This window comes from Amblyomma americanum, chromosome 2 (assembly GCF_052857255.1).
Source record: "Amblyomma americanum isolate KBUSLIRL-KWMA chromosome 2, ASM5285725v1, whole genome shotgun sequence".
In the NCBI taxonomy this organism is placed as follows: Eukaryota; Metazoa; Arthropoda; class Arachnida; order Ixodida; family Ixodidae; genus Amblyomma; species Amblyomma americanum.
This window is the reverse complement of record NC_135498.1, coordinates 149,570,920-149,630,601: the sequence shown is the minus strand read 5'-3', so window position 1 is coordinate 149,630,601 and position 59,682 is coordinate 149,570,920. Positions and strand designations below refer to the sequence as shown.

General features: G+C 48.1%; 1 protein-coding gene across 5 annotated transcripts; it reads left to right on the top strand.

The window, feature by feature from the left end:
• The first annotated feature begins 21,302 nt into the window (after positions 1 to 21,302).
• LOC144121897 (uncharacterized) lies at positions 21,303 to 36,888 on the top strand. Of its 5 annotated transcripts, none has more exons than XM_077655337.1 (9): positions 21,303 to 21,360; positions 21,438 to 21,523; positions 23,643 to 23,889; positions 25,483 to 25,569; positions 28,090 to 28,308; positions 28,477 to 28,538; positions 31,142 to 31,364; positions 34,108 to 34,214; positions 36,532 to 36,888. In XM_077655337.1, exons 1-9 carry the CDS (start codon positions 21,354 to 21,356, stop codon positions 36,613 to 36,615), a joined length of 1,122 nt encoding a protein of 373 aa, XP_077511463.1. In that variant the 5' UTR covers positions 21,303 to 21,353; the 3' UTR covers positions 36,616 to 36,888. The 5 variants fall into 5 exon arrangements, with proteins under 5 accessions (XP_077511463.1, XP_077511465.1, XP_077511464.1 ...); XM_077655339.1 differs by having other exon boundaries at positions 34,088 to 34,214; positions 36,532 to 36,627; XM_077655338.1 differs by lacking the exon at positions 34,108 to 34,214 and adding an exon at positions 32,084 to 32,200 and having other exon boundaries at positions 36,532 to 36,627.
• The last annotated feature ends 22,794 nt before the right edge of the window (positions 36,889 to 59,682 follow it).

The following is a 59,682-nucleotide window of genomic DNA, read 5'->3' as shown; positions in this document are numbered from 1 at the left end:
GTGTGCGCCTGCCATCGTTTTCCTGGAAAGGAATAGCGCCTAACCCGCGGTCGCTGGCATCACATTGTATGATAAAGGGTTTCGGGAAATCTGGCGCTGCCAGTATTGGACGCTCACTCAGAGCCGTTTTCAGACTCTGAAATGCCTTCTCTTTCTTTTGGTCCGAAGAAAGATGGGTAGGCTCACTTTCTCTCAGCGCGTCGGTCAGGGGGCTGGCTAAATCAGAGTAGTCCTTTACATAATGTTGATAATAGCCTGTTAGGCGAAGGAATGCCCTGAGTTTCGATTTTGTGGTTGGGCGACGGTACTTCACCACGGCAGCCACTTTAAGTTGTGCAGGTCTGCGTTGGCCTCGTCCAACCACGCGCCGAAGATAGTTCACTTCGGCGCACTCCAGGTGGCATTTTCCCCCACTTACCGTTAAACCAGTCTCAAGTAGTCGGCTCAACACAATACGCAGGTGCTCAATGTGCTCCTCACAGTTTTGTGAGAAAACGGCCACGTCGTCAAGGTAGGGGAGAGCGAAATCTGCAAGTCCCCGCTGCACTTGGTCCATTAACTTCGAAAAACAGTACGGGGCCTTTTTCAAGCCGAAGCTCGACATTATAGGGCGAAACGTGCTCGCGGGGGACACGAATGCTGCGTACCTGCTGGCGCGCTCAGTGAGTGGCACCTGCCAGTAACCACGAACTAAATCCAGTGTGGATATATATTCTGATTTAGCGACTGCTTCACCCCTCTCCTCGATGCTTGGAATAGGGTAGGTCTGGTCCAATGTGATTGAATTCGGTCTCCGGTAGTCCACGCAAGGTCGCGAATCCTTGCCTAGAACCTCTACAATAATGATTGGTGACGTATAGGCACTTTCGCAGGGCACTATGACGCCATGTTCGCGCATACGGCGGATCTCCGTCTCAATGATTTCCTTGTGTCTTGGAGAGACACGGCACGGTTTGTTTCTGATCGCCTGTTCGCTGGACAGCTGAATGTCGTGTTCGATAAGGGTTGTTTTTCCTGGCTTGTTTGAAAATGCCGCCTCAAAGTCGCGGACGACGTTTTCCATGTCTCCTCGTTGACTTTTCGTCAAACGTGGTTCTCTGTCGATTGTATTTAGCAGCTCATTCGCTGCTTGCTCGTCCTCATGAGGGAGATAATGTATGTCTGAGAGCTCTTCCTCTGGCATGTTCAGCGCCATGTTAACCATGGCCTGACGCTGTACATAAGGCTTCATCAAATTATTGTGGATTATCCGATTGAGTTTTTTCTGAACTTTTACCTCATAGTTGGTGTCCGAAAGCTTGGACCCCACCTTAGCTGGCCCTTCCCATTGCACCTCAAGCTTGTTCCTTCTTGAAGGACGCAGCAACATCACCTGGTCGCCAGATTGAAAGGTGCGCTTGCGTGCCAATTTGTCGTAGTACACTTTAGACAGTACAGTGACTGCGCTGCTCTGACATTTGCTTCCACGAGGTCTCTGGTTTTCGCAAGTCTTTCCAGTAGCTTCAGGATGTAGTCCACTACACAGGGATCCTCTCCGTAACCCTCCCATGACTCCCTCAGCATCCGCAACGGGGTCCTCAAGTCACTCCCGTAGACTAGTTCAGCGGGGCTAAATGCTGTGCTTTCGTGGGGGGCGGATCTCATTTCAAAGAGTGCTGCTGAAATGCAGCCTTCCCAATCTCCCTTATACTCAAAACACAGAGACCTAAGTATCCGCTTTAGCATTGAGTGCATGCGCTCGACTGGATTTGACTGAGGGTGGTGAATGGAACTGCGGATTATTTTAATCCCACACCGTTCAAAGAAAGTTGTTGTCAAGCTGCTTGTGAACACGCTCCCGTTATCACTTTGGATCTCTTCAGGGAACCCCATGCGAGAGAAAATTGACAAAAGAGCGTCTACAACACATGCGGAACTTAGCTCCCTTACCGGAATGGCCTCGGGAAATTTGGTTGCCCCGCACAGTGAGGTCAGAATGTAGCCACAACCAGAATTGGACGCTGGCAGCGGGCCGACAGTATCTAATACAAGACGCCGAGAGTGCTCTGTAATGATGGGAACTAGTGTCATGGGCGCTTTCCATTTATCCGTCGACTTGCCGACCCGCTGGCAGGTGTCGCAAGATCTAACAAGCTGTTCCGCATCTTTCCAGCAGCCAGGCCAGTAATATTCGTGGGCTAATCTAGCTTTTGTTTTCTTTATGCCCAGGCGGCCCGCCCATGCATTTCCGTGTGCGAGCTCTAGAAGCTGCCGCCGGTACTTCTCAGGCAGCAGGAGATGCTCATATGAGCGTCCCTTTGAGTCGCAGTATTTCCGGTACTTAAGGCCTGATTTTTCATAAAAGCTAATGTTCTTTCTGGCGACTCCCTCTCTCACATTAATGCTTAGAGCTCTTAACGATGGGTCCCTTTTCTTCTCTACAATGAGCCCTTTCCTATCAACCTTAGTCAATTCCTCCCAACAAGTCGAAGCAGGTGTTAATGTCGAATCCTTCGCGTTGATTCCTGTTGCCCCATTCCCTACGGAATCGACAGTTCCTTGGATTTCATGAGCTACCGCTGGTTCGGGAACACCTTCATGGTCATGCTCATGTGGTTTAGACGGATCAGTTTTCCTACAAGAATCCCCCGGCTGGTCGGAAGAATGGTTCGGTACCTGCTCATTCATCGGAGCGCAGTCGAGTTTCTTTGCGAGCTCTCGCGCTCGAGAACGTGTTAGCGTTATGCAAGCCAAGCCCAAGGTGAAAGAGAGACCTTTCTCTTTCAGCAGCTGCTCGGATTTGTTCGAAAACAGGTAGGGCAAGTGCGTCGGCAAGTTTGCGCTAACTGCCACTTCTGCGTCTAGCCTGCCAAAAGTCTCCTCTAGAGTCACCATCGCTTTAGGCAAGCATGCACTCTGTTATTCGGCGACCTGCTTAATCCAGACGTATTCGCCGGTGCAGTCCGTGGAGGAAACACGGACGGGTGAGCAACATCCATGGTAGCCGCTGAATCCCGCAGTGCTCTGAATTTCTTCCCATTTATCACCACGTCCCGCATGTATGGTTCCAGCAATTTAAGGTTTTCCTCCGACTCTCGCATGCACGCGAACGCCATCTTTTGCTGTTTGCAGTTCAATGAGATGTGACTGTTGTTGTTGCAATTATAGCAGACAATGGGCTTTTGCGCTTCAAACGCGCGAGCTCAAGATGCCTGCTTTTTCGGCGAATCGGCAGATTTGGGTGACTCAATCTTTATTTCGCTACCTCCTCCTTTTGATCCCGCATCCTCTGCTCGGTGATCCCGGCGTGCTGGTGGCACCCTTTGGTCGGGGATTCTCTTTAAATAGGTTTCTCCGTTTTCTAACCGGTTATCGTACCCTGCCTTGCTTTGGAGGTTTCGGCGAACGCAATACTCGTCTGCGAGCTGTGCCGTTTTGTCTAGGTCTATATCTGTTAGCCTATCTTGCAGCCATTATCTCAGATCTTCTGGAATCGCGCTATAGTACTTCTCTAGTGCGATGCACTCCAGTATCTTGTCATGACTTCCGTGCCCCTCAGCGGTCTTAAGCCAATCGTTTAAGTTGACTTTAAGCCGGTACAAGAAGGCAGTACGCTACTCTCCGCCTTTCTTTGCCTGCCTGAATCGCTGCCTAAAGGCTTCAGCAGAACGCCGGTACTTTCTAAGCAGTGCGCTCTTTACCTTCTTGTAGTCATCACACTCTTCCCGTGAGAGGAGAGCCACCACTTCGGCCGCCTCGCACGGAAGGAGAGGAAGTAACTTCACCGACGAAGCGCTCTTGTCGATGTGCACCTTCCCTCATGCGCGTTCGAAATTTACCAAAAAAGAGTGCAATATCGCCTACCACGCGGTATGGTGAGACGAGATCCTGCAATCTCTGCCTCCCTTGCTCCTCTACCGAAGCTACTGGGCTAAGACGCGCCATATTCCCTCCATTCGACGCGATTTCGAGCTCCTTCATTTTTCGAGCATGTTCTCTCGCTGTTTCCTCTGCCTCACGGACTTCCCGTCTCTCTTGAGCCAACCAAAGCTCTTCTTTTTCTTCCTGCTCGAACGACACCCTTCTTTCTTGAGCCAACTGAAGCTCTTCTTTTTCTTTCTGCTCGCACAACTCCTGTCTCTCTTGAGCCAACCGAAGCTCTTCTTTTTCTTTTTGCTCGCACAACTCCCGCCTTTCTTGAGCCAACCGAAGCTCTTCTTTTTCTTTCTGCTCGCACAACTCCCGTCTTCCTTGAGCCGACCGAAGCTCGTCTTTTTCTTTCTGCTCACACACTCCCGTCTCTCTTGAGCCAACCGAAGCTCTTCTTTTTCATTCTGCTCGCACAACTCCCGTCTTTTCTGCTCTTCTTTGCGTCCAACAATCGTTTCCCAAGCCTCGTCGACCTCCTTAGTAGTCACCTCCTCCTGCCACATAACCTCGACAATTTCTTTTCTGTTTTCGCAGAACGTCGTGAAATCCCGAGCTCCTGGCAAATTTTGAGCACCTGCACTTTTAACTTCTCCATCGTGAGTTCCACCATGCGTTAGCAAGCCCACGAAAAGAAAAGCCCTAGCTTGAAGTGGACAGAAAAGTTTCCCTAGATCAATTTCCCAGACAACAGGAATCCGCAAAAAGCATCTACCTGTGCTAGTACGGTCTGACGAAATGAACGGAAAACATCGGGTACTCACCCTGCCAAGGTATAGCTGACGCCCGTCAGTCCCGTAGCTGCCGAGGTCCGTTGGAGCCGGTAACTTCAAGCGGACATCCCACATCTGCCACCAATTGTTGGGATTCAGGTAGCGTGACTGGGCCGGAGAAGAGACGAGGACGATCGGAGAAAGAAAACTTGGAAAACTTTATACAAAGACTATTTACATGATGTACAAGTAAGGGCAACTGAGAGTGCTTCTCAGTTAAAAGAGCTTCTTAGCAGTCGGGAGTCTCTCCTAGCTAAGGGTATCTCTCAAGAGGAGGGCTCACCTCTGCTCCCAAACCAGCAGCTCGTTTAATACTCTTCGTATTCCGCAGATCCCTAGCTGGGGAATACAGTTCGAGGAATGATGTCCAATCACACGATCGTACTGACGGTACCACCCACGGCAGGGCGGTCCTGATGTTCTCTCGCAGTTCTGTCGAGGGAACAGGACCTGGTCACGTTGTCGTCCACGCGGCCTCTAGGTGGGCGCACACGTTGGTCCGGACTGCGCCCATGTGGAACCGGAAGGCGCCTGCGTGACACAGAAATGCGGGATGTCTCCCAGCAGGGGTTGAAAGATCTTGTGCTGATGGCCGGAACGCGGAACCTCTGTCTAAGGTGCAGCTCTCGGGCTCAACCCCAGAGTGACTGAAGAGGACAACACTGATCTTGTACTTCGTCGTCTGATGACCGGAGCGGGAAACCTCTGTCGAAGGCGATGCTCTCGGGCAGTTGTTCAACCCCAGCGTGACTGAAGAGGACAACACTGATCTTGTACTTCGTCGACCCGATGGCATGTTCGAACACGTGGGGACGCCATTATCGTCGCTGCATCCGACGTTCCTGCAGCCACGTTTGTTTAAGAGGGTTCATTCACCTTCGCGGTGGTTTTCAGGGAATCCTCCCCATGTCCAAATTCACCGAACTCCACAGCAGGAAGGGAGCGCGAGCACAACACCATCTAGCGATCTTTAACGTGCATTGACAACGCATCGAACCGCACACGGAAAATGAAAATGGATGTAGAGGAAAGGGATAAAAGAGGGAGTAAAGAAGTAAGGAAGAAAAATGTGCCGCATTGGAGGGCTCCGGGATGATTTCGACCACCTGGAGATCTTTAACGTGCACTGACATCGCACAGCACACGGGCGCCTTAGCGTTTTTATCCCTTCCCTTACGGCGCGGTTCAGGTGTCCAACGATATATGAGACAGATACTGCGCCATTTCCTTTCGCCAAAAACCAATTGTTATTATCCCTTTCCTTACGGCGCGGTTCAGGTGTCCAACGATATATGAGACAGATACTGCGCCATTTCCTTTCCCCAAAAACCAATTGTTATTATTATTATTAACCGCGGCGTTCAGGAAGGGATGAAGAGGGTGAAAGAAAAAACAGGGTACGAGGTGCCGCGGTGGATGCCTCCGGAAGGGCACAGCACTAATAGCTGGAAGAAATCACGCACATCAGATGGCCCGCGCGCTCTCGTCTTTCTCTGTGAAGTAAATACAGCATCACTCCCCCCCCCGCTGACAGACTGGCCTGATGGCTGCGTAGCGCTTCTTCTCTGTCATTCGGTGGGAAAACAGGCGATAAAAAACCCTGCTGCAGCACAAGCGCTGCACCCTGCTCGAGGCGGAAAAACAAAGCGATGCGTGTGCCTATAGAGATCCCGAACTTCGTGCAAAACAATGCGAGGCAGGTAGGCGTCGGCGTCGAGACGTCGCAATGGGTGCCTTAGAAGCCGCAGCGTACAAAGGGAATGCGACGTGAAGACGCTGCAGCACAAACTGCTAAAGTTGAGGCAAGGTTCCTTCAAAGTCAGGACCCCATAATGTTAGCCGCACAAGCCGACGCAATTAAGTGTTCGAAGCAAACTAAAACATTACTATCCACGAAGGCGTATCACAATGAATTCTGGTCAAGCGCATTGTTAAACACTTGTTCGCTTTTTGATCGTCCGTGGTAAGGCAGTGACCCCGTGGCATCAGCATCGTCTCGCCACTGTATTCTGCAAGAGTCGTTACCAACGGCAATAGCCCAATGGTCTAGGTCATCGGCTAACACAGCCTATACCTGTTAGGGGTGTTGCAAGTTCGAATCCCGCTCGGGACTGAAGGTTTTCTCCTCGGTGCCACTCGCACGCAAAATTTTGGATTGGAGCGTATTTGGCGCTGAAAATTGCTTCCCGTTCTTCCCCATGATGTTCTCCATATTTTGCTGTCACTCGTTACTATAAAATCGTTTCGTGCTTAATAAAAATGTTGCCACTGAAATCGAAATCACGTGTTTTGGTTCTTGTTATCAATAAGAGATCTTTTCGCACTTTAAAAAAACTAAGGAATAGCTGATACTAAATATAAAACTGATGCTAAACACATTTATTTATAAGTTTGTGAAAAGCAGTAACAAAGTAATTAATTTGCTGTAAAAATTCCTTTCTATCGACAAGAGTCTCTTCACTGGCCCTCCTCCTCCAAATAGGAGATCTCAGAAGCCCCGTTCAACGCCCAAAAGCAATATCTCATGAACAAACACTCAGGCCACTAACTTCTTGACATTCTAGGATATACATTGCAAGCATCGAAAGTAACTACGCGTAAAAATGACAGCCGAGTAGACCTCATGAGTAAAATAAAAGTGATAGCAATCCCACGCAACATGAACCCCGAACATGAACATGAGCAGGAAGAAGACAAGTGTCGCTGCTAAGGTGGTTACACATCGCTCCAGTGAAAAATCTCACCATCCGCGTAAATATGTTCCTTATATCAAGAGAACTGACATCGCACAATCTGAGGAAACTCCCGAGCACCATCGAGGAAGCTCTGACTGGGTGGCAGTAAGCAGATGTCCTTCAGCCATCCCGGCAGCTGGACTGGGCTCCGAGGCTAGGCCTAGAGCCACCGGTGACGCGCTGGCAGAGGTGGCTTCGCCGGCGTCGGTCCCTCTCCCGGTCCATCAGCGGCCGCGCACATCCCGTTTTCTCCAAATGCACCTCGCCCGTGAGCGATCTACCGTAGCCACCCAGCCTACACTTTTGGATGGGGCTTCAACTGTGCTGCGTGAGAAAGACAGCTCCCCAATGGACCTGTCTTCAGCACCGCCATCCATGCCATCGGCTTCCCTGCGTTCTCAAAAACGTCCATAAGGAGACGCTGCACGAAATTCGTCTTCGGCCAACAGCAGCTCACAAGGCAAGCGTTTCTGCCTAGCGAATGCCAAGCAGGTTATGTCGACACCGAGATCAGTATCGTATAAAGCGTCCATTAAAGCCCTGGCAACCAAAAGCCTCACCGACTTTCCGAGCAGGATTCTTCAGGAGAACCTGGACGCGTGTTTTGGGACGAAAGGTTTGCGTGGCTTCCCGGCTAGAGCGAAATTTTACACCGTCGCTGTGTGGTTCCCGGCTTTGGTTGCTGTCGAGCGTCTGCAAGCGCTCAAGTGCGTATCGATTACAAGCGAGATCTCGGTGCCGGTCCAGGCGTACCAAGTAGAAGTTTCGGACCTACAACGCTGTGTTGTTTACAACGTCGACGTTGCCGAAGACCAGACGACCCTCCAGCGTGAGCTGTACTGTCCAACCCACCGTGTCATCCAAGCGCGGTATATGGGAAAGGGGCGCTCGTGCATCGTCACACTACAGGGCCCACCAACTCTCCCAGAACGACTTTACTACTAAGGCTCTATTCTGAGGCCTCGCCCTTACAAACCGAGTGTGTATATTGCTACAGCTGCTTCAGACCTGGCCAGCCACATGCGCCGATCATGCCCGTTTGCAACACAAGATGAGGCTCGGCCACAAGGCACAACGTCTTACAGGTGGAGACTGCAATACTGACGACCACGAGATCACCTCTCCAACTTGCCCAACAAAACAGACAGCAACTGAGAAGGTTCAGCGTCGGATCCGTAAGTGCCTCCTAATGAAAATATAGCCCCGATACAGACATCCAACAGGTTTGCGGCTCTTCAGTGGGATGAAGATGACTGGCCGGAGCTTTCTGAGCACAATCCACCTGCAGCCCCTGCCCAAAAGTCGAACAGTGATAAAGTGCGCAAGGATCGCCGTCGCCATCAAGCTACGCAAAAGCACAACATACTGGAATCTCTGCGTGAGGACATGGCAGCAGTTGACGACCAAATTGCACGCCTTATAGCCGACGTCTTTAAGCTACGGCAACGCCGTGAACTGCTTGCTCGCCGTAGACAACCAGTGGAATCCCACTCCACGCCAATCAATGCTGCAGCGCCTTCGACTACGTCCAGTCCTCATGCGTTTTTCGCCGACTCTACCAGGTCTTTTGCATCACTGCAGGATAACTCAACAACATCCCTCCTCTGATTTATGGTAAACCAGTTATCTAACCTGACGTCAGTTCTATTACAACGCTTGGAAGCCTAATCGAGAATGGCGAGTACACGTAGTTCTGGTGTGCTCGAATGGAACTGCAGAGGCCTCTCCACAAAGCTGGGAGAGCTCAAATCTCGACTTCGCATGAACAAGCTCCAGGTGTGGGCCCTGCTACTGCAGGAGACCAATGCCTTGCCATCCATTCCGGGCTTTAATGGATACATGTCTCCTTCCATGAACGACCGTCGTGTGCACACGGCTGCCCCTCCGGGAAAGGCGGCGGTGCATGTTGATGCGCGTTTTCCTCAAGTTCGCCTCTCTCTAGAAAACTTGTGCATCTCATATCAAGAGGTAGTCGCCGTGGCTGTGAAGCTTCCCAAGGCAACTGTTGTGGTCGTGTCATACTATGTAATACCCGCCGGTGGAGCTCCCTCCCGCATTAATCTGGGGTGGTTATTAACTCTACGACGACAGCACCCAGGGTGGCCTGTTTTAGTCGGTGGTGACTTTAACGCCCCTCATCCGGACGGGGGGGGTAGCCCACTTTAAGCCCCCGTGGTAGGGGTGTGCGGGACGCATTCGCGGATTCGCTGTTTGTTTTACTCAACCATCCAGATTCAGCAACGCGGACTGTGCGCCATGCTCGCAGTCCAACATATGCTCCGGACCTTACGTGGTGGTCAGAACCCGGGACTCCATCATGACACCTGGAGCCAGACTGCTGGGGTAGTGACCACAATCATTTCATCGGTCTCCATCCATCAAGGGCCCGCCGATTACGCCGTAGATGTTCTGTGGTCAATTGGGACACGTTTCGCTCCACCGTCGAAGATCTATCCCTCTCTGCAATCATCTACACTACTTGCGGACTGCATAAAAACTGCGCAGAACAAGGCTACTGCTGTCACCTGGACGGACGTGAATCGCCCGGCGCCCGATGTGGGTCTGCTTAACATGTGGGCTGCTCACCTACAAGCGGAGATGGCAGCTTCCCGAGACCCGACTTCTGCGCAAGCACGCACAAGGCTGAATTACCTTACTACCAAGGCTCGCAGATATGAACGCGATCTCTCGCGACGGCAATGGCATACGTGGTGTGAGCAGTTCTCGACAAAGTCATCGAATGTTGCTCACTGGCGAAAATTTCGTGCAATGAAACATGGTTCCTGTTTTCCTGACGCAGCGGCCACAGCATGCTTCGCAGCTAACTTTGCTCCGGATGATTTCGCCAGAGAGGGACGTGGAAGTCTTTCCCCAAGCATGATGTGTTGCCTCCAAGGGTCATAGGAGTCCCCTTGGCTGCCATTCCAGCATCTGTCGATAAGCTCCCATCTACAGCCGATGCCGAGGGAATTGCAAGCCCATTTTCAATGCCCGAGTTGCTTGCAGCAATACCCGAGGCCCGTCGGAAGACTGCGCCCGGTCCGGACTTCATTCCGTACGAGGTTTACAAGAACTTAAGTTCCGCTCTAATGCCTCAACACCTCGCCACCATTAACAAGGTTTGGATAGAAGGCGTCGTACCAGAAACCTGCAAATCGGCTATTGTGATCCCCATACCAAAGCCGGGAAGCCGCCGACAGACCTCGCAAATTTCCGGCCTATATCGCTTACGCCAACATTATGCAAACTTACCGAAAAAATGCTTGCTACATGACTGTCGTGGTGGCTAGAGCACCATGGTTTCTACCATCTCGCCCAAATTGGCTTTCGTACGTCCATAGGTACAGAAGATGGACTGGCTGTCTTGGCGTCAGCAGTTCTGGCCTCAACTCGCAGCCACAATGTACGTACTGTACTGGCCATGGACGTTGATAAGGCGTACGTTAATATCAGTCATGCTGCCATCCTGGAATCGCTTGACATGCTGCATTTCCCTGTTAGAGTGCGCAATTTTGTTAAATCCTTCCTGGAAGGCCGACACTGCCATACGCCTCGGTGGTGAGGCCGTCAGTTCATTTGTGCCTCTTCGCGGCGTTCCGCAGGGATCGAAGTTATCGCCAACATTATTTACTATTGCTTTTATCCCCCTTGCTTGGCACTTACATGATGTCTCTGAGATTAAGTTCTTATTGCATGCTGATGATATAACGGTGTGAAGCACTCACAACGATCTGATGACTCAAGCGGCAGGCCTACAATCAGCCATAGATATTACGTCGACTTTTGCTTCTTCAATTGGTCTGCAGCTTTCAGTGAGCAAAACCAAGTTCGTGTCAGTCGCCAACCGCTTGGGGCGCCGTAAACTGGCTGCAACACCAATTCGTCTCCATCTATCCGGAGCTTCCATTCAAGAAAGTTCGACCATAAAAATCTTGGGCTTGACAATACACGAGTCAGTAACAGATACTGCTTGGCTTTCTCGGGCTAAAAAGCAAGCAATTCAGGCGTTGGGTCTGATTAAAAGCATTGCTCCTAAAACAGGCGGAGCCCGCTGTCATGTAGCATGACAGTTGGTGCACGCGGTTGTGCAACCGCGCCTCGTTTACCAAGCCCAATTCCAGCATTTGACGAGGGCTCAATGGGATCGTCTAGAAGCTGTTATACGAGAGGCAATGAGGGTCATCACATGCCTTCCCCGCATTACAGCGATCGTGGCGCTCCAAGAACATGCGCAGCTGAATACACTAGATGAGCTACTGCAGCAACGACGCGATGCTCGCCGCCTACAGTCAATCCTTACACACACAACGTGTGCACTCAGGGCATATGCATCTACCCGCGCGGCATCGTCGTTTCGCGACCGAATCCGCCTATTTCAAGACGCGACTGCGCATGCGCCCATCCCCTGGCGGCGGTGTCGCGAAACATATTGGAAGTGTCGCGCGCTCCACTCGCCACCGGCCGTGGAAGTATAAACAAATCGGCTTCCTACGCAATGTGCGTTGCTGCAGCCGTACGGCGTTCAGCGCGACGCATTTGGCTGCAATACGCACACGGCTGCAATGCCCAATATGTAAAGGGAAGCAAACTCGGACTTTTTCGCTTTCCGAACGCTTCCCGGGACCTCCTTCGACGCGAAGCGTGGACAGAAGCAGTTCGCCGGCTCGACGATCATGGCCGCCCTTGGGCACCTGCAAGCAGATCAATTAGACTGTGCGAGAATCACTTTGTGACAGGTACGGACGAGGTACTGTGGTTAAATTCGTGTGCAGTCTATCACGAAGTGTTTTGTTCATGGGCAGGAAGGCCTCGAATGTCACCGCGGCACCCAGACTTCGTTCCGACGCTTTTAGCTTTCTCAAGCAATAAGGCCGAATGGGCAAGTGCTGTGAGCCGCTTTCAACGCGCGATGGAGCGGACAACGAAAAAGAAGCTACGAGAGCATTCACGCATGCTGCTAAAATTTTGTTGTAATCTCCTATGGAAATTTCCTTGTTTATGGCACTACACCTTGGCCAATCCCCCATTGTGGGTATGTGCCATGTATTGAGAGGCAGAAGAAGAAGGTGCGTCATGCGTGTGTTGGCATCATATCCATGATGAAGAGCTCTGCGTGGTATCCCCGGAATGGATCAATGTGCGCCTTTCGCGCTCGTCTTTATGGACGCGCATGCTTCTTTAACCTATGCAGCGGTGTGTTGTGGGAAAATACAGTGCAATGCTAGCAGAGCTGCTTTGTTGCGAGTACGCTTGTGCTTTTATAGCTCGTGTAGCTATTCTGCAGCGCTTGAGCACAACGATTGCTTGTGAAAACTGTTGTCCCCAGTCGTTTTCTGTACTACGGCGTGCACGATGTAGTATTCACCTTTCATGAATGGCAGGCATGTACAGCGGAAAACGCCAACCTCACTGATCGGGGATATTTCATTGAACATTATATTCCGAATGTAGCCTTCATCTCTGAAGCGGCTGCCCTTGCTCAGCTGGTGTTCGCATCGCATGCCGGATGATCGGAGATACTGAAGAATTTGCTCTTCGGTGGGCACTGCAGCCTGCCTCGAACTTCGCACCCAGCCATCAGTCAATCCTAGAAGTCCTCCAGGTACCAGGTGCTGCCCAGGACAGGCCATCGTCGAGAGATTCCAACAAAACGTGCTCCGGAGCGGCACTCAGTCCGGCCGGGTTGGGCGCGTAGTACCCTACCAGTGAGCTTCCAGTGTTATACGCGAGGTGGCAGCACAGGAAAATGAAAAAGGCGGATTACAGAGCAAGACGCCAATCTGCCGCATGGCTCAATCGTTATGTACGCTAACGCAAGCATCCAGGCCTGCGAAACAACAACGGCAGTTTACTGTTCTTGCAAGCCTGCTCTGAACAAAACGTCAAAGTTTCGCCTCTCAGAGCCTCCTTCCTCCTTCTGTGCGGAGATGCTTGCAGTTCAAGAGGCACTTTGCTCTGTGGCCGCCGTTCCCATGCTACCTACAGCCCGCATTGTCATTCGCACCGACGCCCTTCACGTCACACGCCTACTACGACGAGTCAGTCGCAGCCCAGAAATCTGCCAAGACATCCGTCGTCTAGAGGCACGCATCCCGAAGCAAATCCGTATTGAGTGGGTCCCGCGTGACCTCCTGAGCGCACAAAGCCGCGGAGATTCTGCGACCCGCCTTTCGACCCCAACCTCGTCTTTGCCTCGAGTCCTCACTCGGGATGACACCACCCTCCTTTTAACAAGAAAGGAACACCTCTGGCGCCGCACACGTGCACTAATACTTCCGTGTGCGTTAACCCTCCCCCATGGTTTTACCCTTGCAGAAGAGGTTGCGCTTCGGAGGATACGGGTTGCGGTTGCCCTAACTCCAGCTGTGACACGCAAGTGGCGCATTTCAAAGATTTATATCCCCGCCCCGGGTGTCCAGACTGCAAGAACAGACTGTGAGGCGGATATCCACCACCTGTAGTGGGACTGCCCGGCGCTGGAGCCGACGAGAATTCGGCACCTGGCGGCAGTGGGACTCTCACCGGACAATCCGGATTGTTATATTGCCTGGACACAGGGTCCATAATATCATCGTTCGCTTCTTGATTTCATCAAATCAGCCCACCTTTTTTCATTAATTTAAGCATGTTACAAATCTCTCACTTCATAGTTATTATGCCCTGAAGCAATAAACATCGCTTCAAAAAAAGATGAGCCACGCGCGAAGAGGACGAAGCGCGACTCCAACAGAACAGCGCCAGGCTCAAACGGTAGGCATCTTCAGCTCTTGGGCTTGCCGCACCATCTCTCATCCATGGCCGGGCACCAGTAGTCCGAAATGGGGCGTCACTTTCATCCTTCACCTCAGCACGCCACAAAAGCAATGACGAAGGCCGTAATTGACAATAAAGAAAAAATTACCCCCGAAAGGGACCACTCAATCACTGATCAGCAAGCTGTGACAAAGACATAGAATAGCCACTTCCGAAAGACGCCCATGCCATGGACACCCATAGTGTTATCCGCTGTCATAGACACCCTCGTATGTGTTGGGTGACGGTTCTACTCCGGAGATATGGCTGGCGCAAGTTTCAACTAGAAATTCTGTGCGAGATTTAACCTAGATTTGAGCGAATTGTGTCCCGCACTTGTGCGACTGTTTACGGGCCTAGTGTCTTTGCCCCAGAAACCACAGCCTCACTGAGTGTGACGGCGTCACAACAACGCCGGAAAAAAACACGTCAAAGGACGTATATTATCGCACAGCACTGACCATCCTCTCACTCTGAAGCTCTGATACATAATAGGCTGGGGATATCGCAGTAGTGCTCGCATCTTCAAGGCGAAAGCCGCTACCATAATCGCGAACTCCCAATTCGCATGTAGGGCGTATCTATATCTTCGAATCATCAAGCAATCGCCACTGACAAGACTGGAGACTATTAGATGAACACCTGCACATTCCGGCTCGAGTGGGAACCTCGCGGCTCACAAGAGAGGCCGACAGATGTCTAACCGCGTCCCACAAGGAGATGAAGAGCGCCGGTTCACGTCCTTGGTCACATTTCGAAACATCACGCAACACTAGATGTTATCACGTAAGACATATTCTCCTGGACAAAGTCACTCGCCAATGCACAAGAAATAATACTGTGACAGTAGCACGCAGGTGCATGCCACACACAAAAAGATTACATGCCCTGTTTCCTATGCAGTACGAACCAAACTGGCCCCACTGTGGTGAAGCATTCAGGTCATACAACCGTGTATGGGCACGTCAAGGTAATAAAGCAATAGATCAAATCCCCGATCCGAGACAAGAGTAGGGGGACAGCGAGCCGACTAACTCAGACCCTGACCTACCCCGATCGAAAAACACGACAGAAATTTCTGTCGTGCGACAGAGAGACCTGTCGTGTAGTCTGTCGCACGACAGTGACTTGCGTCGTAGAACTGTCGCAAGACAGAGGCGCCTGTCGTGGATTTTGCCTCGCGACAGAGGCACCTGTCGTGGGTTTTGTCTCACGACAGAGGCATCTGTCGTGGGTTCTGTCTCGCGACAGAGGCGCCTGTCGTGGGTTTTGTCTCACGACAGAGGCATCTGTCGTGGGTTCTGTCTCGCGACAGAGGCGCCTGTCGTGGGTTCTGTCGTGCGATCGTTACCTATTGTGGGCTCTGTCGCACGACAGAGGTATCTGTCGTGGCTTCTGCCACGCGACAGAAGTATCTGTCGTGGCTATTACCACGCGACGAAGCTGTCTGTCGTGGCTTCTTTCTTGAGACAGACTCCTTGCACACCTTCTGTCGCACGAAGAAAGTACCTGAAGCCACCGGAAGTTCGGTTGCATGTCCCGGAAGTTTGATGTCTGCTGTGTATTTCAATGCAGAAGGTCGCGTCTTTCGCCTTTCCATTCTCAGTTTTTCGCGTTGTTTTCGTGTAACGTCTACTGTAATATCAAAGGAATAAGCAAGCTCAACGCGAGAAATGTGTGAATTGTTCGGGGAACCCTGTAATTTCAGAGAAACTGAAGGAAACAGGCACGCAGGTGTCACCATGTCGCGGCAAAGGGTTACGTGCATAAACAATATTTTCTGATCTGGTTCTTTTCTTCCGAGCGTAATTAGGGGAAGTAGTGGAATGACGATGAGTCTAGGTCATCTTAAAAACAAATTTTCGTGTTGCAAAGAAAAGGCAATGGTGCGGAAATCCTAAAATTCGAACTGCAGCTGTTTCAGTTTCGGGCTGGTGGCGGACGATGCCTCTTCGCATCGACGGCAGGTCATGTTTATCGCTTTAGTGTGTCATTTACCTTCCAGACGTGCTTTTAATCTAACTCCACCTACACAGCACGAGAGAAACGACTGACGAGAAAGACGAATGCAGCAGCGCATGTGACAAGCGCAGTTTAAAGTGAACAGTGCCAAGCATCGCACGAATAACAGCCCAATCAGGCATGATTTGCCAACAGCACGAAACAGTACTTGATAGGCTTCGTCGAAAAAGCAGTACCATATATCTTGGACGTGCTAATGTGAACCAGCAGAACACCGACGGCACATCACCAGATTGTGGCCTCGCCTTCGCTCAGGTCCGGTCAAAACATAATTCGATAAAATGGTGCACTGCCAAGTCAGCTGCTTAATGAAGGTTTCCACCCATTCTTTCTTACCTTAATCCCTCATTTATGGTATAACTTTGGCTTAGAGCGCGACAACATAAATCACAACAAAGAGAAGAGTTGACGACGCTAGCACAACGGGACGACACAGATCTGAGGAGACGAGGTTCCGTACTTCCTGTGTGTAGCAACGTTCTGTCGTCTGCTAGTGTCGTCCGATAGCGATGCAATGGACCCTTATTTTTGAAACGTATTTCCCGAGGGCTTTGCTGCTCTCCTCATGCATTTGGCGGCGCAACAGGTAAGCATTGTCATGAAATGAAAAAAGACGAGAATGTCGAAAAGACAAAATGCTAAGTGGAAAACGAGAACTGAAACTGAAAAACCGTGCTGAGGTCCGATTTCGTGCCCTGCCAAAGGCTGACTTCCGGGACATGCCGCACAACTTCTGGTGGCTTCCCTTTCGGGCATAGAATTTCTTACTATTAATAGTAAGAAACTCTATGCTTGCGGGCGCCCGGTGCGGCATCCAGCCAACTAGTGGAGATCAGTGGTAGTAGCCTAAATGTAGCTAAAACCGAAACCGAAAATATTTTACCAGCAAAAAAAATAATAATAATAATTGGTTTTTTGGGGAAAGGAAATGGCGCAGTATCTGTCTCATATATCGTTGGACACCTGAACCGCGCCGTAAGGGAAGGGATAAGGAGGGAGTGAAAGAAGAAAGGAAGAAGGAGGTGTCGTAGTGGAGGGCTCCGGAATAATTTCGACCACCTGGGGATCTTTAACGTGCACTGACATCGCACAGCACACGGGCGCCTTAGCGTATTTCCTCCATAAAAACGCAGCCGCCGCGGTCGGGTTCGAACGCGGGAACTCCGGATCAGTAGTCGAGCGCCCTAACCACTGAGCCACCGCTGCGGGGCGAGCAAAAAGTATGCAGAAGCTTTGTTTTTTGTGAATTAGTTATTTGTTTCAAATGAAATAATTTTCGGAAGGGTATATCTTCATATTACCTTTTTTTGCCGTCATGACCTCTTCAGATGCCACCACTGATGCCAGGCGCGGCATTTTTTTTTGTTTGTTTTTCGCCTCAAGCCATGCACCGCGTGGGAGGGCAGCAAGGCAGGCAAGTAAGTAAAATCACGTTAAGGCAAATGCGGGGCTCATCACAAATGCACTGTTTTCTTTTTTTTAAGCGAAAAAAATCCAGAGAAAGAATAACAGAAATAGCACCGAACAATAAACTCGCTCCAGTTGCATGCATTCAGAAATTTTGCTGGATGCAGTAAAACAAGCGAAAAACTACAATAATGATTGTAGTCTTTCGCTTGTTTGAAATTTAAATTTCAAGAAAAATGTATATATAGTTCCGTAGATAGAAGAAAAAGGCTATAGAAGGATCTTAGCCGATTTGAAAGTGGAAGTCAACCGTGATTGCATCCTTTCCGGCCACCAGGGCAGTTGGTTGGCGGCAATAAAATTTTTAGTTCAGTGCTCTGTGTTGAGCATCTTCTTCTCTGTCCCGTTTGTCGTACTGTACATTGTTATGGGTCACTTGGCAGTGGAATTGTTCTACTCATGTTGAAGCTTATACGGCTCAAAAATTTTCTTAACCGGGTTAAAACCATTTCAAATGCCTCCATTTCTGGCCAGGCGAAACTTCATGTGAAGGAGCGCTAATAACACTCTCTCGTTAGACAATCTATTTCGCACGTCATTTATTATAGTGAAGAGATCTGGCTGAACACTCGTTCCACGGTAGCGTTTGATGCGGGTAGCGATAAACAGCGCCAGTTTAGACATCAGTGGAAACGTCAGCTTACCGGCAACATTTTTTTCCAGTTCTCACGTTTACCCAGAATTCATTTATGACCCGGGTTTCCTTTGCCAGATCGTCGGATTTCGTTCGGAGCAGGCGGCACGCAGATTCTAGAGCAGAAACTGATTAATTTGGTCGCTATAAAAGCATGTACCGAAGGCGTGTATCTAGGTAATGAGCTATATATAAGCACGAAATCGAAGAAGTACGGATTTCATGTTTTTCGGTTCGAGAATCTGCAGGTCGCTCAGCATGCATGCTACAGATATGCAAGAATTAAGCCACTTCAGCGCACTTTCGCTGGCGATAATAAACTTGCGGTTACTTTCCAGTATGCAACCTTAAGAGATTTGCTTATGGAAGACTTCTTGAGGCACTCAGAGAAAGAACTCTCATGCCTCATATCCTGACATGTAACATGTTCTGCTCCCATTTCGCGTTGCAATATATGGCTCCGCGTAGCCACGCATTGCAATTAACTCTTGCAATACGTTACCACAAAATAAATGAACTCATATATAGGCTATAGCCTGAAAGGTTGTCGCCTAGCTCGGACTGAAAGGGCATGTTCAAGCTCGAATTCATCAAAGGCTTGGCTTCGAAATTTGACAAAAAGTAAATTTTGCTGATATGGCATTTCGCCTAATACTCTTGAATCAGCAGTCCCTACTTTTCATTGCTTCAAAGTGGGTTCGAGCGCCGTCCATTGATTTATGATTGATCCCAAGGCATGGCGCAATGCTGAGCCACCTTGTCGCACAGCTTATTCGGCCGGACATCGCCTTGGTCGCGCACGTTTCCCGCTACTTTTTCTGCGCTTTCTGGGAATATATGTGAACCAAGTGCAATTTTCGCGAACAAAGTAGCCAGTGTGGGTAGGTAACAAATCGAACGCCTCGATTACAGGCTAACTGAATGAGATTACACTTTACAGACAGAGATCGTGCATTCTAGCTGTACCTTAATTCATTTTTATCTCAATGCTGTTCTGCTGCCAACACATGGCACATGTCCTGTCTCTCCCGGGGCCATAGAGTTTCTTACTATTTAGTATTAATAATAAGAAACTATATGGTCGGGGCCCACAGATATTTCACTTGAAGTTTGCTGTCCGCTAACACGATTGATAAAATAGCTCTTCCGCATTGGTACCCAAGGCGGAGAAAGGCTGCAACAAAATCACACAAAATATTCTTTAGAGGGCAGATTGAAATCACTATTTCTATTTTTGTTTTATATGCCGGCAACAGAAAAACAGTTACCCGAAAATAGGCAAACAGCCAAAAAGAAAATTTGGAAGCGAACTCGGACAAAATATGCAACGCAGACCAGATCGTCATGAAATTACATTTTTTCTAACAGCCCTGGCGCGCAATACATGTACTCACACTATGGCTAAAAAATAAAAAAAACATTAGAAGCTACCTTATAAACGTCCTCAATAAATTATACTAATTTTTAAAGCAAGGTTTTCAGTGCACCAAACTGTATTGCAATTCAAATGGTGTAAACGTGGTTACATCGTTACATGCCGGAGCAGAGTGGAAGAGTAAAGATGTAACACCAGTTATTTCTGCTCCAAAAGAAGGTATACATTATCATTCGCGTGACTACAGTGAACTAGAATATTCGAATATTCTAGTTCACTGTGGCGCGAACGTGACCTCTTTTGTCGCGGTCATGGTACAAGTACAGTATTGTGCGTTTTTATCGCTGACACTTTCAAAAATTTCCCCGCCTCAAACGCTGGCTCGTTTGCGGTGAAACTGCACACACAGCTTGCGTATTATGGTAACTTTTCTATCGTAGGAAGTTTGACAACGGTACTTACTTAGTTGAGCCGTGCATGATGCGAAAACATAATCGTCTACGTAGAGATCGGCAACCAAAACCCGCAGACGACGCTTTTTCCCTGAATGGCGGCAGTGGCGCCGTCTGTTCGCGGTAGCGCAAAGCGTCACGACGTCGAGGAGAGCGTTGCAAGGAGCGCGGGCCGTTTGAATATGCCGTTCCTGTCGTTTCGTCTCCTTCTACTGAAGCGCTTAAAACATTTTCGACTAATTAAGCGGAAAAATATCAGAACAAATGATTTAACGAGGCTTTACCTTTTAAAGAATATTGTTTGCAATGCTGCCTCGGCCCTCGGCAGCCTTGTCGGTGCGCTTTCCACTGCCCAAAACAGATGGCGCCACTGCCGGTTTTCAGCGAAAAAGCGTCGTCTGCGGGTTTTAGCTCGCCGATCTCTCGTAGACGCTTACGTTTTCGCATCATGTGCGCCTGAACTAAGTAAGTACCATTGTCAAACTTGCTACGATACAAAAGTTACCGTAATACGCAAGCTCTGTGTGCAGTTTCACCGCAAACGAGCCAGCGGTTGAGGCGGGGAAATTTTTGAAAGTGTCAGCGATAAAAACGCACAATACTGTATAGCAGAGAAGTGGCCCGGGGAGCAGACTGCCCGTGAGGCATTTACAACAGCAATCCGCTTTCTAAACGGCGGCGCTACAAACGCTAACTCTTAAACCTATTAGCAAAGTCAAACAACAAAAAAATATTTGATTTACGTTAAAAAGTTAATGAATAGACGTTCATTTAGGCCAGCAAAATGCGTACGTACTCACAGAAAAATGTAAAAACTAATTTGTTCCTTGCGAGGCTCCATGTATAGCGTTGGCGATCGCAGCGCCGCCGTTGCTGGTGTTTCGCGGAGACGTGCGCCTGCTGCACTATTCATTTCAGAAATCTAGGCGACTCTGTCAGCACATTATTTTTTTGCCTTCGTGCTTGGTCCAGCGTTTCTAGATTTGTTTCTCGAGCAATAGAACATGTATGTCCTTGTTCGCTACGCTGGAGAAGATAGGAGTTATATTCTTCAACATACGGACGTGCGGGATTTTGTTTCGCACGACATTGAAGACTATGACCCCAAGAAAGTCTACGATATTTTCGGGGGGGGGTGGGGGGTGGGGGGGAGACTCGAGTACCTGCGGAGGGTACTATGACGGGAAAATCATCCATATGACAGGTAGGTGCTCTTTTTCTCTGGGTTTTGGAATTGTTTTGTAGCGCCCGTAAATTCATAATGTGCACTGGAAACCGCAGATACGGAAGAAGAAATGGAGCAGTGGAGGAAGCGCAAGGAAGTACGCAAATGCGCTCGCAAGACGGACATACCTCCGAGGAAAAAGGTGCGAATAGCAATCGCTTTCAAGCGAATTTTCTGTAGCCTGTGGTGCTTGGTCATCAGAAACCCCGCCACCAGCAACTTGCATGCATCCTCGCCACGCCGGCCGCGTTTCAGTGGAGGTGAAATGCACGGAGCCCGTCGCGGTGGCTCGGTGGGCAGGGCGCTCGGCTGCTAATCCGGAGTACCCGAGTTCGAACCCGACCGCGGCGGCCGCGTTTCGATGGAGGCGAAATGCAGAATACTGCCGTGGGCTGTGCGATGTCAGTGCACGTTAAAGATCCCCAGGTGGTCGAAATATTCCGAGCCCTCCACTACGGCACCTCTTCCTTTCTTCTCATAGTCTCTCCTTTATCCTTTCCCCTACGGCGCGGTTCAGGTGTCGGCCATATGCGAGACAAATACTGCACCATTTCCTTTCCCCCAAAACAAATTTTCAATGCATGACTCCCTTCTACTGTGCAATGTCAGTGCAAGTTAAAGAACTCCATGTGCTCGAAATCAGTCGGGAGCCCTCCATCCTCGTTGCATATGTGAACATGATGTTAGCAAATTTTACGCTAAAACAAATGATGTCCATAAAGTACGAGTTCCTATGTATCGCATGCAGAGTGGAATGTGAACGTCTGCATGAGTTAAGAGAATTTCGCCCGTAGTAAAAATAGGAACAGGCTCTGCGTTCACATGTGTTTGCATTGCATGGCAGTATAGTTCACCACTCCAGTCATAGTGGTTTACCAAGATTGTTTTTAAAGTGCTGCTTTCAAGATAGCGTGTGCTGCTAATTGTGGGATAATTTGTTTCATGTCAGTAGTGATTACCTATGACCGGTGCAAGTAACTAGCGATTTTTGTATTATTTCTCGTCTTTGTCAACACAGTTTCAGACAAGGATGAATTGTTTTCAGTAAGGCTCGCTGTTGGGGCATGCGAAATGATTATTTAAAAAAAAATGCACGGCTGACAATAAATACTGTCATTGTTCTTATAGTGATTTGTCAATGGGTTATGCCACGAAAAACTTCATGTCTTGAATATCTACAGGGACTGTAGCACTGTCTTCAGTGCTATCAAGTTGAGCACATAAGGCGATGGCGATTTGAGTGTTGCTTCTAGGTGTAAGAAAGTGGGCCGTTCATTGGAGTGCTTTCTTTTTTATTTTAAATTACAAATCGAGAGTACCCAAATCGAATTTTACATTTTCAACAATGTCACGAGATGTCAGAAAAAGTTTGCAGTCGAAGTTATTACACAGAAGTGAAAAAAATTGGCGGTGGTTTAGATTTGGTTAAACCAGGAGTGACGCGATAGCTACAGCTGGCTCAGTAGAACTTGGGCATGTGACCAACCATGTGATCAGCCACGGCGCTGCCACGCTGAAGGCTCGAAATGCTACCGTAATGTAGCTGTCGCTACAAAACTGAGTCATATTTGGTAACATCTATATTCCATTACTCACAATTCAAACTGTATTTAATACCTCGTATAAATTCAGGTGACTTCTCCGGCATTGTTGAAACTGGTGTAGCAGAGGAGAAAAAGGGCAAAACTTATTTTGGGCTCGGAAATTTTGGTTGCGGATGGATGGAGCCCTTTGTTCAGGGCACCTGTGGCTGCTGCAGCGATCCTGGCATGGCCGTTCAGTTTTCGCTGCTCTTTCAGGCTCTTGATGGACAGCACTTCCTCCCATTGCTCTATTATAGAATTCTGTACTTTGGAAGTGCCACTTAAATTTTGGGAGCCTAGCGTAGTATGATATAAGGCCTCACGGGCGTAGCTATAGATCCTGTTGCATAGTCCTCCTGGACATTTCGAAAAGTCTAGAATGGTTATTATGTCCTGCCTATTGGGGATTGGCCCGTTGACATTAGGTACAGCTGTGTCAACAACTCTCAGGAGTAAAATTTGAAACGTATCCGGTTTGGTAAGCCGAACTTTACTTGCACTGAGTGCAGTGGCATTTTAAGTTTTTTCAGATTGTTGCAGTGGCAGTCATGCAAGCGGTGTCTTGCTATAACTGGGTCATTGTTTCCTGCTGAAATGCTGTAAATAAATTTGCCAGTGACATAGGTGAGCTTGCATTTGTTATTGTGTAACTTGATTTGCATTCTGATTTTCTTGTAGGCAAGACTAGAGGAGCAGGCGATAGGAGTGGCTAAGAAAAAAGCTGAGAGGGAATTGCTCAGTAGTCGAGTAGGAAACTCTCCTGAGGAGTCCAGGGTGGCCCACCTTGAGTCACTAGTGCGGGACCTAAAGGCAGAGCTGGAGAGATGCAAGGAAGTGATTGGAGATAAGGAGAAAGAAATGAGAAACCTTAGAAGCCTCAATGAAAGCCTCCAGAAGGCACTGTGCGCAAAAATTCTGCAAAATGGTATGTAAACAACCATACTCTACAGCTTCTTCCATGTGCAAACCGTTGTCAAAGCTAATCTACTTCAGTGAAGTCGAGTTAGACTTGCTGCTAGCCTTGTTGGTGCATTTTTGGGATAAAGTTAGCACTGCTTAAGAAGGGCGTTAGAAAGAAGTACAGGATATGGTTTTACTAACAGGTGATTTGTGGGCAAAAAAAATAAGGCTGCAGTATGAAATCTTGCAGACACATCAAACTGGGAAGACGAAAAGGAGCATATGGGAACATTCCATTTGCTTCAGTGGAAGTCTTGAAATACTAAACAGATTTCTGTACAAGGCTGACACAGCATTGTGTTGCCAAAAGTGCATTTTTTGTCACATAGTGCATTTCCTTTAGTTCTCGGGTTACATGGTTACGGTCTCCTTCGGCCATTTGTTCAGACTTTACCTTGGGATGGCAGTCATGACTCAGTACTATTCTTGATAATTCATGATCATGTAACCATTCGTTTAGGCACAGCCCTGGATGACCAACATAATAATACCATTAAGTACTGCTGGGCTAGTTTCTGTCATGAGAACTTATGTAAACATTTTATGAATGAAGGCAAGACAAAAGCAAGGGCAACTCTAGTGCATAGACTAGCATCTAGTACAAGGGGGATCAGAAAGTCTTTGCCCCTATTTTGTATCAAGCAAAATACAGCACATACAGGTAATTACAAATATATGTACTATTCTACCTAGGTACCTTGTACTATTTCTCCGCCCAGTCCCCACACCGCTCCAGACATTTGTCCAACCGAAGCACTGAATTTAAGATTCCCTTGTAGTAGCATTTGTCCGGCTGACTGTCGAACCACTGTCGGACTTCTGCCTTGACTTCATCGTTGCATGTGAATCACTGTCCTGCCAGTAACTTCTTCGGTGGACCGAAAATGTGGAAATCACTAGGGTCCAGACTTTATGGTGGGTGGTCCAGACTTTCCAAGTGAAATGACCAGAGCTTGTCGGCGGTTCTGATTGCCACATGTGGCCTTGCATTGTTATGGAGGATAACCGCATTCTTCACATCAAGAATTTTTGAGCGATTCCGCCCGATAACAGCCAGCAGATGGCGGGCTGTTCCAAGAAAAGTTCACCGATGAGAATGAATATGTTGACTCCGCATTTACAGCAGTCATTTGGATAAAAAAAATAGGGGCACAGACTTTCTGATTCTCCCTCATACTTTATTTTCATGCTTGCATACACTCTTATAATTATCATTCTGCAAGCAACATAATAAAATGTTAGCAGTACTGTATAGGCACGGTGAGGTGAAAACCCACATTTGGAATTCATCAGTGTCACATCAGTACTGTTATATGGGAATGACTCCCGAGTTTCAGGTGGCTCTTGATGAAGTTATGGTCAGCTGTGCATAGTTTGTTCTCACATGTATTTGATGTGTACAATGTTTGATATTGTGCATTTTCCTACAATTGACTTGTTAGTTACATCTGTTATGTACTGCTTGTAATTTAGGTTGAAGTTTTAATCTAGCATAAATTCATTCTGCTTGATGTACGTACTCTCTATCCAGTGTGCAAGTTTTTGGTTTTTTCTTTAGATCATTCACAGAATGAAAATGTGAGTGCTGCGATTGACAAGGTTTTCTGGGAAGGAGACAGTGCCACTCAGGCTGTCAACTCTGCAAGTAAGCATACATGCATGTTACCGTATTTACTCGAATCTAGGCCGGCCACGATTCTAAGCCGAGACCCGAAAGTTGAAGGCCACAGAAAAAAAAAACTTACCTCGATTGTAGGCCGGCCGAAAAAACAACACTGTTTATACCTCATTATCACAATTATTTTTATGACGCGACACGACTGTTCTTACGTCGCCGCGCACGTGAAAGTGCGTGGCGCGAAACGACTGCACCATGTGTCTGCGCATAGGCGACTTGGTGTAGAGAAAGGAACTCGAGTGAGACACAGCGGGAAGCATCGTGCCTGCATGCTCTGCCGAAGCATGATTGATGGCCCCGAGAGGGACCGTTAAAAAAAAAACCTGCCAAAGGAGCTTTGAGAGAAGAGGAGGAGGAGAGGCGGCGTTGGGCGAGGAGACATATGCAACGCCAGCCCGGGATCAGCCCCCGCTCATTCGTCATCATCATCGCTGACTTCTTTATCGCTGGCCTCCTCGAACAGTGCACTATCTTCACTGCCATCAAGTGCATTAGAGATGCAGCACTTGCGGAATGAGCGTGCAACCAAGCTTTCTGGGATGTCATCCCAGGCTGCAGCTATCCAAGTGGCTACAACTCCCAGTGAGGCGCGCTTTATTCGGCCTGTTGGTGTAAGCTCGCGCCGCTCTTCACTAAGCCAGTCCACGTAGTACTTGCGCAGCCGATCCTTGAAAGGCTTATTGAGGCACACATCAAGAGTGTTCAGGTGAATAGCCACCCGATTCTTGGCCGATCCCCCAGTGTGGGTATGTGCCATCTTTTGATAGGCTAACAACAACAACAACATCAAGAGGCTGCAGCTGGCCTGTCATGCCGCCGGGTATGATGGCGACGTCGGTACCGGCTTCGGAAAGCGCAGCTTTTACGCCGTCAGTGAGGTGTCCACGGTAAGAGTCCAGGACGAGGAGGGAACGTTTGGCCAAGAGGGCCCCTGGACGCCGCTGCCAAACCATTCTGATCCACTGCTCAACCATATCGCTCGCCATCCATCCATTTTCGTTGGCGCGGACGATCACATTTCTTGGAAACACTTCCCGAGCTGGTAGAGTCTTCCTCTTAAAAATTATATACGCCGGCAGCTTGTGGCCATCCGCCGTGCAGGCCAGCATTACAGTCATGCGCTGCTTTTCGTATCCGGCCGAGCGCACTTTCACTTCCTTGGCTCCTTTTTCGTTCACAGTGCACGCCACTGGCATGTCAAACCATACCGGCATCTGGTCAGCGTTTCCCATTTGTCCTACGGCGTAGCCGTGCTCCATCCTCTTCCTTATTACGAATCGCTGAAATGAGATCAGCTTCTCTTCGAAGTCGCCCGGCAGCTTTTGACAAATGGACGTGCGACGTCGGAGGCTGAAGCTAAAGCGCTTCATGAACTTCTGCAACCAGCCCCGGCTGGCTTTGAACAGTTCCCGGGGGACGCCTCGCTCTCTCGCCAGCTCTCTTGCTTTGGCTTGCAGCACTTCCGTGGTCACTGGAAGTGCCGCTGACCTCTGCGTCTCCACAAACTCGGCCAGAGCTACCTCCACTTCTGGATGGCGGCCTTTCTTGGGGCCCGTGAAAGCCGTTCTCGTTGCCGCGCAAGCAAAAATTTTGTTACGCTGCCCCCTCCAACGGCGAACATTCTTCTCATCCACGCCGAAGTCCTGCCCGGCTTGAAGATTTGACGACTGCTCTGCAGCGACTATAACTTTCCGCTTGAAGGCGGCACTATAATGGCACCGCCTGTTTGGTGCCATGGTGTTGGTGATAAAAACTACGCACGAAAACTTCACTGCTGCGAATGTGCTCACGCCACCGCACGAGAACAGAACAAGGCCAAAATGGCAGCCAGTGCTCATGTGTGCTTTGATCAGTATCGGCTACGGATAGCAACGGCTACGGATATCAACGGCTACAGTGCTGTCTTTCGTTGGCGTTTTGTGGGGGCGCCACCTGCGTGCTACATTTATTCGTATTTTACGAATACGAAACCTCGAAACGAAATCCTCGAATCTAAGCCGACATAAGAGTTCTACATCTCGTTTTTTTGAAAAAACTATCGGCCTAGATTCGAATAAATACGGTACCTCAGGCAAGCTTTAGCCTTCAATTCCTCTTGTAGTTCATTTGCAGATTGCAAATCATGATTCCTTGGAATTTGTACCCTGCGTTTGATTCTAAACTGCGAAGTTAATTTTGTGACCACATTTTTTTGGAACAAGCATCCAATAGGTGATTGTTCAATGGTGGTCAGAGTGAAAATGGACATTTTTCAAAACAATGTTTGTTTTTTTGATGGTTATGTCTGATATACCCAATGTAGGGCTGCACTGCTGAGCATTCAAGTGCTGCTTGTAACGGCTTGTTCCTAGTCAATCTGGCACTGTGCTTGCATAAATGTAGGAGATTTAATGTATGTCTAAATACCACTCACTAACGATCTAGTCCTGTCCTTGATACCACAGGAAACCTGTACCCTCCCTGTATCCCTGTACCCTCTTCTTCTAGTGCACAGTCATTCCCTCGGCACCATAGCTCCAGTATTGCCGCTTGATGTGGCCTCGCCACTTGCCGCACCGCCTGTTGCCCCTCCGCGGGCTGATGTTGCCCCTCCGCTGGCTGATGTCGTCCCTGCGCGGGCTGATGTCGCCCCTTTGCGGGCTGATGTCGCCCCTCCTCGGGCTGATGTAACTCCTGCTGTGCCACCAGCTCGGCCAATGTCAAAAGGTATTTATTTTGGCTGCTCTAGTGTACAGCGAACTTGCGTGCTTGGTGACTCTTCAGTGTTCTCCCAACAAAAACAGCCATTCCATGTCCCTTCAGCAGAGGCAGGCCTTGAGAGGATGCAGTGTATTTGCTTTCCATGAGGCAGACTTCTTTTTTGTTTTTGTGCAGCTCCTCGCAAGGCAGCCCAAGACCTTGACCTGACTGTTGGCACCACAAATGAGACTGAGGAGGTGAGCAGTACCGGGACGCTTGAACATTAATGATGGGCATATGCTACTGATGATAGCATATCTTCTGCACTGATTAAGAATCTGCAATCTGTACATGGCCGGTAATGTGATGTAACTAATGACATGGGAGTTTTTGCTCTTTTTTCTTTGTTTTGTAACTTGGCTTTTGTTTCTTAAAATTATGTGCTGGACCGATTGAATATTGATAGCACCTAATCATCAAAAAGTGCAGCTGCATACACCAAGGGGAATTATGGTTCGCTGTTTTGAAAAAAGACATTTTAGAATATCAGGCATGCCTTTTGTGCCACAGACAACTGTATGTCAGCTTCCCTGACTAAACTAGGCACCAAGCACTTTGAACCAAGGCTGGCATTTGCATTAGCATCTGCCATCTGGAGTGCACGAATGTTGGCACAAAAACATGCAGTTAAGAGGGTCCACCAGTGACAGTGTCCACAGGAAATACATGGGAACTTTCAGAACCTGTAGCGCATGTAAAAATGGCTTGATTTTCATGGGGTCTGTGGCAGCGTTTTCTTCTTTAGTGAATAGAGGAAATGTGGACAGGTATTATTTTTTAAGTTCCTTTTTATACAAATGAGAGTTAAATATTCCGAAAAATTGCAATTTTTGATGTGTCGGTCATCTCGTGAAAAAACAGCCAAGATCAGAATTTCATCTGCAGTATTTCCTCTCTTTTTCTTTATTTATTGTCAAGTTGCAATTTTAATCTATATCGAGCTTAGTGTTTGCGCTTTACAGGCTCTGTATGTTGTGTATGCATTTTCTGCGGGGATTTGAAATTCGTGCCAAACTTAACTAGCGGGACGTGGCTCCATCTGGCGTCAGAATATTTTGCCGCTACTACATTCTACCACCAACCTCTTGGTTGTCTGTGTTCGTGCGCGCAGGTTTTACTCAGAACTTCGACGGACTTGAGCTCTCTTTCCTTTTTTCTTGCTTGGGCTGTATTTGGAAGGGATTTCTGCTTTTCTTTTTTTGCTCAAGCTTGTGGTGCAAGGTGCCAAAACACAGGAAGGGGGCTCCCTATTCAGGACATGTGGAAGAACAGCTTTGTTCCTTGCCCAGCGCAGGGCGCAGTAACCCAGGGGGCAATACAAGTCAAGAATGCACCTGCAAATATTCCTCATAGGTGGCCCTTGAGCCGATAGTGGCACTTACGTGAACCCAACAGGGCCTGGTTGTCGAGTTGTCGGGCCGAAAACTGGTACTGGGTTCATGTAAACGCGTGCTGTGGAGTATGAGCCTTATAAAATTGTTATCATGAGTTCGTGCTGTGAAGACGCACTGATAATTTGTTGCGAAAGAGTAATGGCAACATAACGTGGCATACTTTTTTTGGCAACGGTAACACGTTACCTTTTTGTAGCTAATGTAGGGTGGTAATGCGTTCCTTTTTTTAGCGTAACAAGTGACATATTTGGTTACTTTGTTTCGGTAACGCCTACAACGCCTTCGTAACGCCTTTGGTTGCCTGTAAAGCAGCTTTGCTCTCACTTGAATCAGCCACTTTGTGCAGGCTGCGGTTCTGTAATTGCGGAGTGCTTGTCTCTTATTTAGTACGTGCTCATGCAGCCACATGCCTATGAGTTTGCATAATCAGCGTGCAAAGTGTGATGCAAGAGCATGGTCTCTCATTTTTTCTGCTCAGTAACAAGCAGATATGGTTTGAGGTACGCTGAAAATTAGCTGAGTAGCTCCACATGCAATCACCATCATATCTCATTTGGCTCATTCAAGAAAGCAATTAAGCCTCCGTTCTGCTCAGGAAAAAATTTTAATAGTGTTCCCAAGGGTTAGTCTGTCTCGCTCGGTTTGAAATTTTGCCTCAGTGCCTCTTAATCATCGCGAACTTAGCTGCAAAGAGAATGCAAGATTTCACTGAAGTTAGAATTGCTACACATATATTCTGTGAAGAAATAGGGACACAAAATTTTTAACTCCATATTTGTTTTTTTAGATGGTGTGTAGGACGTCAGTAAAAATGGTGACCATGTGGAGCTTGCCCACATGCAGTAAATTATTATTTGTTGAATTTGTCTCCCACTCCTCCCTTTAGGGGAGTTTCTTGCTTCATTCTTGAGCTCATCTCAATTATAGTGCCGTGCTGAAGTGAATTCAGAGAAGCTTGGAAAGCTTCCTCTTATATAGAAATCCCTATGAACGATTTTGGTTCCTATACCACCATCACACGGACAATTGCAATCTTGATGAGTTGATCGGGATCAAATTGAGTGCTGATCCGGTGCTGCTACATGGCCTATTCAATTGCGCCTGACCATGCTCAATCCCAAGCTGCTTCTCGAACCGCAATTTAACCATTTTTTAGCGCGCTTACCTTTCCGCACAGGAAACAATTAAGTTCAAACCTAAACCGGAGTGCGCAGAAATATGTGGTTCAGATGCTCTAAAATCTAAAAATATTGCAACGAATACTGTGAATGAAGACAGACTGAATGAATTCTCTAGGCAGCATGTGTTTTCTGGGCATTTCTGCTTCGTGTCCTGTGCAAGCTCTGTGCTGTTGGCCTCTGCGCCGTGCCTAAGGTGCACCAATAAATCATGTTTCTTTTTTTCAGGTAAACGTTGGTCATGGCGAATACATTGACCCAGGGACTTGGGAGCGGCTGTTAACAGCAAACAATGACTCAGCCTTTTGTAAGCAACTAGCAGTCCGCTTGTGGGGCAACACAGTATTGTCGGAGAGGAGCGTGACGGAGACACTTTCGAACAATGCAATTTCTAAAGGTGCGACGAAAGTATTCCCTCCGCTCTCCCCTGCCAAGGTAGCTTCAATGGCAGGTGAGTGGAAAACACTTGGTTATTGCTTGGTTAATAACATTTTCTAACAGCTGCAATGTTTCGTGCTCATGCATTTTTTCTCTAACATATTTGTATCGTACAGAAAAGCCTCGTTGATGTTATGTAACTGGGACTGCAGAAAAGATTCGAAATAACGAAGTTTGAATTATTCACATTGTACTGTATATCAGTTAACCTAGAATTGCTACCTTTGAATAGGAGTTGTACATTTAAGTTTTTATTTTGTGAGACTGCCGGGCTTTTCACAAACCTAGGAATTCATTGCAAAGACTGCCCCTCAAAAACTTGTGCACCTGTTTGGCAGACGTATATCACTGACTAATCATGAAAGAGCAGTTAGTCCCCGATATAATCAAGACAGCGAGGCTGCACGATCATTGTGTCAGCACGCCATCTGTTGAGTTAACAAATAAAAAATTTGACACGTTAAAATGTGACTACAAACCTCTATGATTACAAACCTTAGGTTGTCATTTTAAAAGGCTTGAATGATATGGTTCTGGCACGTGTTTTGAAGCTGTGAAGAAGTTATCAGAAGCAGTGTTTCTTTGAAGTGAAAATGAGTTGTAAGTTGGCGCTTGTCTCTTGTCCCGTTGTTCTGCGCTGTTTCGTCACATATCAGTAACCAGCATGCCCAAGCTGCTGTCCTGGCTTTTCTCTGATCTGCCGCATATTCTTTTTGTGCCATGTCTCTGCAGACTCTTTCTGGCATTTTTTGAAGCTTAAAGGCTGCCTTGGTGATGAGATGCTAAAACGCCACAAGCGCCTACCTCGTTACTTGGCTCAAAAGTGCTCGGACTTACGCCGCTAATCGAGTAAGTGAGCTAATATTTTCTTTCATCATCATCATTAGTCTTATTACATCCACTGCAGGGCAAAGAGCTCTCCCATATCTCCGTTAACCTTGTCGTGTGCCAGCTGTCGTGTGCCCACCTCACTTTCTGCCGCACCCTGCTACACTTACCTTCTCTTGGAATCCATTCCATTAATCTTAAGAACCATCGGTTATATTGCCTTCCCCCATTTCGTCCTCTTGATTTTAACTAGGACGTCATTAAACGGAAGCTGAAAAACGCTGTGGTTGGGAAGAAAGGAACTTGAAAATCATGTGTGTATATTTTTTCCCGATTCTATCTGCAAACGGAGCTGCAATGGCTTCTCATAACCCGCCGCCGGCACGCCCTCGTCGCTTCCGGAAGCGCGGGGGGGGGGAGGTACGGCAGAGAGGGAGAACTGGCACAAGTGACGCTATTCACGAAGAGTCGGCCGGCTGTCCGGCTGCGCTTGCTTCGCTGCGGCCCGCGGTTTGGCGAACCACAGACCACCGTAATCTTCTGCCAGTGCCGTTTACTTTCTCTCGTTCGGGCTTTCCATGTAATGCTTGAAGCCTGTGTATTAACCAGTTTTGACATGGTACTTCTTTCGAACAGCGCTCAGCACACAGCGTGGTAGAATCCGTCGCTTCTCCCCCAGCCTCCTCCACGTTAACCAGACAATCTGGTTATACGCAGCATGCCGAAACTGCCTGCACAATATATGTGCATCAATATTTCTCTTTTCGTTATATTACTTTCTTACCTGTATGTAAACTCTTTGCCTTTTCCAGCTGGTTCACATCCATGTTGAGCTAAGGCCACTTCCAGCATTGTCTTTCAGGCACACAGTCTTGAACTATTTTGAGCTCGTTACGCACTGTGTGCCTTTTGGCTTTTTCCTGATTGCTTGCACTTGGTGGCAGCACAAGCAATTCTCTTAATCCTTCAGCAGTGCACAGCACATGCAGCTGCACCTAACTGAACAATGAGAACCGATTATTTAAGCCTAGCATACTTGAGCAAAGCAAACATTTGCATTCATGAGCGCTTGGTCATGGCTGACAATTGACAATGGCACCAGAATTCAGACAAATTTGTCCTTGAGCCAAAACGGCAAAGTTGTCGAGCCGCGGTACGCATATATCTCTGTCACAAGCAATCGTGCCGGTTATCTCGATACGCAACAGCAGCAACTATATCTCGCAGCACACCAGTTTTGATGAGCAGCACTGCGAGCTCCGAAACGCAGCCATAATTATTGTTCAAAAGCGAATTCAGCATGCAAAAAAAAAACAATGTACGTGGGTAAGAAGTTTCATGGTTTAACAGTAGCCCGAAAATGCGACAGAAGGAAAGAGCACATGGGAGCTTCCTCCTGGTCACCTCATCTCTTCGCGCTGCAGTACAGCCTTACACCCACTCCAACTCGTCTAGTTTGGCAATTATTTGTTGTTCTAAAAGGCCTTCGGGAGTAATTAGGCAAGTAACTATAAATAAATGAACAAACAAATGCTTTACCTCGCACGACTCGTGTAAGCTTGTCGGTGATCTGAATTAGATCATGTTTACAGGCGTTACAAGAAGTTGGTGGCCCGACTTTTATGCAGCAGTGGTACACCGAAACGTTTCAACGCAATTTGCTTTTTTTTTATTGCCACTTCACCTACATAAAAGATATGCACACGCATGCACCTACGCAAAGAATACGTATCAGTCAAGATTTGGTTTTCGTGTTACCCTGGTAGGACGTGAAAGGCCCATACTGGGTTAACGAAATTTCCGGCTTGCAGGCGCCGTTATGCGGTCGCTTCTCTATTTCTTAGCTTTTTATCAGGCGGTGGCACCAGTTTTCTGTTTAGTCTGTAGTTCTCAATGATTTCGGAATAGGTTTGCGCATGCTCGTCCAGGTTACAGTCCGGCGGTTCCACAGTTACCCGGAAGCAGAGGATATGGGGGTGCACCGACTACCCCAGAGTCGGCGAAGATATTAATAGCAGGCCTGCATGCCGGGGCGGTGAGTAGTAAGGGGTCTCTATTTCTCGTGGAAATAAAAGCTTTCATCCACCCATCCATCCAGTCGATATTTCCAACACGTGGAAACGTTGCGACTTGACTTTCGCTCCCGGCGCACTCCGCGGCGTCGTTGGTTCCGCTGTTTTCTAAAGCTGCTGATGGCTTGAACATGTATGACGAAAGTACAAACTGTTCAACACTGCTTGAATTAGCCATAATTTCCACAACGTAGTTCTTAAAAGCTAAGTGAAGCAAGGCGCTGCGCCGCAACGCCGTCAGTGCCGGCTGGAGATCCCCGTGGATGACGGCACGACGGTCCAGGCCAATCGCGGGCAAGAGCAGCGTTCGCTCGGCGCCCTGAGGCGGTGGGGCGCGTTTTCTTTTAAAAAAACAACTTTTTGCATTTATTTCCGCTCTTTTTCAATGAAAAATTTTTTTGCAGCGGACTAAAAGCCATGAAATGACGTAGAGAAGTCATTTTTTCGAAAAGTGCTTCAGCTTCTCTTTCACCCGCTTTGGTTCTCTGACCCACTCTGCCCTCTTCCTGTTTCAACGCTACACCTATCATGTTCCTTTTCATAGCTTGCTCCGTAGTCCTCAATTTTATTAGGTTGAACTCTTTGTTATCCTCAGCATTTCTGCCCCATAGGTGAGTACCGGTAAGATACAGTTGAACCCATTTATAATGCCCGTAGATATAACAAATGCTCGCGTATTACGAACGGATGCGTTGCTACCGTCAAATTACACATAAAGTCCGTAGCGATTCGTCGCAGATACAACGAACAATTTTGGCCGCACCACTCTATTATAGTAAATGAGAAGGCCTCGACACCTCTTGAAGTTGAAGAGGTCATGCTTCCAGCAAGCACAGAGATCAAGGAGCGTTTTTACCCTTCTCGACACTGCCCTGGAAAGAACACATCGACCCAAAAATCCAAAAGGTGGCATTGAAACAGTAACCTACCAAGCCTGCACCGATGGCGTATGAGGGCAGTCATTGCCTGTGTGTTTGCCAGCTTGGCAAAGCATCCTAAGTGGAAGAAGCGCGGTGCATGTGAGACGGGCATCGTCGAAAGCAGATATAATGACCTTGGCCGTAGATCAACTAGCAGCAGCAATTTGAGAATTTTGAAAGCCAGAATGGCCACGTAGTATGCATCGCCTGCGCAGTCGGCTCCATCTTTTTGTGCTGCTACCACATGCAGGCAGCGTAATACAGCGGACAGTGCAGCTGATGCACTCTGCCGTGAGCGCTGTGCTACTATTTTCCTGGGCATGAGCCGAGGAACAACAGATGATGTTCGAAACACTACATTTTGTAATGTAAAGCTGCCAGATGTTTCCTCGGATGACGATGTTCCTACGCACCACGAAATCACAGAGGCGCATGCTCTGACTAAGACATTGAACACCAAGTGCGAGCACTCGCCTACTGCCAGGAATCTATTTATGTGGCTGACCTGCCTCCAGCTGCAGTGGACACTTCAACCTTCAGTTAAATCCCAACTGTAACTTTGATAGTTGGCAGCAAGGGTCTTGTCAAGGATTTAGTGACACCTTAGAAACCTGGAAGGAGCCATGACACAAGTAGGCACGCATAAAGCAGAATTATGAGAAATAAATGCCACTTTGGTTTCCTTAGTATTTTTGGCTGTTATACGGAGAGTCCACTTACTACGAGCGTCAGATGTAACGAACGGAATTTGTGTGATGTCAGATTCGTTATAAGCGGGCTCTACTACAACTGCTTTATACTTTTCTCTTAGGGGATATTGGTAAACTACCATTTCATTCATGATCTGCGAGAACCTTCCAAATGCGCTCCACCCCATTCTTAATATAGTTATTTCGCTCTTGTGAATCAGATCTGCGGTCACTACCTGCCCTAAGTATTCCTTTACCACTTCCAGCACCTCGCTGCTAATTGTAAAGTGCTTTTCCGTTCCGAGACTGTTGAGCATTACTTAGTCTAGTTTTCTGCATAGTAATTTTTAGACCCACTGTTCGAATCTGATTGTCTAACTCATTGATCATGCTTTGCAGCTCGTCTCCTGAGTGACTGATCTGAGGGTTCAGCTCTCTTTTGTTAATGGTAAACCTCGAACGCAATCTTTCACTGCAGGAAACCAGACTTACAGGGTAACACAGTTGGGCCAGTGTGATGCATATCATTTTGCTTTGAAAAGTGCAGTTTTCTTCTGCATCTGGTTTTGTGGTGGCTCATTTATTGTGCCTTTTGCATCCAGTTTTAGAATGTGTGGGAGAAATGTGGTGTTGGGCATGAATACGAGCTTTCTTGCTTATTTTTTTCTCAGGACTGCCTGGAGGGAGGCAGTTGTCAGGTGAACCACATCGTGCACCTTAGGACAGCATCGAGAACGGCATTTTTCGGCCAATAAATATGATTGTGCTCAAGTAAGGTGTTTTCGTATCTGTTCTGGAGTGCACATATAGAGCCGACCAGTCAGCTGCTCAATAACTGGGCAATGACTGCAGTACAGCAAAAGCTCGTTAATTCAAAGTCGTTGGGACCACGCATATTATTCGAATTAACTGACCACAGCAAAAATATGGAGACGGGCGAAAAATTCTGTGGCGGGAATGCGCTACCGCAATACTGGGCGAACTTTGTGTTTACCACTGCTGCATTTTGTTTTGTAGCTCCCCGCGGGATGGCATGGCACGCATGTGCAACTCAAAGCAACAAATGTGTAACGATGCCATCACAAAGACAGCAACCTGAAGCCAATTGAAATAAAAAAGTGAAAAAATGAATGTGGATTAACTCAATTAATCCAAGGTATACAAAGTGAAAGCTGTCAGCTTTCACTGTGCTCATTGGCCTTGGCATTGACAGTGTTCCAGACGCTGATGACTTTGAGAAAAGGAAGGGCACATAACTGGCTCCCTGGGTCAGTGGACACCTCAGTCGTGCTTTGAGGTTCATGGCGGTGGTGATAGATGTGGGCTGCATGCATTAGCGCTGACAACCTTGTGGCAGACACGCAGCACTGCAGCAATAGGCAGCAGCATTCATTGGGTGACCAACCGCTCACGATCAACTATAAAATGCTACCTGCAGGGTGGGCGCGTTGCCTATCCAGTGTATGGAACGCACTCGTTACAGATTCCAAGCTGTGTCTGCTTGCCCCGCCGCGGTGGCTCAGTGGTTAGGGCGCTCGACTACTGATGCGGAGTTCCCGGGTTCGAACCCGACCGCGGCGGCTGCGTTTTTATGGAGGAAAAACGCTAAGGCGCCCGTGTGCTGTGCGATGTCAGTGCACGTTAAAGATCCCCAGGTGGTCGAAATTATTCCGGAGCCCTCCACTAGGGCACCTCTCTCTTTCTTAAGATCTTCTTTCACTCCCTTCTTTACCCTTCCTTTACGGCGCGGTTCAGGTGTCCAACGATATATGAGACAGATACTGCGCCATTTCCTTTCCACCAAAAACCAATTATGCTTGGCTAGATCACGTGGTCAGGCAGCAGCCGCTCCGCAGCTGTGGAGCCCTGGCACAGCGACGGAAGACTGCTTGGCTGCGCGGCGAAGTCACGTGATGTGTTGCTGTGGTAGCAGCACAGCAAAGACGTTCAAGGTCGAACTGCAGCCCATGGCAAATTGGGCGGCGTGAGGCCAGTAAAGCTTTCGCTTTAAAAGCGGCATTCCACCCTGCCTAAACACACACATGCTGCCCGAACAGCAAACTGAACTGTAAACACTCCAAGTTTCGGCTTCTGGTGCGACGTACGCCTTGGACACCTAGATAGTATAGGAATCAAGTTTGCCCTCGCACTACCTCCCGCTTGTCCGACGAAGTGACTGCCAGCACGAAAGAGCTGGATAAACTGAGCAATTCGAATTTTCTTCAGCAGTAGCGATTAGTGTGCGAATTGACAAAGTTTGACTCATTTGGAGCAAGCCCATGTTTCCTGCCGGGAACAGGTACCGGCATGGGGTGCATATACTACCTGGCGCTTGTCCAAAACTACCTAAGGCGCAAAGAGGTCGGCGCTACTGTTTGGTCGACCTATCGCTCTACGGAACACTACTCACAAAAGGGGCGCTGCCCGCATTGTGCGCAGTTAACCATCGCTAGACATGCACTGACACTGCTAGGGCCGGATGCTTCAATGCCAGCGCCTCCTTTAGATGCTGCCTTGATCGCGGCCAGGTTGGAGAGGAGCACATGCACCGCTGCTATCAGTGTGGCCATGCCTTGATGAATTAATAGCCGATAGCATGTAACTTTGAAACTACTATCCATGCCTGTTTTGCAGTGAAGCATGTCTTCTCTGCAGGCGTGCGCTCCGGCGGTCTACAAGCTGTATGAGATCGGTTTTTGTGCTGAGATGTACTGGGACTTGGGTGCCTTGCATATCGAGCATCGACGTTGCTAATAGGCATCGCCCTACATTGCCGCCTCATGGCTCCGAGGGGCCATCGCTTCATTGGTTTGCAGTGAAATCGGGATCAGACATCTGTCACATATATTAAGGAGCCTAAGTTAAATTTTAAAGGAAAAGAGTGTGAAGAAGACGACGCGAATAAACCGAAGAATAAAGAGGAAGAAGCATTCGTTGAGATGGAGAGAGATGATTGGTGGAGAAGCAGACGGTGACGTGGAGAGAGATGATTGGTGGAGAAGAGAAGACGACGACAAGGCTTACGTGGACTAACACCGAGGCTATAAAAAGGCGAGTGAGAGCGAGGCACGGGGGGAACAGCAGAGAAGCGGAGGCTCCGGCGGGTCAGGGACACATCGGCTGGAAGAGAGCGACGCCGGCTACTGCCCCGGTGAGCTCGCGTTCTACGACTCCGCATCGTGGACTTCCTGCTATACCTGAGCCCATTCCGGGGAGTCAACAGAGGATGCTACCAGGGGCGTCTCCAGCGCTGTTGCCACCCACGCCAACAACACCGGCATCATCTCCACGGGCGCTTGGACCTGGAGCTTGTACGACGCAGCCAGCGACGCCAGCCCAAGCACGCCGAACACCGCCAGCGACGCCAGCCCAAGCACGGCGAACGCCGCCTCGACGCCGCCTACGGGATTCATACAACGCCGCAGACACACCGAACCAACCGTGAGCATGAACGCGGACCACGAATAGTAGAACGCTAGTAGTAGACGCTGGTAGTAGTGTGCCCGGGTCGTGTGTATTTATAGCCTTTGTGTGTTGTGTTAGTTTTGTTAGTTTTGTGTTCGAGTGTGTGTGTCGCGTAGGGTGTATTAAATGTGCGTCTGTGTGGGTACACCCGTCGCCTAGTCCATTCTTTCGGTCCGAGTGTTCTCCGGAGAGATCCGTGACAAAGTGGCGAGCCTGTGCCAGGATACATTTCCTTTTTCTTTTTTTGCTTTGTCTCGAATTTTTTCGCTCTCTCGACGGCAGAAAGGATAGATTTGGCAAGAACGTTAGAACTGGCGCTCAAGCTAGGGTTAAGCGAGGAAGAGGCGATGCGTCTCTATCTGGAGGAGGGAAAGAGGCAGAGAGAGGAAAGGGCGCAAGCACGCGCAGACGCGCGCGAGGCGGAAGAGCGAGAAGAGAAAAGAGCTCGTGATGCAGAAGATCGCGAGGCGAAAAGAGCTCGCGCGGCAGAAGAGCGACAATCTAGAAGAGCCCGCGAGGCAGAAGAACACGAGAAAAGAAGGATAGAACGGGAGGAGCTTATTTTGTGGAAACAGGAGCATGTCTCGGGAGGATATGAAATCACGGACAATGATCAGCGTTCCTTAGCGGGTACAGAATCTCCTAGACCAGCTAGAGTTTGCCCAAGGAAGCTGATGGCTCCTGTTGATGACAAGAGAGATGATTTGGATGCATATCTGCAAAGATTCCAGCGGATAGCTTTGGGACAAGGCTGGGAGCACTGTGAATGGGCCACGGCATTGAGCATGTGTTTAGTCGGAGAGGCGCTGAATGTTTTTGGAAGGATGCCTGCTGCTGATTCCATGGACTACGAGAAAGTCAAAAAGGCACTCCTCCAAAGGTTCAGGCTAACGGCAGAGGGTTTTCGTAAGAGATTTCGCACCGCGAAACCTGAGGATTCGGAAACCGCTAAGCAGTTTTCCTGCAGGCTGACCAACTATTTTGATAGGTGGCTTGATATGTCAAACACAGAAAAGAGTTTTGAAGGTGTGCGTGACAAGCTGGTCACAGAGCAATTTTTAGCGTGTTGCAGCTCAAAGCTGGCGCTATTCCTGAAGGAAAGAAAGTTGTGTTCTTTGGAAGAGTTCGCCGACACTGCTGACCAATTCCTCGAGGCTCAAGGGCTAAGATATTTGAGTAAGGCAAAGGAGGAAACCCAAAAGGTCCTAGAGACAGAGGCGGCAAAACCAAGAGCTTATGGCGGTGCGTCTAAGGCGCCAGTAAGGTGTTTTCACTGCGGCAAGGTGGGACACCGTGCAGCTGACTCGGACTAGTAGTGCTGCCCAAAAAACGCAGGCTGTGTGTCAAGGTTGTAAGAGGAGGGGTCATACTCTGGATGAGTGCCGATACAGAACGCAGGACCGAGCTGCATGCGTTGTCGACTCTAGGGTAGAATTTGTTACACCACCCGATGTTCCACAGCTGAAAGGAGAGCAAACGCCGCTGGAAAATGAGGCAGTGAGTGGAACACCCAAGTCGAAAGCAGCAATGCCAGTGGTGGTTGGGCAAATAGGGGACAGTCCTATACTGGTGCTTAGAGACAGCGGAGCTAACAGTCTTGGTTCGGAGAAGCCTGGTGAAGGACAAGGATCTTACAGGGGAAGCGTCGGCCGTCACTCTTGTAGATAGCGCAGTGAGGTACCTTCCTGAGGCTAGGATTCTAGTGTCCACGCTATATTATACTGGGGAAGTAGTGGCAAAATGCGTAGATCAACCCATCTACGATCTCATCTCGGGGAATATTACGGGTGCAAGAGGTGTCGAAGACCCCGATCCTGAGTGGAGGATGCTCGAAGTTGAACATTCAAAGGAGGAAAGGCCTGCGAAAACTCAGACGGGTGCAGTCAGTTTTTCGTCGGCAATGGAGACAAGAGCTCAAGCGACAGCCCGAGCAACGCAGCGTCCGCTCTCTGCTCCTGTTACGATGTGCCTGAGCGTAACACCGGGGGAAATTGCAATTAGGCAAAAGGTAGACCCGAGCTTGAAGGCTTGCTTCGAAAGAGTCGGGGAAAAGGTGAAAAGAAAGAAGAGTCGGACGTCATTCGAGTATCAATTGGTAAATGGTGTTTTGCACAGGGAATGTGTATTTAGTTCAGGAAGGCGGGTCCAACAGCTGGTGTTACCGAGAGATATGCGAGAGACCGTGTTGCGATTAGGTCATGATGTCATTATGGCCGGACACCAAGGTGTTCAAAAAATGGTGTCTAGGATCACCGAGGAATTCTTTTGGCCGGGTGTTCAGAGTGACGTTAAGCGCTTTGTTCGCTCATGTGACGTGTGCCAGCGCACAGTTCCAAAGGGGCAAAGGAAGCGTTGGTCCCGTACCTCTGGGAAAGATGCCAGCCATCGACCTACCGTTTCAGCGAGTGGGTATTGACATTGTGGGGCCAAACTCTCCAGTATCCGCCAAAGGCAATAGATATGTGCTTACTCTAGTTCACGTGGCCACTCGTTATCCTGACGCTATTCCACTGAGAACTATTGACAGTATCCAAGTGGCGGAGTGTCTTGTGGAAATGTTTTCACGTTATGGGTTCCCGAGGGAAATTTTGAGTGACCGGGGCTCGAACTTCACGTCGGAACTAATGAAGGAGGTTAACCGCCTTTTGTCAGCAAGGCAGTTACTGACGACGCCTTACTATCCCATGTGTAATGGTCTTGTAGAGCGTTTCAACGGCACCCTCAAAAACATGATCAAGAAAATGTGCCAGGAGAGACCTACTGATTGGCATAGATATCTCCCAGCTCTTTTGTTCGCTCACCGCGAAGTACCGCAAACGAGTCTTGGTTTCTCGCCTTTCGAGATGTTATATAGGAGAACCGTTAGAAGTCCACTTGCAATACACAAGGAGCTATGGGCTAATAAAGAGATTGCATCGGATCTCAAGACCTCATACACATACGTGTTTGAGTTGCGGGATAGGTTGAAGGAAACATGCAGGCTTGCACATCAAAGCCTGGAAAAGGCACGTGAACGCCACAAGGGATGTTATGAAAAGAAAGCCATTAACAGAAATCTGAATCCGGGCAACAGGGTTCTTGTGTTACTATCCATGGATCATAATATGTTAATGATGCAATGGAAGGGCCCGTACCTTGTGACGCGGAAGAAAAAGGACATGGATTATGAAGTAGTGATAGATGGCACTAAGAGGGTTTTCCATGTTAATATGTTGAAGACATATGAAGAACGAGGTCCCGTACGGCGGTACGCCCCCAGGGCAGCTTGTTCGGTAGTGGCCGAGGAGACAGGTGATGCTGCCGAGGTGTCCACGTTCAGTGGGTAGAAAAACGCAGGAGGGGATGAGGTACTCAAGAAGCCCAATTTGAATGGAGACAGAGGATTACAGCCCTACTACAAATCAAGAGGGAGACGTTTTGGGATGGGCCAAGCCAAATTGAGATCGTATGTCACAAATTAGACTTGTATAGGGCTAGAGCTAACTGGTCAGCTCTGGGTGTCTCTGGGATATATCATGTTGTTGCTGTGTTAATGTGTCTCTGGGATTTACCTTGTTGTTGCTGTTGTTGGTGTTGTGTGATTATACAATGGAGTGTGTTGTGTACACGAACATGTTTATTAAGGACTCTGTACAGACAGCGGCAGTGGTGTGTTCTGGAAACGCAATTTTGTGTGCTGTGTAAGTGTTGTGCGTTTGGTGTGTAGTGGACCACTGCGGTATGTTGTGTGCTGGGTCCAGAATCGTCACAGAAGATAGTCGGTTGGCTGGATGGCTTGAAGATTAGGATGACGTGAGCAGTTTTTCATAGAAAAACTCTTGAGAGAGGAGGTTTCTTGTCACATATAATAAGGAGCCTATGTTAAATTTTAAAGGAAAAGGGTGTGAAGAAGAAGCGAATTAACCGAAGAATAAAGAAGAGGAAGAAGCATTCGTTGAGGTGGAGAGAGATGATTGGTGGAGAAGCAGACGGTGACGTGGAGAGAGATGATTGGTGGAGAAGAGAAGAAGACGACGACAAGGCTTACGTGGACTAACACCGAGGCTATAAAAGGGCGAGTGAGAGCGAGGCATGGGGGGAATAGCAGAGAAGCGGAGGCTCCGGCGGGTCAGGGACACATCGGCTGGAAGAGAGCGACGCCGGCTACTGCCCCGGTGAGCTCGCGTTCTACGACTCCGCATCGTGGACTTTCTGCCGTACCTGAGCCCATTCCGGGGAGTCAACAGAGGACGCTACCACCTGCTACGGCAAGGGGTGTCTCCAGCGCTGTTGCCACCCACGCCAACAACACCGGCATCATCTCCACCTGGAGCTTGTACGACGCAGCCAGCGACGCCAGCCCAAGCACGCCGAACACCGCCAGCGACGCCAGCCCAAGCACGGCGAGCGCCGCCTCGACGCCGCCTACGGGATCCACACAACGCCGCAGCCACACCGAACCAACTGTGAGCATGAACGCCGACCACGAATAGTAGAACGCTAGTAGTAGACGCTGGTAGTAGTGTGCCCGGGTCGTGTGTATTTATAGCCTTTGTGTGTTGTGTTAGTTTTGTGTTCTAGTGTGTGTGTCGCGTAGGGTGTATTAAATGTGCGTTTGTGTGGGTACACCCGTCGCCTAGTCCATTCTTTCGGTCCGAGTGTTCTCCGGAGAGATCCGTGACAACATCCTCGCATGGCATTTCAGGTCTTCGAATTAACTGAGCTGCTGCACGCTGCAGCTTTGAATTATCTGGTAAAATTTATATTAGAAATTGCGGGACTGCAGAAATCCTAATTATCCAAGATTTCGAATTACCAGAGTTCGAATTATCAGGGTTTACTGTATATTCACTCATTAAGCCACGACAAGAATGCGACACAACAGGAGACAGGGCAACACAATTACGACAGGGTACACACAACATGAATACGACACAACACAAGACAGGACAACACAATTACAACACAAGACAGACAACAGGAATACGACACAACAAAAGACAGGCCAACACAAATAAGACAAGACAGACAACACAATTACGACACAAGACAGACAATAGACATACGACATGCCAAAAATACGACAAAACAAGTTTCTTGAGTTTTTGTTGTATTTTTCGACTGGGACAGATCAGGCTGGTTGAAAGGGCCCGATGGTATCAAGAACCAATGGGGTCCTGAACTTAGGACACCGTCGGCATGACATTTTTCGTAAAGGTGCTTTGCAGTAGCAACGTACGTGAAATCTGCTAGGACGGGACCATGGAGTAATATAGACGGGAGCTCCGACTCCGCTGATAAGAGGGGCCCAGTCTGGCTACATCGGAGACAGTCGTCCCCGGCCGCGAAAGCAATTGCATAAAAAAATTAAATTTTGCAAAAGAAGGTTTTTCAGATATTTCGAACAATACTCAGTGAGCATACATTAACACCCTTCACGGTGATAATCGTCATTATGCTACGCGGTACGCTGGTCGTTAGAAGGTTAACCAAAATGTGTGAATTTGAGAAGAAAATATTATGAAGCATTCAAGAAACAAACTTTTTTCGTATACTCCTCGACCGCTTGCTCTCATGCAAACGCGCACTCACACTCACAAAATACTTAAAATAGAAGGAACAATCCAACTTGCCAGCAGGGTCACTTACTTATTCCTTCTTTACGCGCTAATAAAGTTATAGCACTTAATTGCATGCTCACACATCACCATTGTAGCCACACCAAGTGGGTAAACTTATTTCACACTTTAGACCAACTTGTACTGGCTCAAATTGTAGTGAGCTGAAGTGTTTCTCAAAGCGACTAAATTTCGGGACATTTCCATATCTGAAATTTCAGCCTGCAATGCCCAACGTATCACGTGTGGTACAAAGTGTAAGAATTTATTATATTTTTATTTCCGTTCAAGAAACTGTACCAATTACTCAGATACTGCAAGAAACTGCCTTTTTGCAACATATTCTTAATGGTAATCGAATGTTTTAGGGGAATCACACAAGGTGGAGTAAATTTGTAATAATGGAGTAATTATTCATTGGCATCCACCCAAACGCTGCCATACGGCTACAAAAGAAAGCTATACAGCTTTCTCAGAAACTTCGTAGTTAAAGAAAAATTCGTCCTGGTCCGGGGTTCATTAGCCGATTTTTGAGAGAGGTCATGTGACCTTGTGCTGTCGTCCTGACCTGCCCTAATGAGCCACTCTGATCGGTCGAAAGATGTTACGTGACCTTATGACGGCACCACAAACTGCCCACTGTCGCATGTGGCAACCTTACCACCGGTTTTGAGTTTCATGCCCATCATGGCAGGTGACAAATTACTGAATTATCAAAAAAGGTCATGTGTTCTGGTGAAGTCCTCAAATTGGTTGTGAATGGTGATTTAAACCAAAAGGCTAGAGTTTGCTCGTAGTTTCCCCAAATATTTTATGACAGACTTGGTGTCCAATTGGCCCCACCAAAGAATGCCATCTCGAGAAGTCCCAACATCTTCATATACTTGACCCGCTATAACAAGAACATGGTGGAGGTGAAGTATATGACGTGTCATTTCACTGATCACACGATGGTCGCAGAACAAGAAGCGACTCCAATGACGGTAGGTTGATTTGCTGTCTTTAAAAACTTTTCCAGCTCTTCTTTTTTCACCAAAATGCTCTCTGTTATTTTACTTTAAATATTATTCTGTCGTTTTTATTGATACATTTTTCAAAATTCACGTTTCGCGCTAAAATTTTGTCGTAATCTCCAATGAAAATTTCCTTGTTTATGCCACTACAGCTTGGCCAATCTTCCCGCGTGGGTATGTGCTATGGGGGACTTGCGCTGAAGTTTGCGGTGCCGATTGCTACGCCATAACACACTGCCTAGCGAGAAGAGCAAGCAGTTTTGGGTAGTACCCTTAGTACTTTTCCGCGCCACCTTCAGGCGCTTATTGGCGTGAGCCTCCGCGCTCTGTCGAAGGCGCACGTGCCGTGCGTCAGCTATCTGGGCTACGCCGAGAGAAGCTAGGCAATGAATGCTGTCAGCCAAACGCGGGTATCTAATCGCGCAGAATGTGTTCTCGCGTTTGCAGCGGCCCAGGCAGCTGAAAAAAGCTGTTTTGAGTCACCTTATGAAACAATTGCAGCGCCACCTTGGCAGCACAGGTTCGTCATGTTTACTGAGGCAAAGAAGAAGAACGGAATTTCCACATCGTAGAAAGATGGAGATACACAATAAGACTATTCCGAAGAAATAAATTTTGAAGAATTAAGCGTATTTTTTTCTAGGGCTTTCCTTGCGACATAAGACTAGGGTAACTATAAGCTAATGTAGGTCATGGAGCCTCATCCTTATCAAAAACCCTCAGAAGGTCATGGCTCTTAGCGTCGCGGCTCTTACCAACTGGCTCTTAGCATCGCTTTTGAGGCAACAACAACTGGCCTAGGTGTTGTTAAGACATGTGACTTAGCGTAGAGTACTAAGACTCTGGCTCTGCACAGGCCGGCATGGGAAACTCAAGCTGACAACGTTTAACACTTGAACCTTATGCAGTGCGGCTAGCCTAGCAGTATTGCTTTAAATAACTAGAGGATATTAAATAAAATATCATAGAGTTTAAGGAGGTTAATGTTTAATGGCTGGCCCCTGGAATGGTGTCGTGGTTTAATGGACCGGTGAGAGCTAGATGTAAATAGCTGACCAACACGAAAACTATAGCTGTCAACATAGAGGTATTCGACATCATTTACGGACCTGCGGTTGTTATAGTAATTAGGCTTATTAAGAAGTATAACTTGAAGATCGCATAAGTCTACGCACCTGCATTCACGCATGTATACGAGAAAGTCGAAACGTTCCGCGAACACGTTCTGACGGCAATAAGTAAAAACACAGTACGCTGGAGGAAGAAGACCATAACTATTCAAGGCCAGCACTAAGTTGTCCTCTTGACCTCTTCATTGATGAGGTAGGCAAGAAGCAGGCGGGCGATTTGGCGGTAGCGGACGATTTTAGTTCTATATATATATATATATATATATATATATATATATATATATATATATATATATATATATATATATCAACTACGTACAAATCATGACGAAAGCAATCGCAAATCAACACAATGCAATATACGACACAACTAAACAGCCATGCACAAGAAAAGACGCAACACAGGGCACATTACTACCACAGCATCATACGACACACCTAACCAACGATGCACTTAAAAAGGGGCAATCAAGAGCACAGGTCTAGTAATAGTTGACACTGTGGTTTTAACTTGATCTGACCATACAATTCTTTTAAATGAACAGTCATTCTGCTGAAGTGGGCTTTCGCAGAAACAAGTTTGCACAATTCCTCTCCATCATGAGTGCTTTCCTGAGGCTGTGCAGTCAACTTAAAAAGAACATTTCTAAGGGTTCACAAAAAAATCGCAGTTCAGTGCCGTGTCGAATAAATGCGGTGACAAATTGTCTCTTTATTTTTCAATGTCCATTGCAAGATATCCGAAAAGACCATTGCATCTTTGCAATCGATGACACAATGCTCAATCGTTTCCGGAACTTCGCAAAGGCTCCAAATAACCGTAGACACAAAAATGCCAGTTTTTTTGTAACCGTGTTTTAACGGGCAATGTCTTCGTGAAAGAAATAAGAGCGCAAACTGGCAACACGGACAACGAAGGGAACAGGACGAGCGCTACACTTTCAACAGGGTTTATTCAGGAAAGAGCGTATATATAGCCTCTGACCTTATCCATGCTCTTAATCTCAATTTGATAACCATCTACCTTTCACAGATATGCATCAAGGAACATCATTTCACTGTGCCGGATAATAACCGAGGTATCACTAATGCAATTGTCCCCTCGTTTTTTGATATAAAAGGCTTCCACGTGCTCACGTTCGGTCTTATCACGGCTTTTCAGTAGCACTTTGCATTCAGGCAGTCGGGGCTTGCAGACTATACGTTTCTCTTTCGACCATGCTTGGCAGTGGTCTGGAAGATGGGCTCCTTTCTTATTCAAAGAATTCTTGTGTTCAAGCAGGCGCTCATTAAGACGCCGGCCGGTCTGTCCAACGTACACCTTCCCGCATGTAAGCGGGAACTCGTACACCACTCCTTTCTTGCAGCCAACAAGTGGCGTTCGGTGTCTGATGGCGCACTCTTGCATTTCCTTTCTCCCAATACGTGAGCACATTCCGGCTAGTTTTCGCGGCGCTGAAAATACCACGTTGACGCCGTACTTATTGGCCACCTTCTTCAGGTTATGAGAGGTGTGGTGTACGTAAGGTACAGCTTCCGGCCTTTCCAGCCTTTTTTCTTGAGGTCTGTTGTTTTCATTGCTGCCCTTCAGCTTTTTCAGCAAGGTCTGCGTCACGGAGAGAACCAGGGGAGCCGGGAAGCCTGCATTCTGCAACCTGGACACCTGAGATGCAAAGCTGGCGTGCATGGCATGGTGGCAGGACTTCTTTAGTGCGGACGCTAGGCACAGGGAAGCGACAGCCCTCTTAACGGTCTTAGAATGGTTTGAATGAAATGGCAACAAATCTTTCTTGGCGCGTGGACAGTATCTCCAGCAAACATGTGAAGGGTGAAAGGTTAGGGTGAGGTCTAAAAACAGTAATTGGTTATTACTGCTAGGCAGTTCGTGAGTGAAGGTGAGGCCCATGCTGTTTCGACCAAACGTACCTAAAACATCAGCTACTGCTTCGTCAAAACTAAAATCGCTATCTGCCAACAAGACCAGGTAATCGTCTACATATCTAAAAACGTGGACTATACAATCCGTGTCAAGTGCTTCACTCAAGGAGCGGTCAATTTCAGATAAAAATATATCACAGAGTACCGGGGCGACACACGAGCCAATGCAAATGCCCTTTCTTTGTAGATACGTTTGGTCATTGAAAACAATAAAAGTGGCCTTCAGATAAAACTGAAGTAATGACATAAAGTTGTCCACATTCAAACCAGAAGCGTTTTGAAAAGTCGTGGCTCCATTCCTATCAATGCAATCACGCACTGCAGCAAAGAGATGTTGATGCGAAATCGAGTAGAAAAGCTCTTCTACATCAATGGAAAAACCAGACCCAATGTTCCTATTAGTCTGAAGGAAGGCTACCACATCATCAGAGTTCGTAGTTCCAAAGGGGTCTTATATTTCCAGAGTCTTCAGGTGCTTGAGCAAAAATTGACTGGTTTGCCGTTGCCAAGTATCCTTTTCGCTTAATATTGTCCGGAAAGGTATTTCCGGCTTGTGAGTTTTCGCTGAGAAAAAGACCGAAAGGCAGTTCTTTTCACACTTCCTGATGGCACTAGCTAGTTTATGCAGGTGCAGTTCCTCACAAAACGACACTGCACCTTTCTTCATTTGCTTCGTTTTCACTTCCACGGACCTGAAGTTCTTCTTGACTGCTTCTATTGCCTTTTTGTTGTACAAACCGGACGGTATTATAACAAAACCGCCTTCTTTGTCAGCCTGCACAAGCTTCAGATCATTCCCTCTAAAAAACGAAACGACCTTCGCCGTGGGATCAGCTCGATGGCAGTGAGGGTTTGGATCTCTGACTGACCTAGTGAGGGTGTCAACGCCGTCCAAGAGGCACCTTTCCTGGTTTTCTTTCGTTGTTTTGTTGGCCAGTCGTCGGTTAAGGGCTAGCCATTCGTGTGGCTTGAGTTTGGCTTGTACGCTGAATTTTGGGCCTTCCTTCAGGGCTGCCGCTATTCCTTCCGGGAGTTCAGCTCCTCCCAGGACTAACACATCATGGCGTCCGGGATCCTTGGTCTGCCTCTTCTTCAGTTGTTCCAAGTGTCTCGATACATGGTTCATGGTGCACTTCCACCAAAGCTCTGTTGTCTGGGCTGCGAGCTTCTTGCTTTCTCGATGTCTGATGGCCGCCAGCCACTCTTGGTCTTGGGCGTAGTATGCTGCCCGTAGAAGATCTTGAAGCAGTCTCACTTGGTACCACAGTTCGGACCGGAGTATCTTGCAGACAGGTTTGGCGTGGCCTACGGTGGGTCTAAAAGGACCGAAGAGGCCAGTGACTTCACTAGGTACGAGTCCTTTCCGCAGGAAGAATCCAAGTAGCCTGGCCCGGCACGTTGAGGCAACGATGTTTGCGATGAGCAGGGGAACATGGGAAGGCGAGGGTTGAACACAAAACAGAAAGCCCGATGTAGAAGAAATATGAATAAGAAGTACTTGCAACTGGGCTTGTTGGTGCATATTCGTGAAAGACAGAGCGCAAACTGGCAACACGGACAAGGAAGGGAACAGGACGAGCGCTACACTTTCAACAGGGTTTATTCAGGGAAGAGCGTATATATAGCCTCTGACCTTATCCATGCTCTTAATCTCAATTTGATAAACATCTACCTTTCACAGATATGCATCAAGGAATATCATTTCACTGTGCCGGATAATAACCGAGGTATCACTGATGCAATTGTCCCCTCGTTTTTTTTATATAAAAGGCTTCCACGAGCTCACGTTCGGTCTTATCACGGCTTTTCAGTAGCACTTTGCATTCAGGCAGTCGGGGCTTGCAGACTATACGTTTCTCTTTCGAGCATGCTTGGCAGTGGTCTGGAAGATGGGCTCCTTTCTTATTCAAAGAATTCTTGTGTTCAAGCAGGCGCTCATTAAGACACCGGCCGGTCTGTCCAACGTACACCTTCCCGCATGTAAGCGGGAACTCGTACACCACTCCTTTCTTGCAGCCAACAAGTGGCGTTCGGTGTCTGATGGCGCACTCTTGCATTTCCTTTCTCCCAATACATGAGCACATTCCGGCTAGTTTTCGCGGCGCTGAAAATACCACGTTGACGCCGTACTTATTGGCCACCTTCTTCAGGTTATGAGAGGTGTGGTGTACGTAAGGTACAACTTCCGGCCTTTCCAGCCTTTTTTCTTGAGGTCTGTTGTTTTTATTGCTGCCCTTCAGCTTTTTCAGCAAGGTCTGCGTCACGGAAAGTACCAGGGGAGCCGGGAAGCCTGCATTCTGCAACCTGGACACCTGAGATGCAAAGCTGGCGTGCATGGCATGGTGGCAGGAATTCTTTAGTGCGGACGCTAGGCACTGGGAAGCGATTGCCCTCTTAACGGTCTTAGAATGGTTTGAATGAAATGACAACAAATCTTTCTTGGCGCGTGGACAGTATCTCCAGCAAACATGTGAAGGGTGAAAGGTTAGGGTGAGGTCTAAAAACTGAAATTGGTTATTACTGCTAGGCAGTTTGTGAGTGAAGGTGAGGCCCGTGCTGTTTCGACCAAACGTACCTAAAACATCAGCTACTGCTTCGTCAAAACTAAAATCGCTATCTGCCAACAAGACCAGGTAATCGTCTACATATCTAAAAACGTGGCCTATACAATCCGTGTCAAGTGCTTCACTCAAGGAGCGGTCAATTTTAGATAAAAATATATTACAGAGTACCGGGGCGACACACGAGCCAATGCAAATGCCCTTTCTTTGTAGATACGTTTGGTCATTGAAATCAATAAAAGTGGCCTTCAGATAAAACTCAAGTATTGACATGAAGTTGTCCACATTCAAACCAGAAGCGCAGACCTTGCTGAAAAAGCTGAAGGGCAGCAATGAAAACAACAGACCTCAAGAAAAAAGGCTGGAAAGGCCGGAAGTTGTACCTTACGTACACCACACCTCTCATAACCTGAAGAAGGTGGCCAATAAGTAGGGCGTCAACGTGGTATTTTCAGCGCCGCGAAAACTAGCCGGAATGTGCTCATGTATTGGGAGAAAGGAAGTGCAAGAGTGCGACATCAGACACCGAACGCCACTTGTTGGCTGCAAGAAAGGAGTGGTGTACGAGTTCCCGCTTACATGCGGGAAGGTGTACGTTGGACAGACCGGCCGGTGTCTTAATGAGCGCCTGCTTGAACACAAGAATTCTTTGAATAAGAAAGGAGCCCATCTTCCAGACCACTGCCAAGCATGCTCGAAAGAGAAACGTATAGTCTGCAAGCCCCGACTGCCTGAATGCAAAGTGCTACTGAAAAGCCGTGATAAGGCCGAACGTGAGCTCGTGGAAGCCTTTTATATCAAAAAACGAGGGGACAATTGCATCAGTGATACCTCGGTTATTATCCGGCACAGTGAAATGATGTTCCTTGATGCATATCTGTGAAAGGTAGATGTTTATCAAATTGAGATTAAGAGCATGGATAAGGTCAGAGGCTATATATACGCTCTTCCCTGAATAAACCCTGTTGAAAGTGTAGCGCTCGTCCTGTTCCCTTCCTTGTCCGTGTTGCCAGTTTGCGCTCTTATGTCTTTCACGAATATGCACCAACAAGCCCAGTTGCAAGTACTTCTTGGGCAATGTCTTGTTGTATGGAAAGGATCTTGGGGCACGGCGGCGAGAAGCGCATTATACTATTTTTTTTTTCAATACTTCATGTACCGGTAAAAGAAAATACAAAGTGGAGACATGAGTGGAGGGAAGAGCATACAAATTAAATTCTTGTACAGCCGTTTCCTCGACACTGAAAACCGTAACTCAGGGGAAAAACGAACAAGCAGGAAACGAACAGCCAAATACGCTTCACCGCCCCACAAACTCGGGCCATCAGAAACATTAGAAGACACATTGAGATTGGGCAAAACATGTACTAAATTAACTTACAAGAATGCACGCACTATTGGGTATCTCCGCAGCCGAACACGCCTAGTGTTAAACTGCACCACACTCTCCCGTTATGCATTGCACAGAGTCGTCTTCATCAACTCTGCTCCAACCAGCGCAACTGCCCGCTCGTCGTATTCTACGTAGCCAAATCTGTGCTTTCGCACTGATGCGGTTTTAACATTTTCGATAGTTTTTTGTGAGGAGCGCTCGATAGGAGCCGGAATCAGAAACGCGTTCATTTAGTAAAGAGATCTCAGCATCACCGAGTTTGTGACCAGCGTTAACGTTCGCCGCTCCTATGAGAGCTTCACAGTGGACAGGGGAATGAAGAAGACAGTCCTGCTGCTTTCACTGAAATCTGACACACTTTCCCTCGACATCACCCTGAATGCTAGCTCGCCTAACCACATTTGTTGAATGGGATGGAAGGCTGCATTCAAAAAATGTGTGTGTGCATTGGTTCAAAAGCGGCGCCAGTGCTAAGTAATATATTTCTCTTTTAAGTGGACAGGGCTATCAAAGAGAATTCAGGCAATGATGTAAAAGAAATCTTTCGATATGTAGACGATTATCTGGTTTTGTTTGAAGGCTGTGGTTAAGGTTCGTTCTTCGGGCTCCACAACAGGTTCCCCACCGTCCGAGACGGTATAACAGACGAGATCAGGCAACACTTGACTAAAGTAAGGCAAACTGAAGGTTTACATAGGAATTTACTTATTTGCAACAAAGTAGACGGCGAGCATAAATACATTGAACTGTCTAAGAGAAAATGTTCTCTCCTTGGCATCGCCGAAGATACAAGGAATCTACATCTAGCTCTGAACCATTTGCCAGGCTCCGGGGCCCTGTTTCAAAGACCTAGGAGCCTGCCAAACATTTGGCATCACCCAGTCACAACAAACTAATACATGATTGGTTTACGAACTCCATGGAACGTGTTTCAGCTTCCGCAAGGGTCAAGCCCCTCTCCCTAAAATACACAGCAGGAAAAAAACATCAAAATTGCTTTTAAAATATGACCTTCCAGGAATTGACCCTCGAAATTATTGGCCCACTAGGTTTACATTGCCGCGCCCCATGCTTCCACAGTATTACTCAATATCTCTCCCTTACATAGTAAAAACAGAAACACATGAAAATACATCAAAACCACTCTCACGTATCGCCGGCTTCCAGAGAGCCCTTGGGCCTGGCTGCTCGAAGAATCACGGTAGTTATCCATCTCACCCGAGCCGCTACCCCCGTGGGGAGCAAACTACTCTTCTTCATGACGACTGTTGACAGGCGTCCCCCAAAATTTGGAAAGTGGCGCCAACCATGTCGTTGCTGCCCTTGAATGTGCGGCGGCATCTCATTTTTTAGGCTGCGTTTCGTTAAGCCAGCTCGCTTCTCGAGGGCCCTCGGAATGATTGGGCCACTAGGTTTACGTGCCACGCCCCATGCTTCCGCAGTATTACTCAAAATCTCTTCCTTACAAAGTAAAAACAGAAACACACGAACATACTTCAAAAACACTCTCACGTATCGCCGGCTTCCTAAGAGCTCTTGACCCTGGCAACTCCCAGCATTGCGGCAGTTATTGATCTCACCCGAGCCGCTACCATCGCGGGGAACGCACTACTCGTCCTTGTGACGACTGCTGACAAGCGCCCCCCCCCCCCAAAAAAAAAAAAAATCTGCAAAAGTGGCGTTGCTGCCCTTGAACGTGCGGCGGCATCTCATTTTTTAGGCTGCGTTTCGTTAAACCAGCTCGCTTCTCGGGGGCTGTTGGCACACACCGTCCTCGGGCGTCGGCACCGCCGCGGCGCCTGCTAGCCGCGTCCGAGCTGAGCGTACCCTACGCTTAATTCTCAGTCAAGCGTGGGCGTGTGAACCCGTTGCAGCCAGCGGTGTTGGTCCTGCAGGAAAAAGGTTTGCCAACATTTGAACCTAGACGGTCATTGTGAGGACACGCGGGCGGCCGGCGTATGGCGGCTTCGACAGGGCCACTGCTTGTGTCTTCGCACGCAGCCGCAGCGTCGCTGCAAAACGGGGACCTGGGGGAGTTCCAGGAAAAACCTACCCCTCCTTCCCTCTAGCTTTGTCGTAGCCATGGCTAGTCAACGTCCGTCTACCCCGCTTTACCCGCTTTTTGCCGACACACCGACGGGGATTAGCGAGGAGAAATCGTCACTTCAATGCGCCGGGCTAGCAACAAAAGGAAGGGTGATTCCAACAAAGCCGCGGGTATCGCACCGATCCTTTACACGCCCTTCCAAAGATTCTACAAGGGGCCTAAATGGCATCTGTAGAAGTACAACTAACAGGGGATCGTTTTCGCCCACAAAACCGCCCTGGGAACGACCTAAGTAGTGGACGCACTAGTGCAAACACATCAAAACATTGCAGACACATCGCAACACGCAAACACATCGCAACACTGCAGAAACGTCGCAACACGGCAAAGACATATGCAAACTAGCTTCACATATGACATTAGAACATAAGGCGCATACTGAACAGCGCACATTTGTTGGTACGCTTGCAGACAACCGACACTGATACACTCAGAGGTGCAGAGTTCACAGCGGTTCCCGTTACTGCCACGTTACCTGTCACCGAGTTTGTTCTTTGGTACGCATGTCTTCTCTTCCCTGACCCACGGCGTGATCATTGCTGTCTGCCGCGCAGCTGTCAATCGGCAACCTAGAGAGCGCGTCAGTGTTACCGTGAGCGTTCCCTCTCTGGTGTTTTATCACCACATTATACATCTGCAGGGCTAGTGCCCATCGTGTCAGCTTCGCTCCCTCAGGTATGGTAAGGGTAAGAAAGGAGAGAGGGTTGTGGTCAGACACCACCTTAACCTGAGCGCCGAACAGCCAGAGGCCGAACGTCCACTGTCCACAGATCACTGCGAATGCCTCTCCTTCTATCGTTGACCATCGGGCCTGCGTTTGAGAGAATCTGTGACTCGCGAACGCGATGGGCCGCTCGGAGCCGTCCGCGGCACACTTCGAGAGAAAGGCTTCCGCTCCAAACGCTGAGGCGTCCGTGTACAGCCAAAATGGCTTGCCAGTATCGGGCGTCCCGAGAGCTGCGGCTTCACAGAGTTCCACCTTGAGTCGCTGAAAGGCGCTTTCAGCTCCTGCGGGTCACGGGATTTTCTTAGGAATCCTCATCCCCGTTAGCTCTGTCAGCGGCGCCCCACTTCCTCATAGTTGGGCACGTAGCCCCGGTAATAACCGCACAGCCCGAGCACGCTGTGGAGCGCTTTCTTCGTTTTCGGTGTCTTCATCCTTCTAATGGCTTTCAATTTTTAGGGATCCGGTGAGTGATTTCCCGAGCCCACTACGTGTCCCAAGTAACGGATTGACCCTCCTGCCACCTGACACTTCTCCAGCTGAACTTTTATGGTCGCCCTCTCTAGAGCTGCGAAGACGGCGTGCAAGTGTAGTATGTGATCAGGCGGCGTCTCGCCGAACCCCGCGATGTCGTCTAAGTACGCACCCGCATAGGCAGAATGTGGGGGTAAAAGCTCGTTCATGGCTGTATGAAACGTCCGGGCCGCGTTTTTCAGTCCAAGCAATTACCGTCCACGCAAACTGCCCCCGATTGCAAGCAAAAGCAGTGAATAGCTCATCCGACTGTGCCAGAGGCCTCTGCCAATACCCTCTTTTAAGGTCGAGGAGCGTAATGTAGTTAGCCCTTCCTACCCCCAGAATGAGCTCCTGCTGCAACGACATCAGGCAGGCATCTGCCACTGTCCCCGCATTGAGCTTTCTAATGTCTGCACACATTCTCATCAATCCGTCCCTTTTGGGGACACAGACCACGTGATGGGCCACGCCCATCTCAAGAAGGTGGTCTACTTGCTTGCCTACTTCGCCTTTTAGCCTTGCGGATATTCGATAAGGGTAACTTGACATCGGTGTGAAGCCCGCCTCTAAAAGAATCTTGTGGTGTCCTATTTTGGCTACCCCCGGCTGGTCGTCAAATAGGCCTCAATGTTCGGCGAACACTTTGCAAATGAGATTGCCCTCTTCCGGCTTTAGGTGAACCGTCATGTCTTTGGAGAGGATCGATACCGTAGCCCGCGTTGACACCGATCGACGTATGTAGTCTACTTCCCCAAACGCCCTGTCCTCATCAAAGGTGACACCAACTGTCATTACGTGCTTCTGATACGGCCGTAGTTTGCTGGCGTGCACCAGTTTCCGAGCTCCTCCCAGCATCTTGGTAGCGGCAGTGGCCAGGCATTGGCCCAGCAGACATTGGCAGCGGCAGTGGCACCGAGAGGAACCTGTGCTAAGAATCTGCCCTGTCTCATTGCAGGAAGCAACGAGTCCGGTGTGACCGTGCCCGGCCGCGGTGATATCGCCGCTTTGCGAGGAGAGTGCAACAAGCCAGCCTGAAGACACGTCACAGCGCACACATCGTCACTGCATCGAGAGAGCGCTGCCGTCAACGAGACAACCGTTTAAAAGAAGCACGAAAGGAGGCGACCGACACATTGGCAGCGGCAGTGGCACCGAGAGGCACCTATGCTAAGAATCTGCCCTGTGTCATTGCAGGTTAGTGTTCAATTTCCTTCCATTGAATATAGCACTTCCTAGTGCTCCTGCTGCTGCCGCTGCTGCTGCCAAGGTGTACTTATTTACCTTCAGTTATGAACTGTCTAGGATGTGATGAGCAGATTTCTAAAGAAGAGGCTGTCATTGAGTGTAGTGAGTGCAATGGTACATACCACACAGGAAAATGTGCGGGCGTCTCAGACGCCACGTTGAAAGCTAAGGGTGAAGTTTATCGCAAAGCGTGGCGCTGCACAGCCTGCCGACGCGCAAGAACTCATGCAGAAGCAACCACACTACCGAGCACCGAACCAGACTCACGAGATGTACGACTGTGGTGGCGGGAAATCAGTGCCAAACTTGACCAGTTGTTGTCCTTGACGGAAACTGTTCACAGCATTGAGGTGGCGTTGCATTTCATGAGTGAAAAATACGACACCCTCTTAGCGCGTACAGACCAGCATGACAAAAACATAAAAGATGTCAAACAAAGGCTACAAAAAGTGGAAAAACAGGACGCAGAAGTAACCAAGCTCAAAGCCGATATTTATGCTCTTGAATGGCGAAGCCGAAAATTGAACCTTGAATTCCACGGAATTCCAGAAACCCAGAATGAAAATCTGCTGACTAAGATAAATGACCTTGCTGCGCAGACTCAACTGCCACAGTTATCGGTTCAAAATGTGGTTGCTGTACATCGCCTTCTATCTAAGAAAGATAAAACACCGGGTATTATCTGCCGTTTCCCCAAACAAGCTGATGGAGACAAGTAGTGGCAGAGTTGAAAGGAACTGCAGAAAAGTGACGATAAAATCTACGTGCTGGAAAATTTGACAATACAGGCCCACGACATACTTTTTCATGTAAGGAACTGAGCCAAACAGAACAACTTTAAGTACGCTTGGCGCTCATATGGTCGAATTCTACTCAGAAAGAATGTTGGAGAAACGACAGTTGTCATCTCAAGCTGCCTTGATCTTGAAAAACACAGTTAATGTCACATAATATGGCAGGCTCCGACACTGACGCCTACCTACTTCCACAATTCTTTAGAAACTGCATCGGAAAACAGATCCTTAAGTCATTTAAATGCTTTCACCTTAATGTTCGATCTGTTAACAATAAGGAATCGGATTTAAGCTTGCTGTTTGATCAAATAGGGCAACCTTTTGACGTCTTTATGCTCACGGAAACGTGGAGCACTGATGAAACAAACATCCACCGACTTCCGTCCCATGAAACATTCTATTTAAATCGTCCCTTTGGTCGAGGTGGCGGGATATGTATTTTGGTTAGACAAGACTACGACTGCGAAATACTTTCAGAGCGCTCGGTAATAACAAATGAGTATGAGATCCTGACAATTAAACTACAAAACACAGCACTTGTCGTGTGCTACCGCCCGCCGAATGGTTCAACATTGCGTTTTATCAACTATTTAGATAAACTGTTTAGCTTTATTACTAATAATAACCTGAGTCTCATCTGTGGTGGGGACATGAATATTGATATGATTAAAAATGATAGTACGAAAACCATTTTTGAAGTCCTGTTAAATGCTAATGGGCTTATAAATGTAATCAACCTCCCGACAAGAGTAACTGCGAATTCAGTCGCTCAATGACATGTTTCTTACAAATATAAGCCAAGATAAACTTAGGTCGGGAGTACTTTCTTTCGACCTAAGTGATCACTTACCGATATTCCTTTCCACTAAAGGATATGTACGGAGTAAGCTGTCAAGACCCACATTAACAGATTTCGGAAAAAAAAATAGAAAAACTATCCTGGAAGAGAGTTTTAGAAAGTGATGATGTCAACGTAGCTTATGCTACGTTTCTTGAAAAACTGCAGCCTGTATATGCGGCTAGCTTTCCTGAAGTGCGTTTTAAACAAAATAGGAAGATTAGAAAGCCTTGGGTTACAGCTGAACTTAGAACAAGAATCCATTATTAAAATTACCTTTACAATCTCTTTATAAAAACTAAAGATCTGAATGAATATAAAGATTTTAAAGTCTATCGAAATCGCCTGAACAAGGACTTAGCAATAGCACGTCGTGAACATTTTGCAAATATTCTGGAATTTAAACCAGGATCCACAGATGTAACATGGAAGAGATTAGCTTCACTATTAAATTATAAGGCATCACCGAATGTGATTCAGAAAATGAATATAGATGGCACC

Coding starts and splice junctions, on each gene's coding strand:
- LOC144121897 (XM_077655336.1), top strand. Junction 21,524..23,642: donor ACATACCTCCGAGGAAAAAG/GTGCGAATAGCA, acceptor ATTTTCTTGTAG/GCAAGACTAGAGGAGCAGGC. Junction 23,890..25,482: donor CGCAAAAATTCTGCAAAATG/GTATGTAAACAA, acceptor TTTTTTCTTTAG/ATCATTCACAGAATGAAAAT.